Raw genomic sequence first — 72,089 nt, forward strand, 5'->3', positions numbered from 1 at the left:
CTCCCCTCTAAAACCTCCGTTCCCGCCTCCCTTCCTTCTCATCCAATGACAGTCCTCGTTTTATCTTGTCTGCCTTCACCTTCATAAATGACACCAACCTACATGATACCTATACGATAGTTTATGTATTTGTTATCCCCTTTCCAGGTTCCACCCCCTTCTCCATTTCCCCTTCCCCTGCTTCTGTGAGAATACTCCCCCTCTCACCCACCCACTCCCTCCTCAACACCCTGTCATTCCCCTACATTGGGGAAAAGTCTTCACAGGACCAAGGGTTTCTCCTCCTACTGATGCCATACAATGCCATCTTCTGCTACATAAGGGACTGAAGCAGTGGGTCTCCCTATGTTTACTCTTATCCTCATCTACAGCTGATATAACTGGAATGGGGTTCTAGCTTGTTGTGGTTTGACCTTGTTTCTCTCTGCTGCTTAATTACTCTGAATGTTTTTTTTTCATATTTCTATTGACAATGTTTATGTCTTCTCTTGAGAAATGCCTAGCAGTTACTTCTTGTTTTATTCGGTTATTGTTTCTTATTGAGTTCGTTATATGTAATAGATATTCTAATTTCAGGTGGATAATGTGCAAATGTTTTCTCCCATTCTGCAGGTTTTCTGTTTTTTCTGTTTAAACCCTTTTTAGGTTTGGTGCAATTAATCTTGCTTTTCCTTCTTGAGCTTTGGGGGGGATTTCATCTAAAACTCCTTGTCCATTATAATGCCATGAAGCATTTCATGAAAATATGCACAAAGCATGTATATTTTCTTCTAGCAGTTCCATAATATCAGAATTTATATTTAAATATTTTGATAATTTATTTCTATATATTTTAATTAAAATTTAATTATAAAATTTCTCCTTCTCTTTCCTCCCCATCTCCTTCCAGATCACTTTCCCTCTAACTTCCAACTCCTTACATCATATATATATATATATATATATATATATATATATATGTTTTTATATATATATGTGTGTGTGTGTGTGTGCACGTGCATGTGTGTATGATGTATATGTATATATATGTACCTGTATATATAAATACATACATATATACATACCTATGTGTATATGTATAAATGCATAAATATTTAAATATTTTCATAATATATAAATATATTATATATAAATATAGCTGGCTGAGTTCATTTTTGCTGTTTGGGTTTATATGGGTTCATGGATGGCTATTTCAAATTATGTAACAGATTAGGAGAATCAATCATCTCTAGGGTATGCTAATTCTGTCTTTCTCCCAGTGGTCATTAGTTGCCTATAGTTGTTTGTCTATGGATGTAACCCCCATGAGATTTCCCCTTCCATGTTACCATTTCTGTTGATATTGTCACTTTCTGCAACCGTTTGTAAGAGACACTGTTTCTGGTATTCGGGATCCTATAATCTTTTTTTTTTTTTTTCTGAGCTGGGGACTGAACCCAGGGCCTTGCACTTGCTAGGCAAGCGCTCTAACACTGAGCTAAATCCCCAACCCCTGGGATCCTATAATCTTTCTACTCTCCTTTCACCAATGTTCCCTGAGGAGTAGATTCAAGAGCTGTGGCATGGATTTATCCACTGGGACTGGTGTCTCCCATGATCCATTGATTTCTGCAGTGTGTACAATTGTGCTTTTCTGTGATGGCCTCCCTTTTCTGTAAAGAGAAGCTTCTTTGGTGACAGATGGGAGTTAGAGTTATCCAGTAAAGATGACTCAAGGAAAAGAAGGAATAGATGGTCACAGGATTGAAACTAAGTATATTGGTTTGCAGATTATATTTAAATCTTTAATCCAGTTAAAACATATGTTGAATAGGGAAATTAGAAGAGGTCTCAATAAAATGATGACATTTGCCCAAAAACCTTCTCCAACATTTCTCTACTTTATAATTTGTCCTGTTATTTTAGGTAAACAGCGATCTCCCTTGAGGATGTGCTGATTATTAACCACCGTTTATTTCTATTTACATTTTTGTTCCCCAGATTCTGTTTCTTGTTGATTTTCACTGTGTTAGCATTAGTAGATTTTTCAGCTTCTCTCTTGCTGTCATTTGTTAATCAGACTTCAATCATAAAATGGAGATATTCTCCCATAGAGTCTACATCTTAGATCATTACTCATCATGTACAACACATATAATAGAAAGGTGAGACAAACGAGTTGAGTAGTTGATAATACTCTATGAATTCAAAGATGACTTATTTTAGAGTTATATAATATCTGTCAAAGCTAGTATGCTTGAGGATAGATGGGTTATTTGCTTTACAAAAAGATTTGTAAACACAGAATTCATATATTAAACTGTGAACTGAATTATTAAGACTATCCTCCCATAAGTGAAAATTATTTCTGAAGCACTTATTCATTGTATAAAATAATGTATCATGTATTAAAATGCCTTGTATATTTACAAACAGCTCAGAGAATTCTATGTTGGAAGAATCAATAGTGTTTTATGATTTCAGGAGTTCATTAATGAATGAGCTGCTTTAAGAGGCATATTTGAGTTATATATGCCAGAGTGTTATAAGCAGCTAACACGTTTTCCCTTTTCCTAAGTTTATGTTCCTCACTAATTGCCTTAAAACATTGGACTTTGGGATGTTATCTTTTCAGACTGAAACACTAATTGTGAACATTAACTACTATTGGATGCCTCAATAAAAAAGTCCTGGCAATGTCAGTAGGCTCTTTCTTCAAACCGTTTTTATTTCTAAAGGAAAGCTTTATTCTTTGGTGGCTAGATTTTAATTCTTTCTTTTTGAACAAGTATGCCCCATTCTTATGGGTAATTGTGTTTTCAGTCAGCAGAGATGCAGAGTTTCTGTTCATATTCAAACTGAATCCAAGTGATGACACTTCTGAATTTAAAGTTAAGCCAAATTTCGGGAACTTTGTTCATTATTTATATTTATCATGAAAGTATCTAAACTTTTTAACCACATGTGTTGATGTGGAAACAATTTGGACCAGGGGGGGTGGAGTTTTGTTTTAAATTAATTTAAGGGGAGAATCCTGAATTACACTTGAAAACAGTAAGATTTTCTTTTCCTGTTAAGTATTGATGTAACAGCAGACTGCAAATCATGAGACTTTGCCCTTGTTTCCACAATTGCTTTCCTCTGTAATACAAGTAGTTCAAAGAAACGGAGATGTATCTTTCTTGTCAAGTATCAGCACTTTGTCTGGATATTTTCTCCTGACATGTTACAACATTCTTAGCCCAGAGGACAACCCTAAATTCTATTCCTTAGGAGCTATCCATCTTGATTTTGAGACAGGGTCTGCTGCTGGCCTGAATCTCAAAGATCAGGTTGCAATGTCTGGCTAGCAAACTCCAAGGCTCCAACGGTCTCCACCTCTCCAGCACTAAGGTTACATACATCATGTGCATGGCCTTCTTCTATGGAAGAAGTGTAGGTCCTCATGCCTCCATGGCAAGCACTTTACCAACTGTGACAAATCCCCTTCCCTGCTTCCCACTCTTTACATGGTGACTGGCACACATTAGAGAAAAGATGTTGGCATTTCTTTTGAGGTAAGTGATCATTTGAGAAAGCTCTCTGGTTTGGAGTCAGACACACTAGGGTTTGGACTCTGAACCCAGCATAGTCATGTGCCTTTATACATTCTGGATAGATCTTGCAGATTAATTCTTCTTTAAATGTGGATAATAGTTTTGTGTGTGTTTTTTATTAGTTGTGTGTAATATCTTCAGGTGTTCATAGTCTTGTAATTGTCTACATTGTTTCCTTCAACACACTCTACACAATCAGAGGCTTCTGCTTAGACAGAGAATGATGGCTGTCGTGAAGCTCCAGTGACAATAGTAAACTATAGCACGATGCAACATTCCTTTTGACCATGTGACATCAAGCCAGTCTCTCATGCTTCTCAGTTATAAAATTATAAGCTCCATTAAATTGTGCCTATGATTTTTAATGGCAGCCATTTTGAATTAGACTTCTTAGGAATCTTAATCCAGAACTGGGTTCATTTCTCACAGCACTGTGGTGGGTAAGTTAGCTAATATATTCTTTCTTATTAATATTGCATAATGAAAATTTAGCATTTTACCCTCCTTAGGATAATTGTTCATTAAAAACAGAAAACTGGGTTGTTGAAAAGGGATTTGTCTTATTGACTGATATGATACAGTCTGGGTAGTCCTGTAATAACTGTCATCATAACAGCGAGGCTAGAACATGGTGTGTTTGTAGTCCATGAGGGTGGGTGCTTCAATAGTCTCAATGTAGTCACAAAAGCCTGGAGGAATCCATAAAGAAACTCATTTCCTGTCCACCCTACAGTGCCAAAGAGGCTACAGTTTTGGTGTCACCATGTGATGGCAGTAACAGCAGTAGAATAGATGAATGTTCCAGGAGACAGGAAGGCAGGCAGGTAGAAAGCAAAACCTCTTCTCTTGGGCAGTAAAACATCTGGCCTTCGCCCAAAAGGTGCTGCTTATATTTCTTCTGTCTTCAGCTAAGCTAGCGAAGAAGTCTCTCAGTGGCTTTCTCAGAGCCCTGCTGAAGGGCTAACCTCCCACAGCTGTGCCCAGAGATTGTCTAATGAGTGATTCTAACTCCTGCCATTTGGTGATCAGTTTGAACCCTGCAATATGATTTGAACTTTCAGGAATGTTGGATAATATTTTTATACTGTTTTAGTTTGTGTTGAAAACTGACAAAAAAAAAACAAACAAAAACAAAAACAACAGCAACAAAAAGCCAGAAAACTTTACCTCTTTAGCTTTCTTTTTTCCCATTCTCCATCCTTACTCTGTTTTTCTTTTATCTTTTCCTTTGAGCCCCTCTTCCTCCCCCATGTACTCATTCTTTTTAACCCCTTCCGTTCTCTTCACTTTGATTAGCCTATAGTTTCCATAATTGCTACCACAAATAAAATAATGCTGTACCTTATATGCAACTAAAGCAAAGTGTATCTCTGTCCTAGGCTGAGAGTGCTATGCAAGATAAAACAAAGAAATCTGTGCCATGGGCTAACACTGTTAGGCCAAGTCCTCAATGCCATAAAACATGGTTTAAAAAGGATATAACTAATCACCCTTCTATAATACATGCAGGGCTTGGTGTCTTTGTCTAAGACTGACACAGTGAGCTCAGCCAAGTGGTAGACTTTGAAGGAGAGGGGTTGCAAATTTGACAGCTGGAATGAAAAAACATGGAGGTATGCTTAATTTGTAGTAGGTGATCCATTTATTTTACATTATTTTACAAATTAAAATCTCACCTTCTTGCAGACCGACAGGAGCCGGATGTAGATCGCTCCTGAGAGACACAGCCAGAATACAGCAAATACAGAGGCGAATGCCAGCAGCAAACCACTGAACTGAGAATAGGTCCTCTATTGAAGGAATCAGAGAATGAACTGGAAGAGCTTGAAGGGGCTCGAGACCCCAAAAGTACAACAATGCCAAGCAACCAGAGCTTCCAGGGACTAAGCCACTACCTAAAGACTATACATGGACTGACCCTGGACTCTGACCCCATAGGTAGCAATGAATATCCTAGTAAGAGCACCAGTGGAAGGGGAAGCCCTGGGTCCTGCTAAGACTGAACCCCCAGTGAACTAGTCTATGGGGGGAGGGCGGCAATGGGGGGAGGGTTGGGAGGGGAACACCCATAAGGAAGGGGAGGGGGGAGGGGGATGTTTGCCCGGAAACCGGGAAAGGGAATAACACTCGAAATGTATATAAGAAATACTCAAGTTAATAAAAAATAAAAAAATCTCACCTTCTCTGAAATGTTTTATTTTATAGCAAACATCAAATTTAGTTATCAATAGCACAGTTCAATGGGGCTAAATTAGGAACTAGCAGAATGGTTGAAAACAGATGAGTTGTCAGATCTGAAGTCATGGGTTAACTTAGCTGTGTGGTCTGCTCCCAGCATGTATGTGACATTGCATGTGTGTGCTTCTCTAATGTGGAATGGCTTGATCGTTTAATCTCTTCTCACTCACACTCTGGGTGAAACTAGAATTCTTTTGATAGCTTCTGATGACTTAAATCTAAAGATGATTTAAGTACAAGTAATTTTTCTTTCAAATTCGTTTCCTTCATTTTTACTTTTAGTATACAGAGTAGCGAACAAATACTTCTTAATGATGAAAAGTTGGCCGATAGGAGTCATGGCTTAGGAAATGAAAAAGGTGCAATAATATTTAGAAGGACACTGTTATCTTCCATCTTAAGAAATGAAATGTAACTAAATACAAATTAAATAAAGCAAAGTAAATAAAAAAGTCAGGGTGTATATCACTAAATTGTCAGATAAAAAAAAAACAGAAAAATCAAAAGTCAGAGTACTGACTACCTAAGTATGAAATGATACCAATCCTGCACAAACACTGAGTTTGGGCAGAGAAATACATCTTAAAACAGAATTTTCTGGGACATAACTTTTATTTATTTACATTTCAAATGTTATCGCCTTTCTTGGTTTCCTGTCCATAAACTCCCTATCCCCTCCCCCTTCCCCTTTTTCTATGAGGCTGTTCCCCCATCCATACACCCACCCCTTCCTGCCTCCCTGCCCTGACATTTCCCTACAGTGGGGGGGTCGAGCCTTGGCAGGACCAAGGGCTTCTCCTTCCATTGATGCCCAACAAGGCCATCCTCTGCTACATATGCAGCTGGAGCCATGGGTCTGTCCCTGGATAGTGGTTTAGTCCCTGGAAGCTCTGGTTGGTTGGTATTGTTCTTATGGGGCTGCAAACCCCTTTAGCTCCTTTAGTCCTTTCTCTAATTCCTCCAATGGGGACCCCATTCTTAGTTCAGTGATTGGCTCTGTATTTATCACCCTCTAGCAGAGCCAAGAAATGGAGGTATGAATGTCTGTGCTCTGTTTGCTTTCTCCAGCTCAGATGATGGCATTGTTTACATTTAGAGTGGACCATCTTCTCACTTTAGTTAGTCCAGTGATTCACAGATATCCCTAGAAGTTTGCTCTTGTTGAGTCTTGAGTCTATCAAGGTGAGGAGATTAATCAAGATGGTGTCTTTTAAATAGATTCTATTTTTTGTTTTACCCCATCTATTGCAATCCCAAAAGACCATAAAATTCTCATTTACAATTGTGTGTATGACTTCCCAACTGGCAGGTAATTTGCTACATCATTTGTTGTGTCTTAAAGAAAAAAAATACTATATATAAATCTCTTTGTACGAAGCTATTTCACAGATAGATAAGCTATTTTAAAGACCAATCGATGTGGCAATCTCTTAATTAGTACCATTCTTACCTGCCTACTTGTGTAGTCACTAAGGCAGCCTTCACAAGTTTAAAGCAAAATGAGCTACAGAATATTTAATGAATGGCTTTAGAATTGGTTCTGTGGTTTAGAACTCTGGCTACTCCTCTAGAGGACCTGGCTTTGGCTCCTAGTTTGTTGTAACTCCAGTCATGAGAGATCTGATGCCCTTTTCTTTCCTCCATGAGCATTGTATAAATATAGGGAATATATATATATGTATATATATGCATATATATGTAAAACAAGCATACCCATAAAAATCATTAAGAGAACAAAAAAGGAGTCTTACCAGTTTAAATTGATGAATATTTTAACTTAGTACTCTATTCATATTAAGAAAAGGGACTGTAGTGATCTAAAAATATGAAAAAACCCAAATAAATGAGTATTTCTATATTTAGAATGTAAGGATAACTTCAAATTACTGGACACTAGAAAAACAAAATTAAAGAAAAAACAAACTTCACTTTGGTATTACATTTTCCCCTTAACTCTGATCTTACTAACATTCTCTGTGTACAGTGAATTTTTGCACAAAGACTCATTGCACAATTCCTACCATTGAAGAATAAAATTTGCTTTATTCCTCCAAAATCTCACTGAAAATTTTAAAAAGCGTGAGAGTAAGTATTGTATAATATTTATGACACATCAGAATTGTAAAGCATTACAAGAAAAATAGGCTTGTAAGAGAAGACATACCAAAGTGGTAGATAAACAGAAGATGCTTAAGCAGTTTTTTTTTCTTTTTTTTTTTCGGAGCTGGGGACCGAACCCAGGGCCTTGCGCTTGCTAGGCAAGTGCTCTACCACTGAGCTAAATCCCCAACCCCGCTTCAGCAGTTTTTAATGGCTCTATTCTAAGGAAGTTATTGTGCTGACTCTTTATGGTATGTATGTGAGAAATTTTATAATAATTATTCAATCAACCACCTTCAGAATTATCAACAATAATGCATTAATATCATGCCATCTTCATGCTCTATGACAAGCATCATTACATCATTTCTGAGTAAAGTAACAGACATCAAAAGGCTTAGTGATATGTTCAATTTTGTGCATCTAAGATTTGAATAAATCTAATGAACTTGAGGCTTCAAGTGTAAAAGTTTGAACTTACATGAGGGAAATAATTGTCTGGTCATGTAATGGTAAGAAGAATGGTTAGGAAAAACTTTTAAATTACAGTACATTAAAAACCCACAAGAAAACTAATTCTTCTGTTTATTTTTTATTTGTACAGGTTTCTTTTGCTCCTTTTCTTTCATATTGAACTTCAGAGCTCTAGAGAGTATCCTGTCCAAAGCTATTTTTGCTCACTTCATTTCATTTCACATCCATGACCTTTGTCTTCCATTTCCACCATTGCTTGAAACTGCTTTGCCTAGATGTGATCAATGCCTTGGGTTAAAAATATCCCAGAGAACTTAGCTGTTGAAAAATTAGCAGCCAGCAATAAGATGAAGGCATGATCCCACCATTATGAATGGAGTAACATTGTTCTCATAGACAGGAATTAGCTATTGCAAGAAGGACTCATTCTCTTTCTGGTCTTTTTAGCAGTAACTCTGTCTTGATAGGGCCCATACATAAAGCAACGCTCTCTTGTTTAGACAAATGTCCTTCTCAAGTTCCTCTCTACATGATTCCTTAGATGGCTCACAGAACATATCAGCCTTCCCTTACTACCTATTATTTATGAACTCTTTATTCTTGGAGCAACCTACCTTCAAACTTGAATGTTCTACTGACTTTGTTTTATATCTTTATGCTGTAGTATCCCAATTCTGAGGAACCTACACTGTCCTAACAGGGCAGTGTTCCAGGGTCTGCAGCTATTGAGAGAGTCTTAGTACCAGCTGACCCTCTAGCTTGGCAACTGCATTCTGACCTGTGTCTTCAGATGTGGATCATTGGGTAGCTGTCACATTTTTATCTGCACTCAAGACCTCTGCCCCAAGTATCAACCTTACTTTTACACGCTGGCTATTCATGTCTTCTGGAGCAGTCCTATGAGTTATCTTCTTGCCCATATGTACAGATGAAACCTGTGAGACAATATAGATTTCCTTTATCCCTCTAAGTTGCTGCCTACTCCAAAATTGTCTACTAGACAATCATTGTTTTATAGACAGGCTAGGAATACAATGTAAAAGATGCCAGGACAGATCTCTTCTTTATGTTTTTAAATTATCTTTCCTGGGACAATCTTATATTTTAGCTATTCAAATCTGTTCACACATTTCCTAGCATAACAATCTCATACTTGTTATATGAGAACTCTGTAATTTAAGAAAAATGTATTAGGGATTTCTCAAGTTCCATCATTTTGTTTTATTTTTACTTTTGATTCTTGGCATATTGAGAATTTTCCAGGGCTTTTTCTAACCACTTAAACAACTTAACATATAGTTTTTAATGTCTTAAAAATTAGTCCTGTTCTGACCAAGTTGACCTTCTGTAAGGCATGGCTGACAAAACCAGAGGGACATCTCATAATCTGCTAGTGGAGGGTACAGCATTCTTTCCTTCCTTCCACTTCCACATTCTGCTACTATCTTATTGGATAAAATGACAGGGCAGTTTGTTATATAATTTTGTTCTATTTTTCATGTCTTTTATCTAACAGGTACACAAAGAAATAAAGTGGAAACGATGTAATAAATTTTAGAGCATAAGAAAGGCTAGAGGACACATGAACCTTTTACTTTAGAACATTTTGCCTTTTGAACTATCAATCTTGTGGTTTGTGAACATGCAACAGGGAACTGGGAGTGTTTCTTAACACTCTAGGAAGGAAACTCTCTGTGTGCCCGTGGACAAATGGCCTGTACTTCTATTTTATCTGCCTCATGAGTTAGATCCACAGAGTGATTATTAGCTTGAGTGATGGTTTAGCTGTATAAATAATCCAATAAATTTTATTTGATAACTTAAAATGCTGATTTCTTTAGAATCATAATATATTTAAGCTGCTAGTGATTTGGTCTCTTCTAAGTTGCTATATAATGGATGAGATGATTTACTGAGTATCACTAGAACCTTCCAGACACCAGGCTACTCCCTAAAATTAAGTAATAGCTTTGTAGGAGAAAATGTTTACTTAAGAAAATGGACACTGATATTGTTTAATTTCTTAATTTTTATTGGTTTGGGGGATATATGGTAAAATTTGAATATCTTAGCCCAACATTTGTGAAGGAAACCTGTGATCTAGTCAATGAAATAAGTGCCTCTGACAGCACATAAATGTTTCAGGAAGTAGCCAACACTTGGTGTGCTGTATTTTTGTTTTTTGTTTTTTGTTTTTTCTAGATGTGGCAAAGATACTCTGAATCCCTTTATCCCTAGGAGCAAGAGAATCCTCCAAATTTCAACACCACATATATCCAGGTAATAATACCACATGGTCTCAATGTGTATGACTCTGAACATGAACTGAGAATATATCTAGTCGATTCCCTAACAATGAGTCATCACTAACCTAGTGACTGTATCTGTTTAGGATGGCATTTTTTTCTTCAATATGTTTTAGTGAGGTGAAGCAGAACTTTCTGTTTTCTTTGGAGACTCAGTTATGTCATGTAATGTTTTCCTGGAAATTGTCTTTTGAGAGAATATTTTTGTTGAAACAGACATGTGGGAGAATGTTTTGCTAAGAACAGACACATGGTGATTTTCTGGAAGCAGCCTGTGAAAAGGGCATGAGATGTTTTCTTAGAGTGGACACATGAGAGAACATGTGACATTTGGAAAAGGTATAAATATAACTCAGCAGACAATAGAGGATGCTGGATCGTATTGATATGTCTTACCATTCTTTGATCATCATGTCATGACTTCATAGAAACACACCAAAAAACTTCTTGTGGTGATCCAGTGGCTTCTTGCACTTGCCAGAGCCTTAGTTTCTTTTGGATTGACCTGATGTTGTTGATTTGTTGATGGTGTTTTCGAGTACTGCTGCTGATTCATGAGAACTGAATTGCTAAATCTTCAACTTCAGTAAGCCCATGCAAGGACAATGTAACGCAGTTATATATTTATAAACTATATGTCTATATTGGGCAGATATGCCTCTCCTCTACTTCCCTGTTACTTGCAGCTTCTCCAGGCCATGCGTTTCTGCGCCTTTCTTCTAACAACTCTCCCTCTGTTCTCCTCCACTGACCACCTCCTGCAACTCCTCCTCCCTTCCTCTTCCAGTCTTGCCTGGAAAATCCAACTCCTCATTTTCATCCAGCCATTGGCTATTTGTCACCTTTATTAGCCAATCAGATAATTAAGGGAAATTCCTCTACACCTCACCTTTTCTTTCCAATTAAAAAAAACTGCTCTTCTAGATATAATTGAAAAAATTGTGACAAGTAAATTACACAATATGAGGTATAAATGACATCCAGCCCAATAGTTTATCAATTAGATAAAGTACTCTGCTATCCATCTAATTTAAAAAGGCTTAATTCTACACCTGAGTAATGTCCTGGTTTCAGATTGTATACCATCTGAAAGCTATCCTCTCAAATCTCTGTCATCTCTCTGAATGCTAAAGAGCTTGACTTGGCTATGAGACCATACCCAGTTTTTAACCCCTTCAGAAATCTAAGAACAACTTAAATATTACCTGAAAATATATGGAGCACAAAACATAGCTTCGAAAAATTAACCAATTTATAGAGCCAACTGGTCACCAGGGCAGTCCCCCAGTCAGCAACACACTGTGGCATCAATCTTTAGCCTTCTGGCCCAGGAACAACTGACAGACCTTGTGAAACAGGAGTTATGAAGGATTATCTTACTCTGTCTCAGCAGAACTAAGCTGTCATCTATTCTGTGTCTTGTGTCCTCTCATGAACAATATAAGTCTAAAGAACAAATAGGCAATTTTTGACAATGGCTACCTTGCCATGATAAACAACCTTGTCTGGAGGGGAAGATACTCAATATCTTCTTTGAACTAAACAAAGTGGGTGCTGTCAGGAGCAGATATGTCTTATTATCACGTGATCAAATAACATTAAATGTCACATCTGTGGAACTCTGATGGTTTTGAAAATTATCTATGCAAAGTATATCTGAACTGTTAAGCCTTAAATATCTCAGCCCTCTCTCATTACAATATCTGGAAAACACCCTTTTAATTAACTCAGAACCATGAGTTTGCTATATGGCCCTTAACTCATATTGCTTAAATATTTAAAAAGAGTTGGTAATAGTAGCTGTAGAAGGACTGGATCTAAACTTTGGAATCATAACTCTTTGTATCAATAGAAAAAATTTGGACCAATGAAAACCTTAAATCTGTAACACAATACATCAAAAATAAAATTTTGTACCAATGTCAGAAATTATTGCTTTAACTTGTAACAATTATAAAGGTTTCTACCAATGTAACAAATAGCTATGTAATGTTTTGTTTAAGGGTAAATTTGATAACCTATCCCTATTTGTCTATTTCTCTAATTTTTGTGCAATTACTATATCCCCCATTCCCTCTTTCATCTCTCCCTCCTTTACCTAAAATGGAAGACTAGTGAAGAGGAAAGAAAAGTTAGAAATCCCAAGTTTAAGCTCTCTAGTTGGCTTCCTGTTCAAAGCTACATTTGTAAAGTATTCCTTAAAATGACAACATATCTGTAATAAGTAAGATAACTAGAACCATCTATTCCAACATAAAGAACTGGGATGATAATCTTTTTTGTCTGTTTCCATCTGAATTGGGGTGAAGAGTTCCATTCTGGGAGCCAAAGGGAAATGGGAAAATTTGCATTGTCAAAGTAGAACTAGCTGGCATCCGTCAGACCTAGTCAGTTTTCAATTCACACACAGGTACAGCCTAGATCACTGACACAGCCTTGTGCTGAGGTAAGGGAAGGGGCAGTGACCTTTGATCTCAGGTTAGTTGAGTTCTAATCAATATGTTGGGGTACCATTTTGTTGTGGCTCATCTCCAATCACAATACAAGAAAAACACAACTTTGTTGTGATGAATTTCCAACCCATATAAAGAAAACCCAACTCACTTATATATTTATAATCTGTATGCCTATATTAGACATATATGCCTCTACTCCACTTTCTTCCCCATCTATAAAATCCCAGTTACTTACAGTTTCTCCAGGCCATGCACTTCTGCTCCATCTTCCTTCCAACAACTCTCCCACTGTCCTTCTCCATTGGCCATCTCCTACAAGTCTTGCTGCATCTCCTGCATCCTGCTTCCTGTCTTGCCTGGAAAACCTGCCTCCTCATTTTTACCCAGAAATTAGTTATTTGTCATCTTTATTAGCCAATCAGATAATTAAGGGAAATTCCTCTCCAGATATCCTGACAACACAGACTGGATTTGCTCCAAAGAACTATTTCTATTCAGGTCTATGTGGTCCTTTGTTCTATTAACCTTTCCTTTCCACTACCTCTGGTGGGTGGTGGGCTACAGGGAGGTTAAAGACTTTAAATAAAATCCCTATTAGAAGTGGGTTTTGGCCCAGATGTCCTTCAACAGAGGAATAGATTCAGAAAATGTGGTACATTTACACAATGGAATACTATTTAGCTATTAAAAACATAAAATTCTTCATGGAATTATTAGGCAAATGGATGGAACCAGAATATATCATCCTGAGTGAGGTAACCCAATCACAAAAGAACACACATGATATGCACTCACTGATAAGTGGATATTAGTCCCAAAGATCAGATTACCCAAGATACAATCCACAGACCACATGAAGCTCAAGAAGTTGGAAGACCAAAGAATGGATGCTTCCTTCAGTCCTTCTTAGAAGGAAGAAGAAAATATTCACAGGAGGAAATACAGAGAAAAAGTGTGAAGCAGAGACTGAAGGCAAGGTCATCAGAGATTGGCCCACCAGAGATACATCCCACATGCAGTCACCAAACCTAGACAATATCGTGGAGGCCAAGAAGTGCATGCTGACAGGAGCCTGATATAGCTGTCTCCTGAAAGGCTCTACCAGAGCATGAAAAATAAAGAGGTAGGTGCTCACAGCCAACCATTTAACTAAGAAGGGGTCCCTAATGGAGGAGCTAGAGAAAGGACTGAAGGAGCTGAAGGGGATTTCAACCCCATAGGAAGAACAACAATATAAACCGACCAGTACCCAAAGAGCTCCCAGAGGCTAAACCACCAACCAAAGAATACACATGGAGGGACCCATGGTTCCAGCCACATATGTAGCAGAGGATGGCCTTATTGTACATCAATGAGAGGAGAAGCCCTTGGCTCTGTGAAGGCTCAATGCCCCCATACAAGAAAAAGACAGGGTGGGGAGACTGGACACAATGAAAAGATCAAACCAAAGGATAACAGGTATAGAAGAGAGCAAAGATTCCCAAGTTAAAGGGCCAGTAAATGTCTTCAACAAAATCATAGAAGCAAACTTCTCTAATCAAATGAAAGAGATGCCCATAAGTATACAAGAAGCCTACAGAACTCCAAAGAGATTGGACCGGAAAAGAAATTCCTACTGTCACATAATAGCCAAAACAACAAATGCATGAAACAAAGAAAGAATATTAAAAGCAGTAAGGGAAAAGGGTCAAGTAACATATAAAGGTAGACCTATCAGAATTATAGCAGACTTCTCAATAGAGTCTATGAAAATGATAAGATCCTGGACAGATGTCAAACAAACCCCAAGAGAACACAAATGCCAGCCTAGGCTACTATATCCAGCAAAACTCTCAATTAACATAGATGTAGAAACCAAGATATTCCATAACAAAACCAAATTTACACAATATTTCTCCACAAGTCCAGCCCTACAAAGGATAATAGATGGAAAACTCTAACACAGGGAGAGAAACGATACTTTCAAAAAAGCAAGAAAGCAATCTTCTTGCAACAAACCCAAAAGAAGAGAGACACACAAACATAATTCCACCTCTAACAACGGAAAGTACAGGAAACAACAATCAGTATTCCTTAATATCTTTTAACATTAATGGACACAATTCCCCAGTAAGAGGACATAGACTAATGGACTGGATACGTAAAGAGGACCCAGCATTTTGCTGCATACAGGAAACACACCTCAGTGACAGACACTACCTAAGAGTAAAAGGCTAGAAAAAAATTTCCAAGCAAAAGGTCTCAAAAAAAAAGCTGGTGTAGCCATTCTAATATTGAATAAAAGTGACATTCAACCAAAAGTTATCAAAAAAGATAAGGAAAGACCCTTCATACTCATCAAAGAAAAAATCTACCAAGGTGAACCCTTAATTCTGAACATCAATGCTTCAAATGCATGGGTACCCACATTTGTCAAAGAAAGTTTATTATATCTTAAAGCATACATTGCACCTCACACAATAATAGTGGGACACTTCAGCACCCCACTCTCAGCAATGGACAGATCATGGAAACAGAAACTAAACAGAGACACAGCAAAACTAACAGAAGTTATGAAGCAAATGGATTTAACTGATATCTATACAACATTTTATCCTAAAACAAAAGAATATAACTTTGCAGCACCTCATGGTAACTTTTCAAAAATTGACCATATAATTGGTCATAGGAAAGGAGTCAATAGATAAAAGATTGAAATAATTCGATGCAGACTACCAGATCACCATGGACCAAGGCAGGTCTTCAATAACAACAAAAAGAACAGAAATCCCACATACACATTGAATATTGTTCTACTCAATGACAACGTGGTCAAGGGAGATATAAAGAAAGAAATTAAAGACTTTTTAGAATTAATGAAAATGAAGATACAACTTACCCAAACTTATGGAATACAATGAATGCAGTGCTAACAGAAAAATGCCTAGTCTGAGTGCCTCCAAAAAGAAACTAGAGAGAGCACACACTAACAGCTTAACAGCACACATGAAAGCTCTTGAACAAAAAGAAGAAAATACACCCAAGAGGAGTAGAAAGCAGGAAATAATCAAACTCAAAACTGAAATCAACCAAGTAGAAACAAAAAGGACTATACAAAGAATCAACAAAACCAGGAGCTGGTTCTTTGAGAAAATCAACAAGATAGATAAACCCTTAGCCAGAGTAACCAGAGGGCACAGAGACAGTATTCAAGTCAATAAAATCAGAAATAAAAAGGAAGTCATAACAACAGAATCTGAGGAAATTCAAAAAAATCATCAGATCCTACTACAAAAGCTTATTCTCTCAACAAAACTGGAAAATCTGGATGAAATTTACAATTTTCTAGACAGATACCAGGTACAAAAGTTAAATCAGGATCAGATAAACCATTTAAACAGTCCCATAACCCCTAAAGAAATAGAGTTCAGTCATTAAATTAAACTTTTAATCAGTCATTAAAAGTCTTCAAACCAAAACAGCCCAGGATCAGATAGGTTTAGTGCAGAATTCTATCAGATCTTCAAAGAAGACCTAATACCTCATAGTTTTTCAAACTATTCCATAAAATAGAAACAGAAGGAACACTACAAAATTTGTTCTTTGAAGCCACAATTCTGCTTATACCTAAACCACACATAGACCCTACAAAGAAAGAGAACTTCAGACCAATTTCCCTCATGAGTACTGATGCAAATGTACTCAATAAAATTCTTGAAAACGGAATCCAAGAGCACATCAAAACTGTGACCAAGTAGGCTTCATCCCAGGGATGAAAGAATGGTTAAATATATGGGAAATCCAACAATGTAATCCACTATATAAACAAACTCAAAGGAAAGAAAAACACATGATCATCTCAATAGATGCTGAGAAAGCACTTGACAATATTCAACACCCTTTCATGATAAAAGTCTTGGAAAGATTAGGAATTCAATGCCTGTACCTAAACACAGTAAAAGCAATATAGAACAAACCAATAGCCAACATCAAGTCAATGGAGATAAATTTGAAGCAATCCCATTAAAATCAGGAACTAGTCCTAGCCAGAGAAATTAGACAAAGAAAAGATGTAAAGGGGTAACAAATTGGAAAGGAAGAACTCAAAATATCAGTATTTTCAGATGATTCGATAGTATACCTAAGTGACCTCAAAAATCTCACCAGAGAACTCCAGCTGATAAAAGAAACTTCAGCAAAATGGCTGGATATAAAACTAACTCAAACAAATCAGTATCCTTCCTCTACTCAAAGGATAAACAGGCTGAGAAAGAGATTAGGGAAATGACACCCTTCACAATAGTCATAAATAATATAAAATACCTGATTGTGACTCTAACCAAGTAAGAGAAAGAGCTGTATGACAAGAACTTCACATCTTTGAAGAAAGAAATCAAAGAACATCTCAGAGGATGGAAAGATCTCCCATGTTCATGGATTGACAGGATTAATATAGTAAAAAAAAAAAATAGCCATCTTGCCAAACGCAACCTACATATATAATGCAATCCTCATCAAAATTCCAACTCAATTCTTCACAGAAATAGAAAGAGCAATTTTAAAATTCATTTAAAAAAACAGGAAAACTATTTTCAACAATAAGAGAAGTTCTGGGAGAATGACCATCTGTGACCTCAAGTTGTACTACAGAAAAATAGTGACAAAAAAGCCGCATGATATTGGTACAGAGGCAAGCAGGTAGATCAGTGGAATAGAATTAAAGACCCAGAAATGATCCCACATACCTACAGTCATTTGATCTTTGCCAAAGAAGCTAAAGCCATCAAATGGAAAAAAGACAGCATAGTCAAGAAATGGTGCAGGCTTAAGTGGAGGTCTGAATGTAGAAGAATGAAATTTGACCCATTCTTATCTCCTTGTACAAACTTGAAGTCCAAGTGGATCAAAGACCTTTACATAAAATTAGATACACTGAAACTAATAAAAGAGAAATTGGAGGAGAGCCTTAAACACATTTAGGCACAGTGGAAAACTTTCTGAACAGAACACCAATGGCTTATGCTCTAAGATCAAGAATTGATAAATAGGGCTTCATAAAATTGCAAAATTTCTATAAGGCAAATGACACTATCAATAGGACAAAACAGCAACCAACACATTGGGAAAATATCTTTACCAATCCTACATCTGATAGAAGGCTAATAATATCTAATATATACAAATATCTCAAGAAGTTAGACTCCAGAGAATCAAATAATCCTATTAAAAATGGGGTATGGAGCCAAGCAAAGAATTCTCTACTGAGGAATACTGAATGGCTTAGAAGCACCTAGAGAAATGTTCAACATCCTTAGTCATCAGCAAAATGCAAATCAAAACAACCATGAGACTCCACCTCACACTAATAAGAATGGCTATCAAAAACTCACGTGACAATAAATGAGGCAAGGATGTGCAGAAATAGGAACACTCTTCCATTGTTGGCTCATACAACCACTCTGGAAATTAGTCTGATGGTTCCTCCAAAAATTGGACATAGTACTACTTGAGGACCCAGGTACACCCCTCCTGGGCATATACCCAAAATTTGCTCCATCATATAACAAGGACACATGCTCCACTATGTTCATAACAGCCTTCTTTATAATAGCCAGAAGCTGGAAAGAACTCAGATGTCCTTCAACAGAGGAATGGATACAAAAAATTTGGTACATTTACAAAATGGTGTACTACCAAGCTATTAAAAACAATGACTACATAAAATTTTTAACAAATGGATGGAACTAGAAAATATCATCCTGATTGCGGTAACCCAGTGACAAAAGAACATTCATGGTATACATTCACTGATAAGTGGATGTTAGTCCAAAAGCTTGAAATTCCTAAGAAAGAACTCACAGATCATATGAAGCTCAAGAAGGAAGACCAAAATGTGGATGCTTCATTCCTTCTTAGAAGGGAGAACAAAATACACACAGGAGGAAATACCGGGATAAAGAATGGATCAGGGACTGAAGAAAAGGTCATCCAGAGACTGTCCCCAATGGGGGATCTATCCCATATGCAACTACCAAACCTAGTCACTATTGGTGATGCCAAGAAGTGCTTGTTGACAGGAGCCAGATATGGATGTCTCCTGAGAGGCTCTGCCAGAGCTTTATTGATACAGATGAGGATGCTTGCAGCTAACCATTGGGCTGAGCATAGGGACCCAATGGTAGAGTTAGAGAAAGGACTGAAGGAGCTGAAGGGGTTTGCAACCCCTTAGGAAGAACAACAATATCAACCAATAAGACCCCACCAAAGATCCCAGGGACTAAACCACCAATCAATGAATACACATGGAGGGGCCTAAGACTCCAGCCCCATATGTAGCAGAGGATGCCATTGTCCAGCATCAATAAGAGGAAAGTCCCTAGGTCCTGTGAGGAAACATTTCCCCAGTATAGGGGAATGCCAGGGCATTGATGTGGAGTGGGTGAATGGGAGTGGGAGCATCCTCATTAGAAGCAGGGCGTGGGGGTATTGGGTATTAGGAGCGAGGGAAAGCGGATAACATTTGAAAGGTAAGTACATAAAGTATCCAAGAAAAATAAAATTAAAAAAAAAAGAAGTTGGTTTTAGAAAATCTAAGCCTAGGGGTTGGGGATTTAGCTCAGTGATAGAGCGCTTGCCTAGCAAGCGCAAGGCCCTAGGTTCGGTCCCCAGCTCCGAAAAAAAGAAAAAAAAAAAAAAAAAAGAAAATCTAAGCCTAGAGTGAAGTCTGTACTTTCATATTATCTGACTCTAAACATTGAATAATTGACTGAATAATTGACTTTATTTAGTTAATAAAAGTAAGCATTTATTTTTACTGGATGTGTATTCCATAACTGTAATTCATATAACACATTTTAATTTTACCACTACAGTGACTATACAGTTATATTAAATTACATACTAACATATATTTCTTAGTTACTGAAATGTTATATTCTCTTTATCACTTGGATATACTCTTTGAGGAACTATTTGCCTATTTTTTGTTGTTCTGAATATTTTTCTTACGTTTTTGCATATGTATGTATATATGTGCACATATATATGTCAACATGATGACATTTTCATACATATACACACGTGCACATATACACACACATATGGAAATGTGCTTTACAAATCCAAGTTTCTAGTTTTACTAGTGATTTAATGAATAGGTTTTATGGATAATGGTTTAATATGTTTTAACTTCCTTTTACTTTTTAGCACCAAATATATATCATTTTGAAAGTGGCCCTCACTATAACACTATGACCATCTTGTGTATTTTCTTCTTATTGTCTTCATTCTCCTTGAATATCAGATTTTATGAATGATATTATAAAAGAATTAGATTAAACCCATTTCACATGGGCACACCCTAGTGTCTTACAATGGAAAACAATAGTGTTTTTGAGTGAATCTCTTTCAGGACTTTCTTATTTTTTCCTCAATTGTTTATTCTTTGCTTACTTATCATTATAACATTTTTTAAGCTTATAAGAATTTCTGATACTTGATGATACATGGGTCACCATTTTTTTGTTTAATATTTCCCTGGATCAATTGAGTCCATGTATTGCTATGTTCATTTTTACAAAACATTTTACCACAATATAATGAGATGAAATTTGGAAAGATTTTACAGATTTGGTGGAGAATTGATGTTTTGTCAATTCCACGTTTTCCCACCACAACTTTGAACAATATCTCTATCCATCGTAGTGTTCTTTAACTTTATTTGATTTATTTGTTACTAGGTAGTGTGTACTTTTTGTGAACCATATAAATTTTCCATTTACTTCTTATGTTTCAATTATTTTCAATGAAAAGAAAATTGTTGGCAATTAATTACTCCCAGTTATTTTTCCTTAGAAACATTTGTTTTAAGTTGTTCTATTTTTCCCATTAATTTATTTATTTATCCACTTTACATTCCAAACATTGTGCCCCTCCTCCTGGTTCCACCTCACACAGTTCCTCTTCCCAGGCCCTTTCCCCTTCTCCTCTAAGGAAATGGAATCCCTATTACCCCCAGTATCCTACCACTCTGACACATCACATCTCTGCATGATAGGTACATCCTCCTCTACTCAGGCCAGACATGATGGCCCACTTCAGGAAATGGAATCCATAGGCAGGAAAGACATTTAGGGACAGCCCCCACTCCAGTTGTTGGGGGACCTATATGAAGATCAAGTTGCACATCTGCTACATATGTTTGTGGGGCCTAGGTCTAGCCTCTGTATGCTCTTTTGTTGGTGGTTCAGTTTCTGAGAGCCCCTAAGGCATCTCAATATTTGAATCCGTTTCTCTTCCTGTGGACTTCCTATCTCCTTAGGGTTTCATGTCCTTATCTCAACTCTCCTATAAGACTCCCTAAGCTCTATCCACTACTCAACTGTAGGTCGTTGCATCTGTTTCAGTTAGCTGCTAGATGGAGCCTCTCAGAGGACAGTCATGCTAGGCTCCTGTTTTCTTTCTTTCTTTTTTTTTTCCTTTTCTATTATTGGATATTTTTTATTTACATTTCAAATGTTATTCCCTTTCCCTGTTTCCCAGACATTAGTACACTATCCCATCTGCTCTAAGGCTCCTTTTCTTCTATAAGGCTGTTCCCCTCCCCAACCACCCTACCTGCTCCCCTACCCCCACCCGCGACATCTCCCTACACTGGGCGAGTCTTTGTCATTCTGACTGGTGTGTGGTAGAATCTCAGTGTTGTTTTGATTTGCATTTCTCTGATAACTAAGGATGTTGAGCATTTCTTCTCAGCTAGTCGATATGCCTCAGCTGAGAATTCTTTCTTTAGCTCTGTACCCCATTTTTAATACGGTTATTTGGCTCTCTGGAGTCTAACTTCTTGAGTTCTTCGTATATTTTGGATATTAGCCCTCTATCAGATGTAGGATTGGTAAAGATCTTTTCACAATGTGTTGTTTGCCGTTTTGTCCTAATGACAGTGTCCTTTGCTTTACAGAAGCTTTGCAGTTTTATGAGGTCCCATTTGTCAATTCTTGATCTTAGAGCATAAGCCATTGGTGTTTTGTTCAGGAAATTTTCCCCAGAGCCCATGTGATTGAGACTCTTCCCCACATCTTCTTCTATTAGTTTGAGTGTATATGGTTTTATGTGGAGACCCTTGATCCACTTTTACAAGAGTGGATAGAACTGCATTCTTCTACATGCTGACCTCCAGTTGAACCAGTACCATTTGTTGAAAATGCTATCTTTTTTTCCCATTGGATGACTTTAGCTCCTTCATCAAAGATCAAGTGACCATAGTTGTGTGGGTTCATTTCTGGGTCTTCAATTCTATTGATTGATCTATCTGCCTGTCTCTGTACCAATACCATATAGTTTTTATCACTTTTGCTCTGTAATACTGCTTGAGGTCAGGGATGGTGATTCCCCCAGAAGTTCTTTTATTGTTGAGGGTAGTTTTTACTATCCTGTGTTTTTTGTTATTTCAAATGAACTTGCAAATTGTTCTTTCAAAATCTATAAAGAATTGAGTTGGAATTTCGATGGAGATTGCATTGAATCTTTCCATTGCTTTTTGCAAAATGGCCATTTTTACTATATTAATCCTGCCAATTCATGAGCATGGAAGGTCTTTCAATCTTCTGAGATCTTCTTTAATTTTTTTCTTCAGAGACTGGGAGTTTTGTCATATAGATCTTTCACTTGCTTGGTTAGAGTCACACCAAGGTATTTTATGTTATTTGGGACTATTATGAAGGGTGTCGTTTCCCTAATTTCTTTCTCAGCCTGTTTATCCTTTGAGTAGAGGAAGGCTACAGATTTGTTTGAGTTAATTTTATATCCAGTCACTTTGCTGAAGTTGTTTATCAGGCTGTGGTCACTATAGTATACTATCATATCATCTACAAATAGTGCTATTTTGACTTCTTTTCCAATCTGTATCTCTTTGACCTTCTTTCATTGTCTGATTGCTTAGGCTAGGACTTTGAGTACTATATTGAATAAGTAGGGAGTGAGTGGGCAGCCTTTTCTAGTCCCTGATTTTAGTGGGATTGCTTCAAGTTTCTCTCCATTTAGTTTAATGGTAGCCACTGATTTGCTATATATTGCTTTTACTATGTTTAGGTATGGGCCTTGAATTCCTGTTCTTTCCAGGACTTTTATCATGAAGGAATATTGAATTTTGTTAAGTGCTTTTTCAGCATCTAAATAAATGATTAAGTTTTTTCTTCGAGTTTGTCCAAATAGTGGATTATTTGATAGATTTCTGTATATTCAACCATCCCTGCATGCCTGGAATGAAGCCTACTTGATCATAATGGATGATTGTTTTGATGTGTTCTTGGATATGGTTTGTAAGAATTTTATTGAGTATTTTTGCATGGATATTCATAAGGGGAATTGGTCTGAAGTTCTCTTTCTTTGTTGGGTCTTTGTGTGGTTTATATATAAGGGTAATTGTGGCTTCATAATAGGTATTGGTTAGTGCTACATCTGTATCTAGTTTGTGGAATACTTTGGACATTATTGGTATGAGGTCTTCTATGAAGGTCTGATAGAATTCTGCACTAAACATCTGGTCCTGGGCTCTTTTTTGCTGGGAGACTTTTAATAAGTGCTTCTATTTCTTTTGGAGTTATGGGGTTGTTTAGATGGTTTATCTGATCCTGAAGTAATATTGTTACCTGGTATTTGTCTAGAAAATTGTCCATTTCCTTCATGTTTTTGAGTTTTGTTGATTATAGGATTTTGTAGGATCTGATGATTCTTTAAGTTTCCTCAGATTCTTTTGTTATATCTCCCTTTTCATTTCTGATTTTGTTAATTTGGATACAATTTCTGTGCCCTCTGGTTAGTCTGGCTGAGGGTTTATCTATCTTGTTTATTTTCTCAAAGAACCTGTTCCTGGTTTTGTTGATTCTTTGTATAGTCCTTTTTGTTTCTACTTGGTTGATGTCTGCCCTGAGTTTGATTATTTCCTGCCTTCTACTCCTCTTGGGTGTATTTGCTTCTTTTTGTTCTAGAGCTGTTAGGTGTGCTGTCAAGCTGCTAATGTATGCTCTCTCCTGTTTCTATTTGAAGGCACTGGGAGGTATGCATTTTCCTATTATCACTGCTTTCATTGTATTCCACAAGTTTGGTTATTTGTGTCTTAATTTTCATTAAATTCTAAAAAGTCTTTAATTTCTTTCTTTATTTCTTCCTTGTCCAAGTTATCATTCAGTAGAGCTTTGTTCAACTTCCATGTATATATGGGCTTTCCGATGTTTTAGTTGTCATTGAAGACCAGTCTTAATCAATAGAGATCTGGTAGGATGCATGGTATTATTGCAGTCTTCTTGTATCTGTTGAGGCCTGTTGGGACTGAATATATGTTCAATTTTGGGTAAGGTACCATGAGGTGTTGAGAAAAAGGAATTGTCTTTTGTTTTAGGATGAATTGCTCTATAAATATCTGTTAAATCAATTTGATTCATAACTTCTGTTAGTTTATGTCTCTGCTTAATTTCTGTTTCAATAATTTGTCCATTGATGAAAGTACAGTTGTAGAAATCTTGTAATATTATTGTGTGAGGTGCAATGTGTTCTTTGAGCTTTAGTAAGATCTTTTTAAATGGATGTAGGTACCCATGCATTTGGAGCATAGATATTTAGGATTGAGTGTTTACCTTGGTGGATTTTTCCTTTGATGAATATGAAGTCTCCTTCCTTATCTTATCTTTCAACTTTTGGTTGAAAATCGATTTTATTCGATATTAGAATGGCTACCCCACCTTGTCTCTTCAGACCATTTGCTTGGAAAGTTGTTTTCCAGTTTTATACTCTGAGGTTGTGTCTGTCTTCGTCTCTGAAGTGTGTTTCCTGTATGCTGTAAAATGCTGGGTCCTCTTTGAGTATCCAGTCTGTTAGTCTATGTCTTTTTATTGGGGAATTGAGACCATTGATGTTAAGAGATATTAAGGAATAGTGATTGTTGTTTCCTGTTGTTTTTGTTGTTAGAGGTGGACTTATGTTTGTGTGTCTCTTTTCTTTTGGTTTCGTTGCCAGGAGATTACTTTCTTACTTTTCTAGGGTGTAGCTTCCCTCTAGGTTGTTGGAGCTTTCCATCTATTACCCTTTGTAGGGCTGGATTTGTACAAAGATATTGTGTAAATTTGGTTTTGTCTGGAATATCTTGGTTTCTCCATCTATGTTAATTGAGAAATTTGCTGGATATAGTAGCCTGGGCTGGCATATGTGTTCTCTTATGATTTGTATGGCATCTGCCTGGGATCTTCTGTCTTTCATAGTCTCTCCTGAGAAGTCTGGTATAATTCTGATAGTTTCATCTTTGTATGTTACTTGACCTTTTGTCCTTACTGCTTTTAATATTCTTTCTTTGTTTCATGCATTTGGTGTTTTGACTTTTATGTGGCAGGAGGAGTTTCTTTTCTGGTCCAATCTATTTGGAGTTCTTTAGTCTTCTTGTATGTTTATGGGCATCTCTTTCTTTAGGTTAGGGAATTTGCTTCTATGATTTTGTTGAAGATATTTACTGGCCTTTTATATTGGGAGTCTTCACTCTCTTCTATACCTGTTATCCTTAGGTTTGATCTTCTCATTGTGTCCTGAATTTCCTTGATGTTTTGGGCTAGGAGCTTTTTGCATTTTACATTATCTTTGATGGTTGTATTGATGTTTTCTATGGTATCTTCTGCTGCCCCTGAGATTCTCTCTTCTATCTCTTGTATTCTGTTGGTAATGCTTACATCTATGACTCCTGATCTCTTCCTTAAGTTTTTTTAATCTCCATGGTTTTCTCTCTTGTGCTTTCTTTATTGTTTCCATTTCCATCTTTAAATCCTTGATTTTTTTCCAATTCCTTCACTTTTTTCGTTATGTTTTCCTTTAATTCTTTAAGGAATTTTTTGTCTTTTTTCTTTAAGGGCGTCTACTTGTTTACTTGTGTTGTCCTGCATTTCTTTAAGGGCGTTATTTATGTCCTTCTTAATCATCATTAAATGTGATTTTAAAATCTAAATCTTGCTTTTCTGTTGTGTTTGGATATCCAGTATTTACTGTGGTGGAAGAACTGGGTTCTGATGATGCCAAGTAGTCTGGTTTTTGTTGGTTACATTTCTGTGCTTGCCTCTCACCATCAGGTTGTCTTTGGTGGTAGTTCAGCTTGCTTTCTCTGACCATGGCTTGTTTCTCCTGTATGCCAGTGTATCAGTACTCCTGTTTTGTTTCAGTCAGATCTTGGAACAGAGAACTGTTCCTGTGTTTGTGTGATCCGAAGCCTCCATGCAGGTTATTTGGTACAGAAGGTTGCTCTTACCTCTGCTTTCAGGTATATAGGAGCTCCTGGGAACTGGCTTTCAGCTCTTGGTGCAGGCAGAAACCTGCAGGGTCCTATCCCTGATGTCTCCTAGATCCCTGTGCCCAGAGGGCACAGATGGCACTAGGCAGTTTCCTTTTGGGTCAGGAATGTGGGCAGAAAGTAGTTGTCTCTCCTGAGGTCTCAGGACTGTCTGCACTTCTGAGGGTCCAGCTCTATCCCCCTGTAGGATTCAGGTGCAAGGAGCTGTGGGACTCTTTCACTTCAGTTCTGGGTGCATGCAGGAAACAGCAAGTTTCTCCTGTTGACTGCTCCTAAATTCCTGTATCCAGAGGCCACTATGCAGGTTTCTCTTTGGTCAGGCATGTGAGGAGAAGTGGGCAGAAGTGGTGGTCTTCTAGGAGTTCAGCTCTCTCCCCCATGGGATTTGGGTACAGGGAGCTGTGGGACCAGTTCAATTCAGTTCTGAGCACAGGCAGAAACCAGCTAGGCTTCTATTTTCAAGCATAACAAGAGTATCATTAATAATGTGAGGATTTGGTGCTTGCCCGAGGGATGTGCTTAAAATTGTACAGTTATTGGTTGGCCATTCTATCAGTCTCTTCCATATTTGTCCATGCATTTCTTTTAAACTGGACAAAATTTTGTGAGAAAAGTTTTGTTAGTGTGTTTGTGTCTTTATCTTACCAGTTGGATTCTGACTGCCTACAGTAAGTAGCCACTTCTGGCTCAATGTCCCCACTGTGAAAAGTCTCAGGTAAAGTCACTGCCATGGACTCCTAGAAATCTCCACTAACCTAGCTCCCTGGAATGACTTAGACATGTTCCCCAACTACCTAGCCTTGCCAAGCAACTGATTTCCATTCTCCCATCCTATGTCCATCTCTCCTGTCTCTCCCAAAACCTGATCTGATCTGATGTTACCCTTTCTTTCCCCATCCCCTCTCCCACCCAGTTCTTTCCCTTTGTCTGCCTCCTATGACTATTTTTTCCCCCTTCTGAGTGAGATTCAAGCATACTCACTGGGACTTTTCTTCTTGTTTTGCTTCTTTGGGTCTGTGGATTGTAGTATGACTAGCCTGTTCTTTTTTTTCTTTTTTAATCTTTTTTTATTATTATTATTATTAACTTGAGTATTTCTTATTTACATTTCGAGTGTTATTCCCTTTCCCGGTTTCCGGGCAAACATCCCCCTAATCCCTCCCCCTCCCCTCCTTTATGGGTGTCCCCTTCCCCATCCTCCCCCCCATTGCTGCCCTCCCCCCAACAATCTAGTTCACTGGGGGTTCAGTCTTAGTAGGACCCAGGGCTTCCCCTTCCACTGGTGCTCTTTCTAGGATATTCATTGCTACCTATGAGGTCAGAGTCCAGGGTCAGTCCATGTATAGTCTTTAGGTAGTGGACTAGCCTGTTCTTTATGGCTAATATCCACTTATAAGTGAGCACAAACCATGCCTATATTTATTGGTCTTGGTTATGTTACTCGGGATGATATATTCTAATTCTATCCATCTGCCTGAAAATTTCATGATGTCCTTGCTTTTAATAGCCAAGTAGTATTCCATTGTATAAATGAACCACATTTTCTATATCTGTTCATTGGTTGAGGTATATCTGGATTGTTTCCAGTTTCTGGCTATTATGAATAAAGCTGGAATGAATGTAGTTGATCAGGGGTCCTTGTGGTATGGTAGAGCATCTCTTGAGTATATGCCCAGGAGTGATATAGCTGGGTCTTCAACTAGAACTATTTTCAGTCTTCTGAGAAACTCCCAGATTGATTTCTAGAGTAGTTGCACAAGTTTGCACTCCCATTGGCAATGGGATAGTGTTCCCCTTTGCTCTACATCTTCTACAGCATGTACTGTCACTTGAGTTTTTGATTTTAGCCATTCTAATGGGTATAAAATGGAATCTCAGGCTCATTTTGATTTGAATATCTCTGATGTCTAAGAACATTGAGCATTTCTTTAAGTGTTTTCAGCCATTTGAGTTTCCTCTATTAATGTATCCCATTTTTAGTTGGTTTATTTTGTTTTTTGCTGTCTAATTTTCTGTATATTTTGAATATTATCCCACTGTCAGATAGAGGGTTAGTGAAGACATTTTCACAATCTGTAGGTTGCTATCTTGTCCTATTAATAGGGTCCTTTGCCTTACAGAAGCTCTGCACTTTCATGATATCCCAATTATCAATTGTTTATTTTAAAGCCTGATCTATTGGTGTTAGAAAGTTGTCTCTTGTGCCTATGAGTTCGAGGCTATTTCCCATGTTCTCTTCTATTAGATTTAGTGTATCCAGTTTTATGTTAAGGTCTTTGACCCACTTGGACTTGAGTTTTGTGCAGGGTAATAAATATGGATCTATTTGCATTTGGAACATGCAGACATGCACTTAGACAAGCAGCATTTGTTGAAGCTGTTTTCTTCTTTGCATTGTATAGTTTTGACTTCTTGGTAAAAATAAATAGATCAAGTGTCTGTAGGGTGAGCTTATTCTGCATTAAGGATCTGAGAGAATGATTCCATCAGGTAAATAAAAGTTACATTTACAGGACATGTAGGATTGTCTTAAACTAAGGGAATCATAGGTAAAAGAAATGTAAACAGGGGTAGTCGTGTGCTCTGGGAGGCTTATACAGGAAGGGAGATGAAGGCATTCGAGAAACAAGAGTCATCAACAGAATTAGAGTCAACACCAGAATTTATATATGCGAGAATACATAATGTTTATACTTCTGGACCTATGTTACTTTACTCAGTGTACTTCCCCACACTAATTTCATCCATTTGCATGGGAATTTCATTTTTCTTTATATTAGAATGAAATTTTGTTGTATCTATCAACCATGTTTTTTATTATTGTCAATTGTAGATAGACTTTTGGGTTGATTCCATTTCCTAGCTATGGTGACCAGAATTATAGTAAATATTGACATGTAAGTGTCTCTTAATTATGACATAGAGAAGAATATTCTAGTTGTTTTCCCAGAATTGTTATAGTTGCATAGTTCCATTTCTAGTTTTTGAGGTTTCCAGTACAATTTCTAAAGTGGCTATACTAGTTTACTCTTCCACTAACAGTAGATTCCTTCTTCCTCAAGTCTATGCAGTATTTGTTAACAGTGTAGTCTTGATGATACTCCTTTTAATGGGGGTGGGGCTGTAATCTGAAAGTTACCAACATTTTACTGATAGCTAATGGTGCTAAATGTTTTTAAAGAATTTCTTACCAATTTGTAGTTTTGGATTTTCTTTTGAGACTTTTGTAGCCCATTTCTAGTTGGCTTGCCTTTTTCTTATTGTTCATTGTTTTGGAATATTCTAGTCAGTAGTCTCTTGCTATATATAAATATCTCCCATGGTGTGACTACTTCTTTTCTTGACTGGTAGCTTCTATGGTTGTAAAAAAAACATTTAACTTTGCTGAAATCTTGTCAAATATTGGTCTTATTTTCTGCTCTTTAGGAATTCTATTTAGAAAGCTTATCTGTGTCTATATGTTGACATGTGCTCCTCATCTGAAGATATGTGGTTGCTATTGAGACTTTTGATTCATTTAGAGTTGAGTTTTATACAAAGTGGGAGATAAGGATCTAGTTTTTTCTGCTGTTGAAATCCAGGCTTCTAAGCATCAGTTATCAAAGATGTAATTCTTTCTTCAGTGTATGAATTTTAGCATCTTTGTCAAATTTCGGGGTTGTAGACTTGTGCTAGGGACTTATATTCTCTTGACATATTGTTATGTTCTATGTAGTTTTATGCTATGTTAATACTATGATTCTGCACTATAACTTGGAATTAGACAATGATAACTCTGACAGTCATTGTTTTATTTACAATTGCTTTTTATACCTTTGTTCTTAAGTTTTCATGTAAATTTTAAATTTCTATTCTATTCCTATAAAGACTAACCTTGGAATTTTGATTGATTTTATGTTGAATCCAAATAGTGTTTTTGTATCATGACCATTTTCTTTTTTTTTAATTTTGTAATTATATTTATGTACAGAAAACTTAAGTGTACATTTAACCCAGTTTAGTGGCGAATTCTTTAGCCTTTGCCTTTTCCAGTTGGCAATGCAAGCCATAGACTTAGGACCCAGGACGTTGCCTCCTCAGTGGCGGCGGATCTTGTCGTATGTGTCATTATAATTGGTCCTAATAGCTTCCACCAGCTTAGTCAGAGCTCTCTTGTCTTCCAAGTTAACCTGTGTGAAGGCAACAGTGGTACATGTCTTCCTATGGACCACGTGCCCCAGCCTGACCTTTCCCTTGATGATGCAGTAGGGCACCCCCATCTTTCAACAAAGGGCAGGCAGGAAAACCACCAGCTCAATGGTGTCTACATCATGGGCAATCACTACTAGCTGAGCCTTCTTATTCTCCACCAAGGTGGTGACTGTATTGACCCCTGCTCGGAGGACAGGTGGTCTCTGAGTTGGGACTTCCCCTTTGCCAGCAGCTTTCTTCTCAGCACAGGCCAGCAGCCTTTGCTTCTTCTCCTGCTTTGTCTCTGGCCTGTACTTGTGGGCAAGCTTAAGCAGCTGAGTAGCTGTTTGCCTGTCCAGAGCCTGGGTGAACTGGTTGATGGCAGGAGGTACTTTGAGCTGCTTATAGAGGATGGCTCTTTGCCGCTGCAGTCTGATGTAGCGGGGCCATTTGGCAAAGTGTGTGCGATCTCTTTTGGGCTGGATGTCCTGCCCAGTGCCGAAGTTCTTAGGCCTCTTCTCAAACAAAGGATTGACCACCTTTTTGGCCTCCTGTTTCTTGACCACGGTGGGGGACCAGGGCCACCTTCTTCCCCTTGGCCTTCTTTCCTTTGGGCATCTTGCTCGGCTGGAGGAGAGAGCATGACTATTTTCATAACATTAATTCTTCTGATTCATGAGCATGGGAGGTCTTTGTTTTCTATTGATTTCTCAATTTCTTTCTTCCATGTCTTAAGGTTTTCAATGGAAAGGTCTTTAATTTTCTTGGTTAGGTTTATATGCAAGCATTTTATCAAATTTTTTTGTTCCCTTATTGTGTGGTTCCCATTCTTAGTTTCTCGGTGACTTTTACCACGAAATTATTGGATTTTGCCACATTTTTCTGCATATATTGAGATAATCCTGTGATTTCTGTCTTTGAGTCTATTTTTGTTTGAATCACATTATTTTATATAGGTTGAATCATCTTGAACTTTTGGAATAAAGCCATCTCTATCACACTGAACATTTTTTCAGTAGTCTTGAATTTGTTTTGCAACTATTTTGTTGAAAAGTTTTGTACCCGTGATTATCAGGGAGATTACTCTATGTTGGTCTTTGTAGTATCCTTTCCTGGCTTTGTATCACTGTAACATTGTATCATAAAAATTTTGGAAGCTTTCCTAGTTTTTCTATATTGTGAAGTAATTTGAATAGTATTAACATGAGTTATTTTTTCAAAATTTTAGTAGAATTGTGTAGTGAATCCCTTGGACCTAAGGGTTAATTTAGTCAGGAAACTTTTTTATTACTGCATTGAGCTCACTGCTAGTTAAGGATGTATTTATTTTCTTCACCTTGTTTCAATTTTTGTATGACACATATATCTAGAAAGTAATCCCTTTCTTTTAATTTCCCAATTTAGCAGAATATAGATTTTTAGGGTATATATATCCAGGATTTTGTAAATTTCATGGTTACCCTCCCAAACCTTTAACTCAAATTTTGTCTTGCTTATAGCATGTGCAGAGATAAAGATGTAGCAGAGACTGAGCTCACAGCCAACCAATGAATGCCTCAACTTGAGACCTATCCCATAGGAGAAAGCCAACCCCTGGCACTATTAATGATGCTCTGCTATGCTTCCGGACAGGAACCTAGCATAACTGTCTCTTGAGAGGTTTCATAGAGGCAAATGCAGAAACCTACAGCCAAACATCAGGGAGAGCTTGAGGAGTCTTGTGGAAAAGTCAGGGTCAGAGGCGGGCTTGATGGAGGGATTGAGAATACCACAAGAAAATTGACAGAGTCAACTAGCCTGGGACCATGGGGGCTCATAGAGACTGGGATACCAACCAAAGAGAATGCAGAAGCTGAATCCAAGTCCTGTTGGGACTAGATGTCCCAGGGTGGGGTGGGACTCAAAGGGAGGCCCCTTTCTTTCAGGATAAGGGAAGGGGGTAGTGGGGATAGGGACTTGAAGGATGGGACTGGACTGGAAGGAAAGGAGGAGCTGTGATCAAGATTTAAACTGAATAAAAAATAAGTTATTGAGAAAAAATAAAATAAATAATTTTTTCATGTAATATATCCTGATTACTGTTTCTCCTTCCTCTACTTCTCCCAGTTCCTCCTCCTGTCACCTCTCGTTCAATCCTTTCTGTGTCTTCTTGGAAAAGAGTTGGCTTCTAAGAGATATCAACAGAACTTAACAAAATAAAGCAGTGGTTCTCAACTTTTATAATTCTTTGGCCCTTTAACACAGTTTCTCAACTTTAAGACAGTTGTGCTGACCTAAACCACAAAATTATTTTTTCTGCTATGTTATAGCATAATAGTTTGCTACTGTTATGAATCATAATGTAAATATACCTGTTTGCAAATTGTTTTAGGTGACTCCTACAAATGGGTCATTAGGCCCCCAAAGGGGTCACAATCTACATATTGAGAACCAGTGAAATAACACATAAGATAAAACAAAATCCATCATGTCAATGTTGGACAAAATAAGCAACAGAAGGAAAAAGCCCAAGAGTAACAAGGTTCAGAAACCCACTCATTCACAAGCTCAGGAATCTCATAAAAACACTAAACTAGAAGCCAAAATATGTATACAGAGGACCTGACACAGACCCATGTAGGCCTTTCACATTCTGCTTCAGTCTCTTTGGGTTTCTATGAGCTTGGCTCAGTTGATTTAGAGGGCCTCTTGTTGTCCTCTATTCCCTCTGGCTCTTTCAGACGGTTTGCCTCCTCTTCCAAGGTATTCCCCCAGCTCTGAGGGGAGAGCTTTAATGGAAACATCCCATTCAGAGCTCAATATTTCAAGGTCCCCACCCCTCACTTTTCTTAATGTCTGGCTTTGGGCCTAGGGTCTCTATCAATTTCTATATGCTGCAGGAAGAAGCTTTTCTGATGATGGCTGAATGAGGTCCTGATCTATAAGTATAGCAGAATGTCATTAGGAGTCATTTTAAAATGATCCCCCTTCTTATTAACTTGGATCTACACTACCTCTGTCTTTTCTTTGTGAAGTAGTTTTGTTGGTGTTATTTACATTTTTAGGATTCTTTATTGGATAGTTTATGTATTTACATTTCAAATGTTCCCTTTCCAAGTTCCTCCCTCCCCCATTTCCCTTCCCCTTGCTTTTATGAGGATGTTCCCCCCTCCCATCCACCCACTCCTTCCTCAAGGGCTCATTTTGATGCCAGATAATGCCATCCTCTGCTATATATACGCAGCTGGAGCCATGGGTCCCCCTATGTGTACTCTTTGGTTGGTGGTTTAGTCCCTGAGAGCTCTGGAGAATCTGGTTGGTTGATGTTGTTCTTTGAAAACCCCTTCAGCTCCTTCACTCCTTTCTCTAACTCCTCCATTGGGGTACCCATGCGAAGTCTGATGGTTGGCTGCAAGCATCTTAATCTGTATCAGTAAGACTCTGGAAGAGCCTCTAAGGAGACATTCATATCAGATTCCTGCCAGCAAGTACTTATTGGCATCAGCAATAGTGACTGGGTTTGGTGGCTGCATGTGGGTGAGGCAGTCTGGATGGCCTTTCTATTTCATTAATTTCCTCTTTGATCATACTTGTTACATTGTCAATCACTTCGGGGTTTTATTTTTGTTTTTCCAAACGCTCAAGGTACAGTGTTTAGCTGTTTATTTGAGATCTAACTTTTCTCTTAGGGCTGCATTAATTGAATCCTATAAATGTTGATATGTTCATGTTTTCATTTCTATTCAGTTCTAGGAATTTTTATTTTCTCCCTAAAATTTTCAGTAGCCCATTTATCATTCAATAATATGCTACTCAAGCCTCATGAGTTTGTGTGCTTTCTCTAGTTTCTCATTTTGGTTATATATGCATTGTTCCATTGTGGTTACACAGATATATTTCAATTTTCTTCTATTTGTTAAGGTTTTTTTCTGTGTTCTCAGACATGTTCTAGTTCTGAAGAAGCTTCATAAGTTTCTAAGAAGGATGTGTAATCTTTAGTATTTAGAGGAAATGTTTTGAAGAATCTGGCAAGTCTATGTCATTTATGATTTTATTTAACACCAGCATTTCTCTTTGTCTTTTGTCCAGGGATGGTCCATAATTTCATGGTATTGGGGTATTGATATCTACTATTACTGTGTTGGGTTAATCTGTACCTTTATAACTAGTAGCATTTTTAATGAACTGAGACAAACCCATTTGATGCATATATATGATCAAGAATTTTAGTGTGCTCTTGATATCTTATTTCCTTAATTAGTACAAGGTCCCCTTCTTTTTCCTTACTATTCTGCAGGATGTTAGATTAGTGATAGCTGCTTCACTCAGATTTTCATTTGCTTGGTGGTGCACCTTTTTCATCCTTTAAGGTTCAGGTGTTTTCCATTTTTAGTGATGAGGTATGCCTTGCCATAGAATGCTGGGATTACAGATGCTTGCTACCACCTGTGTATGTTATGTGGGCTCTGGGTAATCTATTCTTATATTTTTGTGACAAGTGCTTTCTGTGCTGAACTCGCTCCTCAGCTCTTCAAGTGAGATTTAATTTGTACTTTAGGCCAATGTGTACAGAGTCAATATTACTTTAATATATATTACGTCATACACTCACACACACACACACACACACACACACACACACACACAAACACGAAGTCATAAATGTCACAAAAACAATTTGTCTTTGCTGCTTATTTTATTTTACAGATATCACTGTAAAGACATGAACTAAATGCCATTAAACTTGTAGACTCCAGTAGAAGTTAAACTTCCTTCGTTCTTTCCCTCTGAGGCTGTGGAAAGCCCTGTTTTTTCCTGTTTCTCTCTCCACTTGACTGGCAGCTTCTTGCTCAGTTCCAAGTATGAAGGAGAAAGTGTTGTCCAGGAGAACAGGACACAATTTCAGGGTGATCTCAAAGTAAATACTTTGTATGATTTGTCCATTTTTTGCTCCTTACTTTTGGTAGAATATTTTGTAATTATAAAATCTGTCACAGTAGTAGGAAGAGACTATCTAGTTTTCTCATAATAATGAATTTATTTCATAATATTTGTTCATATGAGTTCTTATGTAAAATAATTAGAATTACATATAAGTAAATTTCTATATCATTTCTCCTTTCTTTCCTTCTTCCTTTCTTTCTTTCTTTCTTTCTTTCTTTCTTTCTTTCTTTCTTTCTTTCTTCCTTTCTCTCTTTTTTTCTTTTCTTCTGTCTTTTGAGATGGGGCCCGCTATACAGATTAGGTTAACCTCCAATGTCTGTTCCTTATTAGGGGATTAGAAGAGTGTGCCACAAGAATTAACCAGTATTCATTCCTTAAATTAATTATTTTTAAAAGCTTAAACACTTAACATTACTTATAAGTATGTGTTGTGTGTGTTTACACATGTTCACATGTGTGTGGGTGCCATAACATAGAGAGTGGGAGTTGATACTGAGTTTTACATGTGTTTTTGTGTGTTTACACATGCTCACATGTGTGTGGATATTATGCATGCAGAGGGTAGAAGTCGATGTTATGTGTCTTTTCTGACCCTTCTGTCACTGAGGTTGAACATGAGCTTCAGCAGATCAACTAGCCTAAGGAGTCAGATATCTCCATGGATTCCTCCATGTCCTCCTGAGTGGTGGGACACAGGCAGTATCCATACTCACCCAACTTCTTTTTTTAAACATTTATTTATTTATTTATTCATTCATTTATTCATTTATTTATTTATTTATCATTTTTTACTTATTCACTTTACATCTTGCTCACTGCCCCTTCTTGGTCACCCCTGCACAATCTTCTCTCTTTCCCCTCCCCTTCTCCTCTGAGTGGGTGGGGTTCCCATGGGGAAACTCCAGTCTTGCACATCAAGTCTCTGTGAGGCTAGACACATCCTCTTCCACTGAGTCCAGATAAAGCAGCCCAGCTAGAACATATCCCATAGACAGGCAACAGATTTTAGAATAGAACCTGTTCCAGTTGTTCAGGACCCACATATGTGCTATATATGTGTTGATGCCTGCACCGACATGGCACCGAGATCTGGGCGCAAGCCTGCGGGAATAAAAACACACACACATTCGGGTCATTCTTATCATAAGAATGCCAAATCTGAAACTTTATTCACCAAATATATACCCCGAGTTCACCAGGTGGAATATTCCAGGAAACACAGTGGGAAAACCTAGCTTAAGGCTTCAGGAATAAAGACCAAACATGTGCCCCAGATTTACTGGGGAGAAATCCAGGAAGACCAGCCTAAGTCCTAGGAGCAAAGACTGAGAACAAAAGATAGGAACGAATGGGCCATCGCCCAAGTGTACGCCTGGGGTCTGTCGATACTTGGCCAGGGCATTCCTTTGTTAGGAACAAAAGGCTTCTACATGCAACAGCAGGGCTCAGCATGGGTCAAACACTGCAGGGGACCCAGGAGGGTCCAACAGCTATGTGTGGCCTAGGTCTAGTCTGTGAATGTTCTTTGGTTGGTGGTACAGTCTCTGAGAGCCCCAAGGGTTCAGGTTAGTGGACTCATTGGTCTTCCTGTGGAGTTTCTATCCCTTTAGTGGCTGCAGTTTTTCCTCCTATTCTTCTGTAAGAGTCTCCAAGCTCCATCCACTGTTTGGCTGTGGGTGTCTGCATCTGTCTGAGTCAACTGTTAGGTGAGGCCTGTCAGGAGACAGCCATGCTAGACTCCTATCTGCAGGTATAACACAGTATCGTTAATAGCATCAGGGATTGATGCTTGGCCATGGATTGGGTCTCAAGTTGGGCCATTCCCTCAGTCTCTGCTGCATCCCTGGTCTCTGTATTTCTTGTAGACAGGATAAATTTTGGGTTGATAGTTTTGTGGATAGGTTGCTGTCTCTATTGTTTCACTAGGCTTCCTGCCTGGCTACAGGAGGAGGCCTCTTCAGGTTCCACATCTCCAATGCTGTGAGACACTCTCCTTGATTCTTGGATGTCTCTCTTTTCTCATTTCTCGGTTTCTTCCTGGTGATGTCCCCTACTCCCCGCCCCCAGCAGTTGCAGATTTCCATTCATTTTCGTGGCCATGTAGTCATTCCTCTTGTCTCTCCCCATACCTGATCCTGAAGGACCACTATCCCTTCCCCATCTCCTCTCCCACCCAGTTCCTTCCCTCCTTTTGCCTCTTATGACGATTTCATTCCCGCTTCTAAGTAAGATTCAAGAATCTTTGCTTAGGCCTTCCTTCTTGTTTAGTTTCTTTTGGACTGTGGAGTGTAGCATGGGTATCCTGTATGTTACAGCTAAAATCATAGGTGAGTACAGAGCATGCATGTCCTTATGGGACAGGGTTACCTCACTCAGGATGATATTCTCAAGATTTGTTCATTTGCCTGCAAAATTCATGATATCTTTGTCTTTAATAGTTGAATAGTATTCCATTGCATAGATGTACCACATTTTCTGTATTCATTCTTCAGTTGAGGGACATCTAGGTTGTTTCTAATTTCTGAATATTATGAATAAAACTGCTATGAATGTAGTTCTTTATAGGAAGCTGGAGCATCTTTTGGGTATATGTCAAGGAGTGGTCTAGCTGGTTCTTAAGATAGAACAATTCCCAGTTTTCTGATAAACTGCCAACGTGGTTTTATAAGTTTGCATTCCCCCTAGCAATGGAAGAGTGTTCCCCTTGTTCTACATTCTTACCAGCATGTTCTATCACTTGAGTTTTTGATCTTAGCCATTCTGACCAGTGTAAGACAGAACCTCAGAGTTGTTTTGATCTCCATTTCCCTGATGACTAATAACTTGAACTTTTCTTTTTTATTACTATTATGTTATTTTATTTGATTTACATTCTCAAAGTTGTGCTTCTTCCTGATCCCTGTTCCTGACTGCTTCACCCTCTCTTCCCACATCTGAGAGGGTGCTTCTCCACCAGCCCAACTACTCCCACCTCATTCCAGTCAGCATCCTTCTTCCCGGGGGTATCAAGTTTCCACAGAATTAAGTGCACCACTTAGTCCATAAAAGGCAGTCCTCTGCTACACATGTGCTCCAGTCATGAACCAGTCCATGTATGCTCTTTGGTTTCTGGCTTAGTGCCTGGGAGCTCTAAGAGATCTGGGTTAGTTGTCACTGGTGTTCTTCCTATGGGGTTGCAGTCTCCTTCAGCTCCTTCAGTCCTCTAGTTATCCCATAATGGTCTCTGACCTCAATCCAATGGTTGGCTGTAAGTATCTGCATCTATCTCAGTCCATCGTGGAGCGATGCCAAGCTCCTGTCTGGATGCACAATATGACTTCAGTAATAGTGTCAGGATTTGGTGTGGGTGCGTGGGATGGATCCCAGTTGGGACAGTCATTGGGTAGCCTTTCTTTTGTTCTCTATTCCATTTTTGTCACTGCATTTCCTTTAAACTGGAACAATTATGCATTAAAATTTTTGAAGATGGGCAGGTGGTCCCCTACTTCAACAGGGGCCATGTTTACTGGAAGCAGTCTCTACCAGTTCCACCTCCCTACTGTTGAGCATTTTGGCTAATTTCATCACCATTGAGTCCTGGGAGCCTCTCACATCCCAGGTCTCTGGGTCTTTCTAGAGCTTTCCCCTGCCACCCAACCCCACTGCTGCATATTTCAATTCATTCTCCTGGCCCTCTGGGTGTCCCTCCTGTCTGTTTCCATACCTGATCCTGCCCCCTCCTTCTTCTCTTACTCCTACTGTCTCATAGCCAGCTTCCTCCCTCCCTCTGCCTCTTTTGTTTATTTCATTTCCCTTCTAAGTAGGTTTCAGGTATCCACACTTGAGCCTTCTCTCTTGTTAAGCTAACTATGGTCTTTGAGTTATATTATGGGTATTCTGAAATTTTTGGCTATTATCCACCTATCTGTGAGTATATACCATACATGCTCTTTTGTGTCTGGGTTACCTCACTCAGTACATGGACCCGTGGTTTGGTGGAGCATCATTTGGATATATGCCCAAGAGTACAGGTGGGTCTTCAGGTAGATTTATTTCCAATTTTCTGAGGAATCTCCAGATTGATTTTCAGAGAGGTTGTACCAGTTTGTGATCCCACCAGCAATGGAGGAGTGTTCCTCTTTCTCCACATCGCCCCCAGCATCTGCTGTCTCCTGAGTTTGATGTTAGCCATTCTGATTGGTGTAAGGTGGAATCTTGGGATCATTTTTATTTGCATTTCCCTGATGACTCAGGACTTTGAACACTTCTTTACATGCTTCTCAGCCATTTGAGATTCTTCTGTAAATTCTATTTAACTCTGTACCCCAGTTTTTTGATTGTGTTGTTTGTTGTTTTGGAAGTTAGCTTCTTGAGTTCCTTTTATATTTTGGATATTAGCCCTCTATTGGATGGGGAGTTAGTGAAAATCTTTTTCCCAATTTGAAGGTTGCCAATTAGTCCTATTGGTTATGCCCTTGTCATTACAGAAGCTTTTCAGTTTGAAGTGGTCCCATTTATCAATTCTTGATCTTAGAGTCTGAGCCATTGGAGTTCTGTTTAGGAAAAATTTCTTCCTGGGCCAATGAATTGAGGTTCTTTCCCACTTTCTCTTCTATTAGATTCAGTGTATCTGGTTTTGTGTAGAGGTTCTTGATCCACTTGAACTTGACTTTGTGCAAGGTGACAAATAGGGATCTCTTTTCATTTTTCTACATATAGACTGCCAATTAGACCAGCACCATTTATTGAAGATGCTTTCTTCTTCCATTGTACATTATTTTGGGCCTTCTTGTCAAAGATCAATTGTCCATATGTGGGTGGTTTTGTTTCTGGGTCGTCAATCCTATCCCATTGATTGACCTGTCTGTCTCTGTACAAATACCATGCAGCGTTTATCACTATTGCTCTGTAGTACAGCTTGAGGTCAAAGATGGTGATTCCCCCAGAAGTTCTTGTATTGTTAAGAATTGTGTTTAATATTCTGGGGGTTTTGTTTTTCCATATGAAATTGAGAATTGCTCTTTCCATATCTTTGAAGAATTGAGTTGGGATTTTGATGGTGATTGCATTGAATCTATATATTGCTTTTGGTAAGATGGCCATTTTTACTATGTTAATTCTATCAATCCATGAGCGTAGAAGATCTCTCCATTTTCTGAGGTCTAGAAGAATTCTTTCTTGAGAGACATAAAGTTGTTGTCATACAGATCTTTCCCTTGCTTGGTTAGGGTTACACCAATATATTTTATATTACGCATGGCTATTGTAAAGGGTGTTATTTCCCTAATTTCTTTCCCAGCCACTTATCATTTATATAAAGAAGGGCTACTAATTTCTTTGAGTTAATTTTGTATTCAGCTACTTTGCTGTAGCTATTTATCAGCTATAGGAGTTCCCTGGTAGATTTTTTTTTGGGTCACTTGTAAGTAAAATCTTATCATCTGCAAATAGTAATTCTTTGACTTTTCCAATTTGTGTCCACTTGATCTCCTTTAGTTGTCTTATTGCTCTGGCTAGAACTTCAAGTAATATATTGCACAGATAGGAAGAGAGTGTGAGGCTTTGTCTTGTCATTGATTTTAGTGGAATTGCTTTAAGTTTCTCTCCATCTAACTTGATGTTGGTTATTTTCTTGCTGTATAATGCTTTGATTGTATTTAGGTACGTGCTTTTTATCCCTGATCTCTCTAATACTTTCAACATTAAGGGGTGTTGGATTATTGTCAAAGGCTTTTTCACCATCTAATTAGATGACCATGTGATTTTTTTCTTTCTGTTTGTTTATATGGTGGATTATATTGACGGATTTTCATATCCCTGTGAACCCTATTTGATCATGATGGATTATGTTTTTGATGTATTCCTAGATTCAGTTTGTGAGTATTTTATTGAGTATTTTTGCATCTACGTTCATAAGAGAAATTGATTGAAGTTCTTCTTTGTTGAGTTTTGTGTGGTTTAGGCATCAGGGTAATTACAGTCTCATAGAATGAGTTTAGCAGTGTGGAATAGTTTGAGAAGTATTGGTATTAGCAAGAATTGTGCACTAAAATCATCTGGCCCTAGGTTTTGTGGGGGAGGAGTACTTTTAATGACTGTTTCTATTTCTTTGGGGTTATAGGGCATTTTAAATAGTGTATCTGATCTTGATTTAACTTTAGTAAGTGGTATTTGCCTATAAAATTGTCAATTTCATTAAGATTTTCCAATTTTGGAAAGGCTTTTGAAATAAGACTGATTTCAGCCCTGATTTAGATTATTTCTTACCTTCTACTCCTCTCTGTTAAGCTCTTTTTTTTTTGTTGAGTTTTCACTTTGTAGTTTTAATTTGCTGGTAAAAGAACTTTCCTATTTCTTTATGGAGGCACTTAGTATTATAAACTTTCCTCAACCCAATGCTTTCATTGTGTCCTGTAAGTTTGCATATGTTGTGCCTTCATTTTCATTGAACCTAGAAAGTCTAATTTCTTTATTTCCTGACCCAGAGATCATTGAGTAGAGAGTTGTTTAGTTTCCAAGAATGTAGGTTTTACAGTATTTCTGTGGTTGTTGAAATCCAGCTTTAACCCACGGTGGTCTGATAAGTTTCAAGGCATTATTTCAATTTTCTTCTACCTATTGAGGCTTGTTTTGTGACTGACTATATGGTTAATTTTATAGAAGGATCTATGAGGTCCTGAAAAGTAGGTATACTCTTTTGTGTTTGTGTGAAATATTCTATAGATGTCTGTCATTCCCATTTGTTGTCAATTTCCATGTTCATTAATGTCTATTAGCATCATGTCTATTTAGTTTTTGTCTGGATATCCGGTCAATTGGTGAGAGTGAGTTGTTGGAGTCTCTCACTGTGTGTGTGTGTGTGTGTGTGTGTGTGTGTGTGTGTGAGAGAGAGAGAGAGAGAGAGAGAGAGAGAGAGAGAATAGAGTTTGTGTGTGATTTCCCTGTTTTTGTTGGTATGGAATAACTTATTTCCTGTGTTTTCTTTGATGTAGTTTCCTTTCTTGGGTTTGTAGTTTTCCTTCTAGTATTTTCTGTAGGGCTGGGTTTGTGGCTAGATGTTTAAATTTGCTTTTGTCTTGAAATATCTTGGTTTTTTCCCTTTATGGTGATTGATAGTTTTGCTTGTTATAGTAGTCTAGGTTGGTACCTGTTGTCTTTTAGAGGTTGCAAGATATCTGTCCAGTCCCTTCTTCTAGCTTTTAGAGTCTTTTTTGAGAAGTCAGGTGTGATGTTTATAGATCTGCCCTTGTATGTTACCTGGCCACTTTCTTTTACTGCTTTTAATATTCTTTCTTTGCTATGTAGATTTTGTGTTCTGATTATTATGTGCCAGTGTAAGAACCTTGTCAGAAATAGCAGGCTAGCTCCCCAAGGGCTCACAGCTAGACTGAAACCTTCCATTCTGCCCATGACTGCCTGGGGTGAAGACTGATAAGGAAATGTAGGAAACCCGGAACTACCCTGCCTAGGGTGAGGACAGAGAGGAAGTGACTTAGAGAAAAGACAATGCCAGTAAATGCCACAAATTCCATAAGATGGGCAGGGCAGGGCCAAATGAAGGAGAAAACCTTCCCATTCAAGTTGACTAATAATTTTAAATGTTCTTCAGGGTAACCAATCGCAACCAACTTGTCCAACTCAGGCGGCTGCTGAATTCCCCACCAAAATGTTTATAAAAGTGTGTGCTTTTGTGAGCTCAGGGTCTCCTCTTGTCTCCATGCTGGGGGACCCTAACGTACATTGGAACAATAAACCTCTTACGGATTGCAGCGATTCCAGTCTCTGTGGCCTTGAGTGGGTGTCTTCCGAGGGACTCTTACATCTGGTGTGTTCGCCAGGAAAACCTGCTCGGGACCCAGATGCCGTGGATTGGAGGACCGCTTGAGCACGGTAATGTGGGATCTCTGTTTGTCGTCTCTGTCTGTGTGTATTGTGCGCGTGGTTTTTGTTGTTGTTGTTGTTGTTGTTGTTGTTGTTGTTCTAGCAGCCAAGGTCTGTAGTTTTGGTTTGATCTGAGGTTGCCAGAGCGGTGGGCAGACTCAGAGGACGCTCTGGTCTCCCGCTGGGAGAAGGAATCCGATAGGGTTCGTCTCCATCTGGGCACAGGGGGCTCCCACCCCTGGCCATCTGAATCTGTTTTTCTTCTGTGCCAGTTGCCGCGTGGTCGGGTTCTGTTTTTCGTTTGCGTGCGTGCGTATGTGCGTGCGTGTGTGTCTTTTTAGTTTTTGTTTCGTTTTTGGAACTTGTTGACTGTGGACTCAATTCCAGAGTAAGTTGACAGGTAACCTGAATTCTGTAGCGCTCGTGGGAGGGGCGCATTGGTCTTGCTGTTTGTTTGCCTGTGGACTCAGATATCTGTGCTGTCTGTTTTGCTTTTGGTTTGCTTGCGAGCATCTGTAAAGCTTAGAGAGCCGCTGGCCTGGTTTGGCCTGTTGGACTCGATTCCAGCATAAGCTGGCGGGTCACCTGAACCTGGCTTCTGTGCCTGTGAGAGGAGCTTGTCTGTGTGCTGATTGTCTTTCTCTTTGTTTTTGGACGTCAGTCTTGTTCTGCACCCATGGCAGGGGTGAAACTGTGGATTGTCTTTCTCTGTGTTCTTGGACTTGGACGGTGACTGACACTATTTTTGGACATGGGATAGACTGAATCTACCCTGTTAAGCATCTTAGTTAACCACTAGAGGAAAGGGTCTTTAGGCCAGAATCCCTCGGGTACTCAGACCAAGTACACTATATAGTTACCTAGAAGGATCTAGTGGAGAACAACTAGCCCTGAAAATGGATGGCGCTGGAGCATTGTACCCAACCGTTGCTGGCAGTCGGAACCGGATGGAAGTGGCTGCAGGAGCACGTGCATCAGCTTCGGCCGGCTGCCCCCTCCCCGCTTCTTGTATGAAAACTTTTGTCTCCAAGACTCTTGCAGGCACTGGCCATGAAGAAGAACCACGTAGAGACCAACAAGTCTGTAAAGAACATCCTCCAGGAGCCTTCCACTGCAGATCTGCTGCTGATGGATCTTCCACCCCCTTACCATGGCCCCAGTTCCCACAGCCCCTCCTCAGGCCCCAGCAAGGGGAGAGCATAGTGAAGGACCCTCAGAACTGGGACACGCCATGGGGACCCAGATGAGGATGGCAATCAGAAAAGTATGTCCCCTCAGACATCGGGGCACCATTGATTTACCAGGCTGTCATCGACAGCGGATTTTCCCTGATTATACCTGACTGGGACTACCAATACAGCAGGAGGTAAGGAGCACTGAAGGTCTAGCACCAGACTCCGTTGGCAGGTCTCAAGGGGGTTGCAGGATGACCCACCAATTTGACCAAGGTATGTGAGGTTAAGCAGGGACCCGACAAGTCACCCTCAGCCTTTCTAGAGTGGCTCATGGAGGCATTCTGCCGATATACACACTATGACCCCAGCATCGAGGAGCACAAAGCTACTGTGACTACGGCTTCTATAGACCAGGCTAGTAGAGCTATCAGGAGAAAACTTCAGATGCTAGAGGGATGACAGGATAAGTCGTTGGGGAATTTAGTGCACGTTGATGAGCAAGTCTACCATAACAGGGAGATAGAGGAGAAGGAACATAGAAAGAGAAAGGAAGAAAATGAATACAAGATACAAGAAGAAAGGTGACAGGAAAGGAATTTGCTGTAGGATCTTGGCTTCAGTAGTTAGGGACTACAAAGAAGAGAGACAGAACCTATCAAAAAAGACCAGTATTCCTATTGCAAGGAGGGGGACCACTGGGCTCAAGAGTACCCTAACAAACAGAAGCTAGGGGCAGGGAATCCCAGGCCTTGGGAAAAGCGCTTCCAAAAACTGCAAAGGTGCTAGCCCTGAGAGAAGACAGGGTAACTTTGAAAGTGGAAGGGAAAGCCACCAAAGTCTTGGTGAATACTGGGGCCCAACACTCTGTCCTCCAAGCTGACGGACCAATCTCCAGAAAAAAAAATTCATGGACTACCTGAAGAATTATAGACCTGAGTGTGGGCCAGATAGCCCACTCGTTCCATGGTCATCCATGACTGCCCCTATCCCTTGCTCAGGAGAGATTTGCTCTCCAAAATGGCTTGCATGGGCTGAAATGGCTGGATGAGGCCATGTATATGATATCTGCAGGATGTGTATGTGAAGCTTAAGACCCAGGCTGACCCTGTCTCAGTACACCAGTACCTAATGTTGGGGGAGTCATGAGAAGGAATTAACCCACACATCTCCCAGCTCCTCCAGCTTGGGGTGGTCTTATTGCCATTCTGCCTGGAACACACCGCTCCTGCCAACTAGACACTAACAATTTTCACCCAGTCCAGGACTTTAGAAAGATAAACTGTGGTAGAGTGGCTGATTCCTGCACTACTGTGCCTAACCCCCACATTCTGAGTTCTTTGCCACCTTCCAGAATTTGATACACCATTTAGACTTGAAAGGTGCTTTCTTCTGCCTGAGCTGGGTACCCCAAAGTATAAAATGCTTTGTCTTTGAATGGAGTGACCCAGAGAATGGAACCACTGGTCAGTTGACATGGACTAGATTCTCCACCAGTTGGGGGCAATCTGGTCTCCTTGCTGCCCAATCCTGACCTGAAGCCACCACAGCATGAGTGTCAAGCACTGGCAGAAGCCTATGGGTGGAGGGAAGACCTTTCTGACTGACCGACTGACTCCTGCTGAAAGCCGAGGCTGCCTTGTCTACAAACAGGAACAGTTCTCTTCATGAAGGTCAGAGATGAGTGGGTGCTGCCATGGTGGACAACACAAATGTCATCTGGGATGGCTGAACCTCTACCCCCCCAGCACATCAGCTTAGATGCCTTTGCCATCTCTTGGATGCCCTGATGAAGCCAGCAACTATGAGTATTATTCATTGCCCAGGACATCAGGAGGGAAGAGATTCAGTGGCATGGGACAGTAACAAAGCAGATCAAGTGACTCGAGAAATGGCTATGCAGGAGCCTATCCCTAGAGTGTAGGGTTGCGGGCCTGCAAGAGACAGCCACTGGGAACTGGGATCGGACTAAGGGATGGCCTCACTTAGAATGCACAACAGAAGAAAAGGCCCAAATTGCTTAGAAGAGGAAGGACAATGGCACACTTGAGGGGAAAGCTATACTCCCCAGAGAACAAACAAAAGACTCACTTTGCCAAATACACATGTGGACTCCTTTAGGGGATAAGAAGCTTATCCATGTAGTTAAGGTATATGTACTAGACCTTGGGTTTTTAGCCAGACAGACAGTAGAACAGTGTAAGGTGTGTCAACAAGTGAGTGCTTAGCAAGCAAACAGGGCAAAGAGACCTAGGGAGTTTGTTGGGAAGTCGAAGTTGCAGAAGTTTAGCCAGGAAAATATGGTTTCAAATGCCTTCTAGTGTTTGTAGATACTTTCTCTGGATGGGTTGAGGCTTTTCCCACCAAGCAGGAAATAGCTACCATGGCAGCCAAGAAGATATTAGAAGAAATTTCCCGGAGGTCTGGGGTCCCCAAGGTAATTAGATTGGACAACGGTCCTACTTTTTTGCTTCTAAGGGAAGTCAGGGATTGGCAAAGATATTGGGGACTAATTGGAAGCTCCGTTGCATGTACTGTCCCCAGAGCATAAGGCAGGTAGTAAAGAGAGTGAACAGAAGCCTAAAATAGACCTTAATTAAATTGACCTTGGAGACTGGTGCTGACTGGGTGATGCTCTTTCCCCTGGCTCTGTTCCAAGCCTGGAACACCCCCTAGCATTTTAACCTGACCCCTTTTGAGATCCTGTTTGGTACCCCAACTCTCTTGGTGTCTGCTGGGCCACGCCCCTAGAGGTATCCCAACTCACTGATAGGAACCTCTTCTTGATCTTGCAAGCCTTTCAGTCAATACAACATGAGATTTGGCCCAAACTGCCTTATATGCTCCAGGAATGCCAGAGACCCCCTCAATCATTTCCAGACTGGTGACTGGGTCTATGTCCAGAGGCGTTGGGCTAGGTCACTCGAACCCCAATGGAAGGGACCCTTCCTGGTGCTGTTAACGGTATTGTAGCCCTGGTGCATACATCCCATGTGAAACCTACAGAGGCCTCATTCCCTCAGGACTCCTGGCCTCCATGTGCCGGTCTATCAAACCTGGACTGTGGTTTCTACTGGAACTGGAGATGAAGCTGCCTCCCTGACTGCCTCCAAGCCTCTCAATACCTGGTGTCTTGACCTTACTTTTGACTTGTGTCACCTGGCAGTAGGACTTGACTCCAGGAACATCCCCATCCAGGGCAGGAGTGCTGGTGGAAGCAAACTGCCCATGTGGGAGAAAGAGGACTCTGCTGAAACGGAGGGTGCAATAGGTGTTCATTCCCTGCACAGAACTGTCACTTGTGGGAGACGCCCCCCCCCCCCCGACACACACACTACTGAGGGCCCTACCAGGGGAACTGAAGGTATTGAGATACTTTCTGACCAGATGCTACCTATAACCCAATAATCAGATTCACTCAGAAAGGTAAAGAACCAATGAGATGGCTAAAGAGAAAAGTTGGGAACATGGGTTATGCAAATTGTGATATGATAGCCAAAGTCAGAGAAGAATAAGCCGAAAGAAAGAGAGCACGAGAACAGAGTCAGTGCCATTTTTGAATCATGGTTTAATTCTTCCCCTTGGCTTACTACACTAATATCAACATTATTAGGATCCCTTATTATCCTGGTATTGCTGGTGACTAGTGGCCCCTGCATCCTTAACTGCTTGCTAGCTTTTATCAGAGAGCACATAAGCACTGTACAAGTTCTAATGCTGAGGGAACAGTACCAGGAACTAGGACAGAATGAGACCTCATTTCAGGATTGAATTGGTCTTAAGGAAAGGGGGCAATGTGAGAGCCCTGTCAGAAATAGCAGGCCAGCTCCCCATGGGGTCACAGCTGGACTGAAACCTTCCATTCTGCCCATGACTGCCTGGGGTGACTACAGAGAGGGAAGTGACTTGGGGGGGGATGCCAGGAAATACCACAAATTCTATAAGATGGGCAGGACAGGGCCAAATGAAGGAGACAACCTTCCCATTCAAGTTGACCAATAATTTTAAATGTTCGGGGTACCCAATCGCAGTCGTTCAACTCAGCTGAATTCCCTGCCAAAATGTTTCTAAAACGTGTGTGCTTTGTGAACTCGGGGTCTACTCTTGCCTGGGGGACCCCAATGTACGTTGGAACAATAAACCTCTTGTGGATTGCAGCGATTCCGGTCTCTGTGGCCTTATTGAGTGGGTGTCTTCAGACGGACTCTTACACCAGGAGCATTTCCCTCTCTGGTTCAGTCTAGTTGGAGTTCGACAAGCTTCTTAGATGTTTATGGGCATCCTATTTTCTCAGCCTTGGAGCTGGGATACTTCACCTTCTTCTATTCTTATTCTTCTTAGGTTAGGTCTTTCCATCCAGATTTCCTGCATGTTTTGAGTCAGGAATTTTTAGATTAACATTTTTGTTACCTGATATATCAATTTCTTCTATAGTTTCTTCTACTCCTGAGATTTTCTCTTCCATCTCCAGTACTCTTGCTGATGCTTACATCTATTATTTCTGTTCTTTTCTCTAGATTTTAGATCTCCAGGATTCCCTCCGTTTGTGTTTCCTTTTTTGCTTCTATTTCCACTTTCAGGTCTTACACAGTTGTCTTCATTTCCTTCACCTGTTTAATTGTATTTTCCTGTATATCTCTAAGCAATTTATTTCCTCTTTAAATAAATTGCTTATGAGATTAGATTTAAAGTCATTTTCTTGTTATGTTAGGATATCCAGCACTTGCTGTAAAATGCTAGCTGTGCTCTGAAAGTGTCATGTTGCCCTGGATTTTGTCGATTGTGTTCTTTTGAGGGCCTTTAGCCATCTGGATGACTCTGGTTCCTGGATTTCCCTGTTGTAGTAGATATTGGAAGTGGGGGGTGACCTTGATGGTCCTTGTGTGGCAGGCCTCTAATGGCCTTGGGCTTTATGATTCCAGCTCTGCAGGTTTGTATGGTTCAGTAGCCACAGATCCATTGAAGGTAGGTAGAGAGGTGCAGGAGAATGGAGGTCTGTCTGAACTAACAGGCTGCTCAGAGCAGCTTGGTATCCCCAGAGGACTCCAAGGGCAGGAAAGATGGGTAGGGGAAGGGAAGCTTAGTTGTATGTTTCAGGACTAGCAGATCTGATGAAGGTAAGGAGAAGTGAGGAGGAATGGACGTCTCACTGGGATAGCAGGCTATTCCCCAACTTCTATCTGGAGATTTAAATTATGGACTTCAATGCTAGTTCAGCAAGTGCTTTATTTACTAAGCCATTGCTGAAGCCAAATTTCTATTTCTCTATGAATAAATTATGTCCTGTAGCAACCAAGGGTATATTTAATTTAATTTCACTCCCTTCATTCTCCATGACTATTCCATTTAGTAAATTAACTTATTTTTCTTGGTTTTCAGATTTACACTTTAAAATGTGCTATGATTTCTCCCCTAACACATTAGATTCAGTTGCCAAAAAATGTGTTTTACAAAATTGCTTTTTAGAAAAAGCAAATCTTCTGAGAACAGGGCTAGAAGAAGGTAACTCAAAACCTATGAAACTACATGGCTAATGAAAAAATAATTAGTTCCTGATGAAATAACTTCTGAGGCAAGCAGCTAAACCACACCCAACACTGTCACAGGAAAAATTTAAATACACAAAATAGTAACATTAAAAACGTAATTAGAACTTTAACTCCAGCCTTTCAGGTACTGAGAGCATCGTGCTGGAAAGGAGTCTGTCTAGGAAAGAGGCTGTGACTATACTCAGGGTACAGATGCTCATTCTTAGCTTGTTCTGTATGCCTGTGGGCTCATAGCAGTAGGAGAAGTTTTATTCTTATACTAAATTCCTTCTTACAGTCTTATAGTTCTCTTCACTATATAAAAGTGACAATCTATGTGATTTCCATATATCTCAAGCCCTTCCTATAACTGAAGTTTTATGAGAGAGCTGCGGAAAAGATTGAGGAACCCTGAGGGTATAGGGACTCCACCAGAAGACTAGCAATGCTTGAGGGCCCTCAGAGACTGAAACACCAACAAAGAGCATACAGGCCCTGGACCTGAGCACTCCACACATATGTACCAGATGTACAGTTTGGTCTTCATGTGGGTCCCCTAACACCTGGAGTGAAGGCTTACCCTGACTCTGTTCCCAGTGTGTGGATCCTGTTCCCTTAAGTGGCTGTTTTGTCTGGCCTCAATGGGAAAGGATATTCCCAGTCCTGAAGTGACTTGAGCCAGGTTTGATGGTTTCCTTGGGAGGGCCCTCAAAGTTCTCAGGGGTGAAAGGGAGGTTGCAGGGGGAGGATCTCTGTAAGGACGAGACTTGGAGGAGAGGTGGGGGTGGTGCAATCAGGAGGTAAAGCAAATAAATGAATTAAATAATGGAAAAAACCTTATCAATCATCTCTGAGGGAACTTGTCTTAGAAGTATGCACTGTGGCAGTATAATGACATGCATGCCATTACTGCTTCAGTTGTCAACTTTTAAGTGTTATTTTGACCTCCTTTCACTAACCAAACACACAAAAGGGAAGAAGCCTGCTTCTCAACCTATTATGTCCCATTCCCTTAACAGCGTGCCCCTTAATGCCATTAGCACTGTTACTATGCTATCCAGCTTTAATTTTCATTCATTCTGTTTATTCAATTTATAGTTCTTTTCTCTACATAATCTTGTCAGCTGAATTAATTCTATTTACTTGTACATTTTTATTAGGAAATTACAAAACTTTTTTTGTATTCTTTTATATGATAATATTTGCATAAAATTTCTGAGCCATATTTTCCTAATTAATACTTGTAGTTCGATGCTTTTATCTTGTTTCTTGTTATAAGTGTGATGCTTGCTAATTGTAATTCAACTCGTCACAGATTGAATTTGGCAACCTATCATTGTCTATGTCCTGGAGTATGTATTTCCATTGATGGCCAGGCACTTAATGTTTTATCTTTAAAACCCCATATTTTCATAGACTATGTTTAACATTCAATCTGTCTGCCTTTCATGTTAATAGAAAGACATAACTCTTTCTTCTGTGTAATATTCTTGAGTAGAATACATTTTTACTCCCCATTATGTTTGGGTCTCATCCCTGTTTGGAACCCTGAGCCACAGGACATCTTCCTCATCTTGTTTTCCCTTGGGGGTTATGGCACATTCTGAGGAAAGTAGCCAGTGCTTTCGGTCTGGAAGCTTCGCCAGCATTAATTCCTTCAGTCCCTGAGTGGACAATGTCTTTCCAGTCCAGAACTTGTTCACTCTGTTGTTGCTGATGATTTTCTATTATTCTTTTGAAGGACAGGGCTTTGCTATGTCTACTAGACTGACCTAGAACTTGTTTTACTCCTGCTCTGTCTCTGGAATGGTGGCATGAGATGCGTGCACCATTATTCTGGGCTCAGAGCTGGATTTTGCAATATTATCAGCAGCTCCTGCCCTGGGTGTAAAATATCACAGTTACTACGATGAGCCATTTCCAAGGTGTCCTTCCAAAATAAAGGCTGGTCTTCATCTCCTGCTGTATTTCTACATAAAGCCATAAGAACTTAATGCAGTAACTACTGTACACTAATTATATTGCAACAAAGTACTATGAATTTTGCCTGTAGTACGTAATTGCAATTAATTTAGGTATGTGAGACTGCTCATGGTCATTCTTCTTAATTATAGAAAAATATCAGAGATTCTAAAAATATTTGTATGATTCTTCCTTACAGTATCCAACCTGTGAGGAAAGGCATAAAGACTGGCTGATTTCACTTAGAGAAAAATAGATTCACCTTGTTTAGTTTGTATTCAGAAATCCTCTGCAAAAGACATTACCTATTACATACAGATAGTGTCTATTTTCTTCAGTTAACTTTGAAAGATTCCATGGTCCATATGGAAATTTTGAAACTAGTATCACATTTTATAGAAAGTGCAACTAGATGTTGATTGTGTATTTTCATAAGGGAAGATCAGATTGTAACAAATGCAGCATGCTTAGATCTGATTCCATAGCCACCATGTATTTTTTGAGACCATTTAGTTAAGGAAATAAACACCAAGTAAGCATGTTTAATTTTTTCCGCAAAGGAACCAAAATAAGTGAGCTTTACCTAGTAACCAAGTGTTCATATTATTTTTTCAAACAAGAGCTTTCCCCTAGCAATTTCTATTCAATGGAATAGCCAAAAGGTGAGAAAAATGTCCTTGCCAGTTTGCCTTAAGCATATTGAAGCAGCAGTAGCAGACATAATTATGCTCGCCTTTTCATTGTGGAAATCCATGCTGGGGTGCAGAGAACATCAAAGGGTCAACTGGATAGGAGCGGTTTTGTGTCCCAACTTGTCTTATTCTCTTTGTTTTAGCTGATCCCATCTGTCTCCAAGAACCCACTGTAGTTTCCTCTATTGTAAGCATTGTTCACAAGTCACCTAAGTAAAGATTAAACTTGTGGCTTCTTTTTCACATGTTCAGTCTGGTGTAAAAATAAAGTTACACAGAGGAAATACATTCTAGTGTGTCATTGCATAGCAGAACGACTATAGATAATATTTCAGAAATATAGAAAAATAACACTTTTGAAAGTTTTCACCACAGAAAAATGGTAAATACTTTGAAGGTTTTACCACAGAAAAATGATGATATATAAATGCAAGCATTTATCATATAATATATGTGAAAGATTTCATAATTAATAATTGCAAAATAGGTATCACGTTATCTAGAGCAGTATGCAACTAGATGTTAAATATATATTTACATAAGGGGAAATCAGATGGCAAAATATATATGTAGCCTGCAGATCCGATTCCACAATTATTAAGTGATGTATGTGTGTGTGTGTGTGTGTACACATCATTTTTGAAAAGTTTTTACCACAGAAAAATAAATGCTTGATGACACATATGTATATGATATATCTATATATATGCATGTGAATGTGATATGCATGTACTAGTGATGTACATGTGATGTGCATATGTGTTTATGTGTATGTATATGTTATACATTATATACACACACATGACTTAAACATAATATAATATAAACTATTAAAAGCATCATGTAGTATGATATGTTTATTTTATGTGTATTACTGAATCAGTTAAGATAAATTAAGAATATATGAATAAAAAATTAACAGCAGACAATTAAAATGCTTTCATAAATTGTAACTCCATAATCCAGAATAAGGAAAATATTATTGTAAAATACCAACATTAAAAACATTTTATTTTGTGTTTATCTACTTAGGTAGTTACATACCATTATCAATAATAACTGCAGGGTGACTTTGAAGGTAGAGATTGCAACAATATGCAGAAGATACCAAGTACAGGGACTGAAGAATAGCAAATCATAGTTATAATTGTTACAGTTACGCTTCTGCCACAAAGAGCAGCTTACATTGCTCTCAGTGGAATATGTGTTTTCAAATTTCTAAGAGTTACATCCTTTCTACTTACTTAAATCTGGAGGGTGACCATTTCTGTGTAATAAAAAAGAAAGACCTCCCACACTTTGTTATTTATTATTATTATTTGTTTATTCCACATTTTTGTTTATAATTTCATGATGTGGCAAACATCTGATAGAAGTCTCCACACTTGAGCATCTAGGTATTGAATGACAAATTAACATTTATAGAATGGAGACACAACTGGTCATTGGTTCTCAGCATGCTTTTAGAAGAGACCAGTTTACATACTTTGCTAGCTTCTCCTGAGGCATACCCAAAAGAGGAGGTTCTTACTTACAACATACAAGTTCTAATGTTAATCAAACTATACATGCACACCACCCTTCTTTCTGATTTATTTGCAATCCTTGAATGTACTGCAAATATTTTAGTACTTTGATCACAGTCCAAAAGTGGATTGAAATGGACACTTAAGATATTTTTCAAAAATTAAGCAAAATGGAAGTTAAATTGCTTTTGTGCTTTGAGAACAGCCTAGCTTTATTCATTATTGTAAATGGGGAAGTACAAGCCATTTGATTGCTCTTTAACCTTTCACTATATTGACAATCTGTTACTGCCTAGCGTCAATCCCATTCTTCTCAGAAGGTGGTTTGGCATTTTTGAGGTATTTTCAATCTAGGGAGATAAATCTGCTTCTCCATCTGGATTGACCAGATGAGGCTCCCTTCAGAGCCAATTAACACTTTACCGATGGGGTCACCTCTGCACTGTTGGAGGTGTTTTGCACCTCCAGGGCAACCATAAACTGCCTCCACAATGCCTCCAGATGCTCCAGAACTGGAAACCAATCAATCTTGTATTTAACTGGTTAGCACACCTACCCTAGGGTCCCTGAAGACACACCAAGAGATGTCTATGACTTTCCAAGCAGGGCCCTTTGAATATTATTTTGTCAGCCTCTTTATGGACTGAGAAAGACAGAAAAATGTTTATGGCCCAGTGGAAAGGTAACCACAGTTGGAAGGCAGGGCATAGAATCCCTGTTTCTCCAAAGTTTATAGTTTTAGACACTGATTGCTGTTGTCACCATTTCTTGACTACTTGGACTAGAAATGTCTTAAGAACCACAGTCCTGGAGACTGAATGGACATAAACTGATATGGAAAACCATCAAGTTCTCAGATCACAGAAAGAGTTACAAGTGATGCACCTGTGAAAATACGAAAGTTGAGCCTGGTCACTCTGCTACCTTGGGAGGCTGCCTTGGGCATTCTTCTATTGTGTCCTGGCTTTTATCAGGGATGTCTGTAGTTACTTGTGTAGAGATTCATTTTAGGTTTGTAGACTTCCTAGGCCTTACTACATAGAATCCCATTTAAATAAAGCAATTCCCTTACCTCAGTGCTAGCTAGGAAAGAATGTAAATTAAATATTCTTTAATAGTAGGAATGGGAGGGGTAACAGATGAAGGGAAGATAAAGAAAAATAAGTGTACAGGAATCCAGTGAAGGAGAGGAGCTCTCTCAGTGGCTGGACAACTGACTCAGCCTTTGTGTAGACAGTCTGCCTGTGGGTCAGAGCTCAGAGACAGAAGGATAGTCAAGAGAGAGAGAGAGAGAGAGAGAGAGAGAGAGAGAGAGAGAGAGAGAGAGAGAGAGAGAGAGAGAGAGAGAGAGAAAGAGAGTAATTGTGGGATGCTTGTGATTAGTGTGGTAGCCAGAGAAATTAAGCCAGAGTCCTGAGAATCTCCTCTTCTCTGTGGTACCTGCAGAGGGAGAGAAAAGACCTCACTGCAGATTTCAGCTGGAGTCTACTCCCTGCCAGCTTGGCTTGATTGCTTTCTGGGTTACCTACTGTGGGGGTTCAGCAACTCGACCTTCCTTTCAGCAGAGCTATATTGTCCTGCTCTGAAAAAGAAAAGAAAGACAGATTAAGAATTTACAAGGATCCCTCCATCACTGGCCTCTGACAGGAGCTCTCAGGGAGCCAATTTTTCATGGTTCAATTTGCCTGGGGGTCAAGATTCTTATCAAAATGTATTCTATACATGTAAAGAAAGATTGGTGTTTTCAGAACTATCTAACTTCCATTAAACTTGGTCATCTCCTCTGTCGGTAGGTGGCATTCTTTCTGGGATACCAGACCAGAATTGTTATTCTTTGAGGATTATCTATATTGAGTTCAGGTTTGTAGGTCAAGAGTAAATCCTGTGATTTAAGAAGTTTATAATTATTTTGTGGACAGTAAGCTATATTCTGATTGCTTCAAGTGTGAGATATTCTCAGCATTAGCTCAGGTCTTTGCAGTTGCTTGATTTAAATATTTTAATTAAAAACTATATGTTCACAGAATTGAAAAATGGTAGCTATTTAATTTCATCAATCTGGGAACAAAGAAACATAATTAACTTCCTCTCAGTCTATCATCTAATAAACCATGTTAGAGGTCTCATTTGGACTGCAGAGAAGAGGGCTCGGTTGGATTTTAAAAATTGGTTTTGTTATTCGACAACTTTATACATGCCATTAGTACAACCAGGGATCACATTAAACACACACAAATATACATACATAGGAACATATTTTTAAACATGATGAGGTTGAGTATTACTGTCATTCCTATTGCCTCTTTTGATTATAAGTAACTTGAAATTTAGATTTTTGTCTTTGCTTCATTTGTTTTCTTAGCGTCCTTAATTCTATCAATACCAATAATCTGACTTTGTGGTCATCACAGTAAATAACAGATTTGTTACACTTCTTATTCGTACTTCAAACTTAGAAGTTATTCTTCAACGCTGTACTTTTCATTCGTAGAGAAACCAGAACTGACGATGTCAAGCTACAGACGACGGGGATTCACAGATGAACTGTGGTACTCCGGAAATAGCCACCACCACATTCAGCTGAAATTGGTACTGCCCGGCCGAGACACCTCCATAGCAGAGTTTCTTACTACCACATGCAGGAAGGCCACTGGTGGTTCCTGATGTAATAATTAAGACTCAATAAGTGCAATGCAATTAATATTTTCTGTCTACTAGGCCAGTAGGTTGGGGTTCACATTTTCCAGGCCACTCGTGAAATCATTCAGTATAAAACACAGAAAACACCATTGTTCTGCATGTGGTTACTTCATGTTGGAGGGTTTTCCATTGCACTCCACTCTATTACAAGATCCTTAAACAAAATATGGTTGATTCCCATTTTAAAAAGTGTTTGCTGATTTTAGATCTAGGAACAGCATCTCAAGAAAAGGCCAAATGATGTAGCACACCAGCTTTCCATCTCTCATGCCATCTTTTAACTTTGTGTTTCTCCACACAATATATAGAAGCAAGAAGGAAGACTGAAGTTGCTCCATACCTTCCGATGACCTTAATTCATTCTTCAATTAAGTTATTTTCTGATATCCATTCATATTAAATGTATATCACTTTTACCAAAAGTTTCATCAACTGATAAGGCTAGTTTTCTTTCCGTAGTCTAACTTGAGAGATATTACTATTTATATGTTGAGATTTTCCAATGGCACTTTTTAAAATTATGATTAGATCATTTTAACTTAAAGTACCAGAATCTGTACTATGTTATACTTCTAGTAACAAATGCTTCAATGAATTTTGTGAGGTGGAGAAAAACCAGGTGAATGCAGAATTAATTAAAACTGGAAATAAGTTGGTGGGTAGTATATCATACTCAGAAGATAAAATATATTAGGTACACGCACAGACACAAGTATTCAAGTTCACCTCTGTAGTGCTAGAGAATCATATTGGAAACCTTTCCAGAAAATAATGTTGGAAATACTTGTAATTCATGATCATTTTGCGAGGGAGAAAAGGGGGGCTGCTGAGTTGCTGCCAAGAATGGCCTTAAACTCCAAGCTAGTCATCTGGAACAGACAGCTGTGTCGTGATGCAAAGCAGTGGCAGGGGCAGGGGTAGGGGGTGCATATCATGTTGTGATATCAGCACTGTACAGCAGAGTGTGCTAGCATGATTAGAACTGAACTGTGTGGTGAGCCCAAGTCTGTGTTAGTACAACAGAACAGAAAAAGAGAGAGAGCGAACCAAGGGGCAGAAGGACAAATAAGGAAGCCGGCTGTTGATAGCCTTTGCATGCTGTGAGGAGGCAGAGCTTTCTGGTGACTTAACTAAAGCACTCTCTGTTGAAAATGATAAGGAGAGAGATAGGCATTGATGTATAAGTGACGCCATCATCAGAGCCAGAGTTCTGATCGTAGTGGGGTTCAAAGAGACTCTAATCTTAGCCTGTTCATTTTTTTTCTCCTAAGTTCTGGACAGAAATGTAGGAAGCACAAAGACACTTATTCACATTACCTCTTCTTGCTAGACCTGGAAACTGCTAGACAAGGGCTTCTCAGAATTCCCAGACCGAGGGATCAAGATAAGAATGTTAGTGGAAATTAGTATTACATAGCTCTAACAAGGCTCTTAGGGGTGTCCAGTGCTTTGAGGGCTATATGATGCTGCATCAACAGTTTGTAAATAAAAATGGATTATCAAAATGTTGTTAGAACTGTCCGTGAAAGGAGTAACTCTGCTTCTCATTGTTCTGGAACCTCTTTGTGTTCTGAGTAGCTCAGGGGTCATAAACTGATCTTGCATAGATCACACGGAGCAATGTTCTGTGCCAGTTTTTGTTGTACAAGAAACACTGTATGGAGGGTACCTGTACAATCTGTGTGTCATTGTTTGAAATTCCTAGAGATCTTCATGGGAAGAGCTGGAATTAGTGGTAGTATTGTCTTACTCTCCTGTGTGCAGTGTAAGTCATCTGGTACCTCACTGAGGATGGTGATTAAACTGGAAGTCAGGAAGTTAGAACAGAAAATTCACACTGATATGTGGTTCTCTCCCCTAAAGTAAGAGCGATAGGTTTGAATCTTTCTACATTTAAATTACAAGCGAGTGTTAAATGTTTATATAACCCAAACTAGTATTAGGAATATGTCTTATTTTCTTTTTAATTTAGGTACCAACAGAGGAGGGGCCAGTAAGTGTTCTGTTCAACGTGAGCAGTGAGACGCTCCCTCCTGTGAACTTTATAACAGTTAAATAGGGTTATCTCCATCATGAACTTGTGAAAAGCTCTTTCAGTTTTTTAGATTAAGTGTAAAATTTTTCTTTTTTCTTTTTGTTAATTGATTATTTTATTTCTTTATTTACATTTCAAATGTTGTCCCCCTTCCCATTCTCCCCTGCACAAATGCCACGTCCCATCCTCCCTCCCCCTTGCCTCTAAGAGAGTGCTCACCCACTCACCTACCAACTCAGGCCTCACCCCTCCAGCATCCTCTATGCTGGAGCAACAAGCCTCCTCAGAACCAAGGGCCTCCCCTTCCACTATTGCCAGATAAGGCCATCCTCTGTTACACATGTTGCTGGAGCCAGGGGTTCTTCCACGTATACTCTTTGTTTGATGGTTTAGTCCCTGGGAGCTCTGGGTGGCCAGGCTAGTTGATATTGTTATCCCTATGGGGCTGCAATCCCCTTCAGCTCCTTCTTCTTTTGGGGTCCCTGTGCTCAGATGGTTGGCTGTGAGTACTTGTACCTGTCTTAGTCAGATGAGGAACCTCTGAGAGGACAGCCATACTAGGATCCTGCCTGCAAGCAGTTCTTGGCATCAGCAATAGTGTCGGGGTTTGGTGTCTGCAGATGGGATGGATCCCAAGGTGGGGCGGTCTCTGGATGGCCTTTCCTTCAGTCTCTGCTCCATTTTTTTTGTCCCAGGATTTCCTTTAGACAGGAACAATTCTGGGCTAAAATTTTTGAGTGGGTGAGTGTCCCCATCCCTCAACTGGAGGCCATGCCTATCCACTGGAGGTGGTCTCTTCTATCTCCCCTCTATTGGGTATTTCAGCTAATGTTATCCCTGTTGGGTCCTGGGAACCTCTAGTTTCCCTGGCATCTGTGACTTTCTAGTGCTCCTATTTATCTTTACACAACATAACAGGTATTTTAATGGACTATTAATATTAATCAAGTGTGACAATTGATTATCATTCTCAATTAACAGAACTTTTTCATTATAGATCAATAAATTAGTGTCAGGGTAGAACATATTCCTCACCTGCTACAATGTTGTAGGGCATTTGTAGAGGTCTTCAGTCAAACTTCCCTACATCAACTATTCAACTCTCAGCCTTGCTTTACTTATTCAGTGCAACTCTGAGGTTTTTGTCTTTCATAATATTCTCTCAAGGAGACTATATGTAGATACATTTATACATGCTAATCCGAAGCTGGCATATGCTTTGCCAGAATTGTAGCTGAGCTGTAACTCAGTAAGTCAGACGAAATAGTCAGTGAACTTGTATAATATTTAGCAAAGGAAGAGATAGAAATGAGAAGTTAGAATTAGAGTTCAAAAGTTAAGTTGGGTCTTTGATAAGTCAGAAAAATTGTGATCGGGTTCTCCAGAGATACAGGACTAATAGGAGATATATGATGATAGATGATAGGTAGACAGTAGATAGATAGATAGATGATAGATAGATAGATAGATAGATATAGATAGATAATAGACAGTTATATGAATAATAAGGAAATTTACTGTAAGAATTGGCTAATATATTATGGAAGTTGATAGACCGTTTGTAATTTAGATAATGATGAAATCTAGTTCTATAATGGTGTGTGAGCCTGTAGGTCTGAAGAGAAAAAGCTGTGATGAATTAGGGCAGAAGAAGATGGATAGAGAAAGACAGAGACAGGTAAGCAGAGGGGAGTTGGGAGAGAGAAAGAGAGAGAAGGGGATAGAGGGAGAGAGAGAGAGAGACTAAATATCTTAAAATAATTCTATTCCAAATCTTAGTGGGTTGAAGGAGACCCATTCATTCTGATTAATAAAGACAATCTTTCCCCAGTCTAATGATTCAATTGCTCATCTATTCCTGAAACATCTCAACCCTTTAGCTGTTTACAGGTTTTGAGTGGTCCTTAGCTCGACGTTGGCCAGGCAGGAAATGTGCCATCACAGAGTGATGCCTGTGAACCTCCTTCTTCCCTGCTTGCCAGCTTCCTGCTTTTGCTCTGTTCTCTTAGCTGATGTGTCTTTGACTGTTCCATTCAGTAAAACTGCCCGTGATAACTGTGCTTCAATAGGTTCTTTTTTCTCCTCTCATTTTTCTTTTCCTCTCCCTTTTTCTAATTCTGTGAAGTTTTAACCCAAGAAACATCCCTTGAACCTGTCGACTTATTTCTATATCTTCTTTATGTAAATTTGTAGTGCACATATACATTGTCTAACTAAGGCAAGTGTATATATTTCAGTCCTGATAGTCTATCTACAACTGACAGAGTTTTCTAGTCCACGTCTCCCTGTCCATCTCTGTTATAAATTATCATATATTCATATTCAATATGCTTAGTAGTAAAGGCAGGAAAATGCTGAATTCGTCATGTGATGCTTCTAACTTGAGTAGTTATTTAACTTGTCTCCCTAAAAACATGAAATAAACATAACCTTTGTTCTTTATCTTGACTACCATGATGGCAATCGAAAAAAGAGAAAGCATTTAAGAGTCCTCGGAAGAAAGATAAATACAAAGATAAACTCTGACCAGTTTTCCTGTAACCCTTCCACAGAGGGCTGTCCAATGACTCTAGTCTTCATTCGCCTCACACTGGGGATGTGTCAGGGATGTATTTTCACAAGTGCTTAAATACTGAGGTTTAAAAGTAGAGTGTGTGTGACAGAAGTGGAGCTACGACATAACCTTTACTGCTCGCCAGTTTTCATAGAAGATAAATAGCTTTGCTTTGTAATAACAAAGGACCCCCATACTTCCAAGTCATCTCTACTTACTCCTCAGGAAACTGATCTCAAGGAGGCCCCTGAGTAGAGCTGATGAGGTCTAATGAGGGATGAATGGCAGTTCTTCTAGTACAAAGACAAAGTGTGTCAAAACTCTGCACTGCCAACCAAATCTTGTACTATAGCCGATCTGAGTTTGGAATACTATCTTACCTCAATTCTGTAGAAATCCACCGTTTCAACTTCCAGCTCTGTTCTTGGCCTAATGTTTTCACAGTGAGTAAAACCATGTCCTACTTTGACAACTAAAACAGAAAAATGTGATACTCCTACAGTTTATTATCATAAACCATAAGTCAACTAATTGATAGGTATTTTTATTTGTTTTCTCCTTTCTATATATGTATGTCCATTTCATTCTGTATAGATAAGAGCTCAAAATTTATATGGTTCAATGAATTTTCAAGTAAAAGTTTTCTGTTATTTAAATGCTCAGAATTTCTATATAGCTATACATGACGGATACAAACATATTTCTCATCTTATGTGAAGAAGAGTATAGAGAAGTCTTAGAATTTAGGATCATTGGAGAACAACTATTCCACTGACCACAAGAATTATCCAAAGGGGTTAGAAAATGCCAGACGTCCCTGCATGGTGGTTGCATTATGTGCTGTCATTAATGTATTCTTTTCCCTTGCCTGCCGGGTCATCTCTTTGGCTTGGTGGGACTCTGTAGTTCTACATAAAGTATGTGTTATCAGCCAGAAAGGACTTCACGTAAACATGATTATATCCTAGTTATTTTTCAATGAGGGTGTTTGTTTAACTCACATGACTTGTATCATAAGACACGGACTATAACTGTGGTAAAAATAAAATAAAACACACAAACAAACAAAAAATGATCAAAGTTTTTCTTTCCTTCCCACTAAAATCTTAGGACTGGTGAAAATTATGAACAAGAAAACAAGTACAAATAAAAACAGGATTTACTATAAGCAGGAATTCTGGACACTGGGTGGTTTCATGTTGATTAGCTTCAGGATTACCTTGAAAATTACGCACATGGTTTGATCGCCCTGCTTTTCTTTTTGGTTTCATATCCTGTCTTTACAATCACCAGAATTCAGTTAAAGAGTTATTTGGAGGGGCACCAAGACTAAATGTTCAGAGAATGCTCACCAAGACATGCAGACAGAGTGAGCCTGTATTTACAGAGATCAAGACAGGTTTTCTTTTTCTTTCTTTTTTTCCTTTCTTTTTGCTTTTTTATTCTTCTCTCTTCCTTCCTTCCTTCCTTCCTTCCTTCCTTCCTTCCTTCCTTCCTTCCTTCCTTTCTTTCTTTCTTTCTTTCTTTCTTTTTCTTAGAGCATCATTAAAGAAAAGCCCAGTGGCGTTTGAAGTGAGGACTGGCAGAACCAGTCAACACATAGGAATGCTTTGATTAATTAAACCCACATCTTTTCCAAAGGCTTCTGAATATGGGAACTATTGAGAGGCCCTCAGTTTCTCTTCTTATGTGTTGTTACATGCATATTTTCTGTGTTTTAAGAGAAATTGTAACTTCATTTTATGGGGCACATATCTATAAAGAAAAACAAAGCTGTGACGTTTGAAAATAAAGTTGGATTATGTCTCGGAGGTTATGTGACAGCAGACTCGCAGCTTCACATATAAGCAATTCCTCTTCTTGTGTAACTCACTGATGCTCTGCATGTTCATTCCACTAGCTTTAGGAATAACATTTTTATAACTGTTAATTTTTGATATTTTTCTGATTACTCTTAAGACTATGAATGAATTTTCCAACAAATAGAATTTAATATAAAACTAACCTTAGGCAAATTTATTTTTCTGTTTTCTATAAGTAAGAGGGATAATGGCTGGATGGATCACAGTGATGCCTGCTACAAGATGGATGAATTGAAGAGCAAATTCTCTAGAGGTGTAACCCTCTCAGCACCTCATAATTTGATCAATTCAGCACGATCATCATGAACCCTCATTAACAAATTTGAGATGCTCTAATACAAGGGCTTCAGTTAGTAAGTCTCTTTGTTGTATCATTTCTGAAGTGCTGGTAGGCTAATGCAGAACTTCATACGGTTGCGGGAGATCCAGTCAAATCAATTGGCCCAGATCTGAACACACTCTCTTTTCCTCTTCTTACTACTTCAAAGACCAAAAGAAGTATGTGTTTGAGTTGTATATGCACATATGTGATATATTTGTGTGTGTGCGTGTGTGTGTGTGTGTGTGTGTGTGTGTGTGTGTATACATGTGCTTGGTATGTACTAGATATGGTCAGGTATTAGAAGGGCAATTAAAATGTTAATTTAAAAAACTTACTACTTCTGTTTCTAGCTGTCAATCATGTTGCTATGTTTTGATTCAGAGAAAGTCTCTTCTCCTCAAACACTGATTTTACAAAGCACTGATTAATGTTGAGATTTTTTTCATTCTTTCTTTACTATTAGAAACTAAAATGTATTGAATGATCTGCAGGGGTATCTTGTGAATTTTATTATTTTTCTACAAATATAATTGTAAGTTGCAGATTTGGGGACGCTTGGAAGATAAGAAGGAGGCCTCTTTGCCTGAGAAATTTAGCACAACAGCACGGTGTGTGTGTGTGTGTGTGTGTGTGTGTGTGTGTGTGTGTGTGTGTGTGAAAGAGAGAGAGAGAGAGAGAGAGAGAGAGAGAGAGAGAGAGAGAGAGAGAGAGAGAGTTTCACGCAGGTGTCTTCCTCTGTCTTCTCTCTTCTGCATATTTTGCTTTCAGTTTTTGACATTGTTCATTACATCATTTCCAATGAGCCTATGTCCTACATCTTAGAATAATGAGAGAAGGCATTCCAGAGTAAAGGAACTATCCCTATCATTGAAGACATGAGGATTGTAGTGATAAAGAGATAGGAAACTAATTTGAATTAGCTTCAAAACAAGAGTGTCAGAGAACACTGGCCCCAGTCGGATTTCACTTTCCTCTGGAATAGGAGAGACATTGTTTTGCCTATTTTAAAGTACAGTTTACTGGACTTCCTACAGGGTCATCCTCCTCTTCAGCTTCCTACAGCTTTTCTCTAATTCAACCAAAGTGGTCAGCAGCTTCTGTTCATTGGTTGGGTGCACATATCTGCATCTGACTCTTTCAACTGCTTTGTTGGGTTTTTCAGAGGACAGTCATGATAGGTCCCTTTTTGTGAGTGCCCCATAGCCTCAGTAATAGTGTCAATCTTGAGTCCTCTTGTTGAGCTGGATCCCACTATGGACATATAGCTGGACCTTCTTTTCCTCAGCCTTTTCTCCATTTCCAGCCTTGCAGTTCTTTTAGACCGTCAGAGTTTTGACTGTGAGATAGCAACCCCATCCCTCACTTGATGCTCTGTCTTTCTACTGGAGGTGGGTTCAATAAATTCCCTCTCCCCAGTGTATGGCACTTAATCTAGGGGTCCCCTCTTTGAGTCCTGAGGGTCTCTCACCTCCCAGGTCTCTGGGACATGGATCTCTGAAATCTCTCAGACACTGGATCAACAACTTGTCAGCATACACCACCTGAGATGAGGCCTCCAACATATATACAGCAGAGGACTGCCTAACCCTCTGTAGGACTGGAGGTCCCAGGGAGTTTAGAGGTTTGGTGGGTTGGGGACATCCTCGTGGAGACACGGAAGGAGATCATGAAGAAGGTATGGAATGTGGAACAGTAGGAGGGTGGACTGGGAGGGATACAGTATAGAAATAAATAAAAAAATTATACAAATAAAGTACAGTTTGCTGACAGCATATCATTTCTAAGACAGGAGCACATTTTCTAGTCAGCCTGGCTCGACACAGGACTGTGGCTTGGGGCTTCCTGATAGCCTTCCACTTCTTATGGTTCTTCTGAAGGGAAAAGCAGAGATTATTAAGGACTCTTGTTTGTACATCACAATGTCCCTTTGCTACTAAAGATCAATCATGACTCATGATGTTTTGGAAAAGATATGGGCTGAATAAAAAATTACCCCCAATTAGAAAATACATTTTCTCCTTAATGTAATTTCTTTCACAAAGCCTCAGATTCTGTTCTTTAAAAGAGTAATGGTTCTATGTTACTTGATAAATACAGTTCACATATGGTAATTAGCATTAACTTGAGTGTTTAAATGTGCATTGCTGTGGCTTGCACTTGCATCTAGCCATGTTACTGCTGCCACTTTTGCTGTTAGATCTGATTTTACGAGCATTATAAGAATCCATGGGTGAGATGTTTCTCTTTCTAGCCAGAATATGAATAAATGAGCATGCCCTTCAGCTTCCCCTGTAATATCTATGGCAGTCATAAGCCTTATTGATGTTATGAGGTCTCTCTTATTTTCTCCAGGCAGGTGGTTCCCTAATTTTCAACAGAGATGAAGGCAAACTTAATCTAGTTGTCAACTGGTAGGTCATTAAAATAATTTTTGATGATAGATCACCATGCAAATTTTGGCATGACGGGCTGACAGGGGTCAAAGAATTCTGACATTTCTGTGAGAATAACCTTCACATTCTCATCCTCCTTTTTGTTAACAACTTTTCCTGGTGTTCTCTTATAGAGGTGGAAAATAGGAAAAAATTTGATGGCTTGTTTCCTTCTGGCAAAAGAAATAAATTTTTTTTAATATTGAGTGAATTGCAAAAATATTCTCTCATCCATCAATGTGGACTATTTTTGTTTAGTATTTATTTGTTAAAGTTCATAATATAGGTATTTTCACAGATTCAATACTACTAGTATTAACACCGCAATATTCAACAAATATTTTTCACCTTCGAGAAATTAATGGATTTTCTTCATATTAGGGTTTATTTTGTTTAGCAATGAGATATCAATAAAGGTTTTTCTAAGCATAGAAAAAGAGGTAAAATTATATTGGAGAAATGAATTCTACATAAGTTTTAAAGGCAACCTCTTAACTATATAAAGACCATACCTACAATTATTCAGGATAAGTTGTCACATGTTCTTCTTAAGTCCTATTGTCTATAGTTGAATAATGTGGAAATTTTATTTTCAAAAACACATGTATTTGCATCTTTTGCAATTATTTAAACTCATGACTGATCTGGATATAATGGGAGGAGCTTTCCAAATATTGCATCTTTTGCAATTATTTGAACTCATGACTGATCTGGATATAATGGAAGGAGCTTTGCGGACTGTTTTCTATGTTTCTTTGGGAGTTTGTAAACAGAAAATACCAATGCTTACTTGCATCTTGATAATCCTCATTGTTATTTCAGCTGGAAGAAAATCTCGTTTCCTCTGATTTTCTTTTGTTTATTAATTTCAGAATTTTTTGTGGTTGTTCAAGTCTCACTTTACAGTGCCTGCTGGTCTGAAACTCACTACATATCCTAAGCAAACCTTGAAATCACAGCAATCCTCCAGCCTCAGCTTCTTGAATGTTGGGATTAAAGGCATAAGCCATCAGGCCACATTCTTCTGTATCATTTTAAGAACTTGTTTGTATGAGTTTTATAAATCCTAGGTTTCCAGAATTTTTCTCCCTTAAGTTCACATGCCTTGTAAGCACCAAATAAAGTCTCACACATGGAGAACTCATCCATTAAGTTGATATATGTACAAATTCAATAAATTAAATGAAAACCTTTTCATTATTTTAAGTTCTTTTGATATGCGTGTGCTTTCTTGCATTCTTTTATTTGGGAACTGTGGGAGACTTCTAAATTCGTAAATGAGAGAGATGAGTTGAATGCTTAGGAATCAGGCCGGAAGACAATGTAGCTGTATATTTCAGATAGATAAACATAATATTTGGAAACGTTTACAGCTGGGAAGCAAATTAGAAGTATTTTCAGTTTGATAGGCACTAAATCAAATAAAACATTTTGAAGGAGATGGGAGGAACAATGAAACCCTGAACAGGTAGGTGACTCTACAGAGAGGAGCCCCATTGAGGGCAGAAGAGGAAGCAAGGTAGATGGTCAAGAAGCCAATTTGCATGGCAGGAACAACTGCACCTTTAATTAGCTACTTTTTTTTTCACAACATGAGTTCCAAAGTAAAAAAAATTAGACAAAGCTAAACAGATTTCTTTTCAACCCATTTTCTCACATTTCATTTTTTGTTGGGGCTAAAATAATTCTCAACTTTCTCAACTTTTAAAATGTGTTTTAGAGGATGGCTTTTTATAATCTATAACTGGTGAGGGATGGCATTCTTCAACTAGTGATTCTTACACCTTTATCACACTTGAGCTGATGTGGCCCCTAGGGAGACACAGTTCATATTCTGGGAAGAGGCTACCATTTTGCATTCTTTACCATGAAAAATCCATGTTTCTAAGATGGAGAAAATATTTTGGCACCTAACTAATTATTGTTGTTAGCATTTTCTGTATTCAAGAGCACAGCCGATAACCCCTCAGCCATTTTGCTTCCTTGTTATTAAGGCATTACTAGCATGTAATATATCCAGAAACGAGTACCCAAACTCACGCCTTTCAGTTAAAATGAAAATTGTGGAATACCTAAATTAGAGAAGGCTTCATGATACTTGGAGAAGCAAATGATAAATACTAAAATCAAATAATAAATACTAAAACAAGATACATTTTTAAATTCTGACTGTAGTACTAGTAATACAAATTAAGGTGGGCCCATCTTTGATTATGACCACAACAGGGTATGTGCATTGGCTGGCTTACTCTCACATTGTGTTTGCACAGTTGTGAGAAATATCCTTTATCTGAGAGCAAAATCAAGACCAGCAAAATTCCTAATGGACAGCATTTTTATTAATTTAAAATAAAAGTGGTTTTATTGAACCTCTGGGTAGAGTAATCTATGCAATAAGGGATACTTGCTTTAAAAAGTAAAAGGATATGTAAGTCTCATGAATAATAGTATAGCAATATATTTAGGTAACTCATGTGGTGCTTAGTATTCTAGACTGTGAACAGGCTGACATAATTTCTTCTCTCAATTTGAACTATTGATGGTAAGTGAGACTAGACAATAAAAAGGTGCAAGATATGTGCAATGGGCATGCATACTATAAAGGAAAAGAGCAATCATGGCGGTAAGGTAAAGAGCATTGATTCCTCCTCAATGTTTTCTGTCCAGGTTAATCATGGAGGTATTCTTCTGTCTCCATATAGTATGGAGAAAAGCCCTGAAATTATCTAGAAGCTGAGATTACAAATGTAGGCATCAAGAAGAACACACCTGAGTTGGCATTCTCAGAAAAAAAAATTAACAAGCAAGATGGGGCCCATGAAATTGGAGGAGAGTGGCAAAGAGCAGGGCTAGAGAAGACAAGACTCAAAAGAGTTCCTAGAAGAGTGTCACAAGAGGTTTACTGGGCATATGAAAACTTGGAAGTTATTCGGAATGAGCTGGGGTCATGCAATAATGAGAGATTTCAGAGTTTTGCTGTGTAAGAAACAGACTATGAAAGTGTCATATCTACATCAAGGTCACTGTGAGCCTTACAGTAGTGATAAATAAAATCTCAGCCCAACTGATAGCTTTATAGCTGACCAAATGTAGCAGGATTCAGGAAGGTTTTAACGGTACATCCGGTGAGATTTTTCACTGTGTGAAAACGGGTGTAAATAACATATTCATGCACCTCTTCTTGTGGCTGTGGTGGCTCTGAAAAGAATTGACTCTAAACAAGAGTACATTGAAACAGCAAATTTACTGAAATTCATGTAGCTAGAAGCTCTAATCCCAGTCAGGGATTATAACTGACACAGAAGACTGTGTCCAAGTTGGCTCAGGTGACTTCCTCTTAGTGCTGAAATATAAAATGTGATGATGTGAGGTGCCCTTTATCTGTACCTTAAGAAAATAAGTGAAGTCCCCATGTTATCATTTCCTGCCTTCTGGCCGAACCAGAAAATTACTTGACTGATAAGAGAACCAGCACACAATTTTAGCATCTTCTAGAAACTGATATATTATGACTAAGAAACAAACAGATGTGAATTTGAATACAAATACATAATTACATATGAAATTATTTTTGTTTTACTGCTAAATTTACCTATACAAATTAGTACTAGAATACAGTTGATAGTTTTAAAATTATGTAGCACTAACTTCAACATTGGTTAATAATAGACTCTGACATTAGAGGTTGGAAAAATAAACATGTTTTAGACTAGCATACTTTTGATAAAACTGCTCCTATTGAAAATTAGGTCATATGCGTTTAAGGCTGTGACTCTAGGACCAGAGGCTGGAAAGCAAAATGTTATAGTTTCTGCTTATTGTTACTTATTGTCCCTTATGAGCCGCTGCTAAAAAGGGATGACTTCAGATAAAAATTCTTAACATTGAAAGCGTAAATAAAAGGGAGTATATTAAATCATCAAATCTAAAGGCTGACAAGGTTAGAAATATTAATGCAGGTGAGCAGAAGATACCCCATATGTACTGTGGTAGCAGCCACAGCAGGAATCATCACAGTGTGCAAACATGTGGTGGATATATGGGTGAAAAAGAGAAGCAGAGTAATTTGAGCGTTGTGAAGAGAGGTGAAATTGGAACTGGAGATGTGAGGGTGGAGAGAAATAGATTGTTGTGAGTAGCCTGTCCTACCACCTAAGGCCATGGTGAAGTCCCAGTCTATGTGGCTACTGATGGTCACATTTGGGTCTATGGCCATGAATCAGCAAGGGTCTGTGTCAATGTCTGTGGTTCATATTACTACTAAAGACCATGGTCCATCTGGAACCATCTAGACGTCCTAGGGCTATGCTTAGTTGACCCTAGCTCTCCCTAGCTGCCACATTTTAGAGAGCAGGCCCCACCTCCCTCTTGGGGTACAGGGCCCTACATCTTGCTTTGGCAGCATAGAAGAGCTGGCCTCAGGTGATGTGACTTGGGTTAGTGGGCCTAGAGGAGGTGAACTCAGGAAAGCTGGTCACACCACTTGTCTGCTGTGAGGTGGTATGGTTGTGGGGATGGTGTCCTCCAGCGCTTGCCCCCTTCAGCCATCTGTGGCAGTCAGCAGTTGGAAGATCTGATACAAGGGTCATGAGAGTGGGAGAGCTGTCCCTGCCCTTCATCAGCTGTTAGCACCCGGGAGAGTCAGCTGTGAACTTTGACTGGGCAGCACAGTAGAACTGGCTCTGATGGAATGGGTGCTGCTAATCCAGTCCCAAGGGTCTGAGAGTGAGAGAGCTGATCCTGTCTATTGCAGAGTGCAGGACTGCATGATTGGGTGATCTGGGCAGTTCTGGAGAGCTCTTGTGGTTGGTGTGAATGTAGAAGAGGTGGCAGGCCAACCAAAATCAGGAATCATCTAGGCCCAGATCCAGGGCTTTGAGTTGGTCCATCCCAACATCTACCTCATTTATGAACTGCTGGAGTGCATGAAAGGGCTGGTCCTGCAGATTCAAAGCTATACTTTCCATTACAAGAGTTTGCTTTGCTTTGTTTTATTTATTTATTTATTTATTTATTTATTTATTTATTTATTTATTTATTTATGTTTACTTTTGTATTTTCTTTGGGGGGAGGTTGTAAGAGCAGAGGACAGACAGGACAGGGATATGAGTGGGATTGAGGTACTCATGTGAAACTCACAAAGAATCAATACTTTTTTTAAAAAAAAATCTTAATTTTCTAGACTCAGTAGTATGAAATAAGACTGGGAAAGGCCTCATTGCTGCTCTACTCTGTTTAAAGGAAAACTTGATCAATTTACTGACTCAGACAATTCTCTGGTAGATGAGAAATGTGTCAACTTTGAAAGAATCATTTTGACATGAAATTTTAAGCCAAAGTCTTATCAGAAAGTTTTTGTCATTGCCCAGACCTACACCCTGCCTGGCAGAATTTTATTAACAACATGACGCAGGGACTGCCATGTATCGTACTGTTTACTCTGTCCACTGGGCACTTGTACTGCAACTCTTCCATCCCCGAAGCAACATTGCATGCTGGGTAGCAGGGTATGGCATCCATCTCTGCCTTCTACATGCAGGTGCCATGTGCATACACCCGCATAAATATGTATAGGCAACACATGTATGTTCATACATGCTAGTTATTTCTGATCGATTTGATTTGGAAATCTTTTGATTTTTTTGTAACTAAACTTGAAGCATGAAAAAGTTTTAGCTATTTTCCATAGTCACCTGCTGAGTAGGTAACAAAATGGGGCTTCCAAAGCACACGTGTCACTATACGACCACATTTGGAAGGTAATGGCTGATATAAATTGCAGTGGTTGAAAACGTAAGGGTTGTTCTGCTATTATATCTCCTAGGTAAATTGTGACTGAAATCCTCTGATAAATCTTATTAATTACATACTTTTTTCAGACAAGGTGAAGGGCATCTAG

At 38.9% G+C, this 72,089-nt stretch overlaps 1 pseudogene; it reads right to left on the minus strand.

The window, feature by feature from the left end:
• Nucleotides 1-30,439: 30,439 nt before the first annotated feature.
• On the minus strand, nt 30,440-31,264 carry LOC147996671 (large ribosomal subunit protein eL8 pseudogene; annotated as a pseudogene).
• Nucleotides 31,265-72,089: the final 40,825 nt, after the last annotated feature.

The sequence above is a fragment of the Rattus norvegicus genome, chromosome 1 (genome assembly GCF_021556685.1).
Source record: "Rattus norvegicus strain SHRSP/BbbUtx chromosome 1, alternate assembly SHRSP_T2T, whole genome shotgun sequence".
In the NCBI taxonomy this organism is placed as follows: domain Eukaryota; kingdom Metazoa; phylum Chordata; class Mammalia; order Rodentia; family Muridae; genus Rattus; species Rattus norvegicus.